The sequence below is a fragment of the Lathyrus oleraceus genome, chromosome 1 (assembly GCF_024323335.1).
Source record: "Lathyrus oleraceus cultivar Zhongwan6 chromosome 1, CAAS_Psat_ZW6_1.0, whole genome shotgun sequence".
NCBI lineage: Eukaryota > Viridiplantae > Streptophyta > Magnoliopsida > Fabales > Fabaceae > Lathyrus > Lathyrus oleraceus.
The window spans coordinates 372,203,297-372,275,385 of NC_066579.1; the positions used below are offsets into that span (position 1 = coordinate 372,203,297).

The following is a 72,089-nucleotide window of genomic DNA, read 5'->3' on the forward strand; positions in this document are numbered from 1 at the left end:
CTGCTAGAAAATAATCTTGATCATTACATCCAGTTGATAAAAAATAGAACTGATGTGATATATAATTGCACTATATATTTATTGTGAAGACTAAAAAAATCATTCATTCCTTTTAAAATAAATCACAGTTTATCATTAACATTTATTTAATTGCAGAAAATCCTATTTTTGTTACCATTATTTAACAATGTGGTACATATTAACCTTGTCATTTTTTAGTTGATTTAATTGCAAACATGGTAACAAAATTCAAAATGCAAGCAAAGTCCAAAATGCTAATCAAAACATTAGTAAAAGCTATCATTGGTTTAATGCACACATTAACTACAACAAAGACTGATTTAAGTGAGACATTATAATACATACAATATTAGATTAATGCACACGTATGATTATTAAGAATAACAATTTTCTACGAAAAGAAGTGATTAATGTCATAATTTCTTTGTTCCAATTGCGAGATTGATTAGAGTGACAACATATTGTCTCTACACCATATTGTATGTAGAGTGTACGAGGAATCTAATATATCAAAGTCATACTATTCAAATTTCTTTGCAATATTCTCAAGAAAAGTGGCTTGCTACGTTTTGTTATATCACTTCGTCTGCACACTAATACCAAAGGAACACACAACAGAAGCACCATTATTATATACAGATAAGTAAGCCTTAAAACATATAGTATATCGTGTTTGTTAAATATATATTATCCATCCATTTAAAATCTGATTATCAATGTCTTCTTCCTCTAGCAGGTTTGACAGTTTAAAAGTAATATACAAATAATGTTATTATCTTATTTCTGTTTATCATATTATGTACTAATACATGATTGAATGAATTGATAATATTTAACAGCGAACCATCCATGGACATGAGCAACCCAAATCAGCAAGACGTGAATGTGGGAGATTTAGCATTTGATTTATATTGGGAGAAAAGCATTACAAAGACCTTAAGGGGTGGAAAAAATGTCTTGGTGGTCTCTTAGCACAATGTGTCTTGCACAACACTTTCATCTTACATTGACTGTGATTTTTGTTGGATAGTTTGTCTGCTAATATAAACACTGACAATCTTGATTGATTATGTAGCACTTTCCAACTGACATTGTCAGGAGGGGACTAAGATTGAACCAGACTGAACTCACCATGGTGGACATTGAAACTATGACATTATGGGAATGTGACATCTTGAAAGCCAAAAGATCAGACATAGAGAACAAATCAAATTTAGAGAAATACATTGACTTTGGTTGGTATGAGTATGTTGAATAAAAAATTTTTAAGGTTGGTTATGTGTTACAGTTTCACTACAAGTCACGTTCACAGATGTTGTAGATTAGGATTGTAAAACACTCTTGAAGGATTAACTTATGATGTAATGAATGATGACTGATAAATTTATTTTATGTTTTTGGATAGTTCTGAAACTTTAGGTCAATAATTTTTGAGAAATTAGTGTGCTATAGTTTTTTTTTAGTATGATTTTAAATTTGTTTTGGATTTACAATGTTCTATTTTTTTTGTTTATATTTAGTATTCTTTCGTATGAATGCAAAACAACTATATAGAAAAAAAATTAGATTTTATTGCAAATCGCATTTTTGAAATACTTGATTAGTAGGAATTACCAAATAAATAAAAATATTAATCACTGTTGCTGTATTTGACAAATAAAAAACAAAATTGATAAATAAAAATTTGTTAATATTTGAATGTGCACTTTCAGAGAAAAAATATACCATTCTACGGTGGACATGAATGGCCATAACATCACCACTAAGGAACATTGGATACTTCCTGAATCTTTCGGATACCGAAAATTGTTCTGATTATTATCCTCCAAACTGTGTGGATTGCTCTTTATTTTATCAGGCTTGATCCGGAAGTTGTAATTTGAACATTTGAATTTGAATTATGATTATTTATAAAATAAAAAAATGTAACATTTTCAGATATGACCCTAGAGTTTATTTATGCCAATTCGAGCCATGAGCTTTTTTTCAAGCATGGAATGTTATTACTGCAAAATTATGTTGGTGTGTATCTCATACATATCCATACAATTGAGAGTAGACACGTATAGAATGTTTATAAATGTTGCGATTTTAATATATTCAATGCAGAAAAAACATAATTTATAATTGATTTTGTACTTGGTAGTTTTCTTCGTTTGGATGATTTCAAAAACAAGTCATGAATCCAAATTATACACTTGAACAACTTTGTAGACTTTCCATCAATAAAACATTGTGATAATAATGATAAAATCCAAAAAGGAAAAGAATATAGAATGCACTACTAGAAATCCGACAACAAAATTAGAGGTGGTTGCAAAATAATACTCCCTCCCTTCTTTTTTAAGTGTTTATTTTTTTAAAAAAATTATTTATTTTTAAATGTTACTTACAAACTTCAAGTTAATATTAATGACATTTTTGTCAAAATTACACCTGGATAATTAGTACAAAGAGAGAAAAAGTAAAATGAATGTAATAAATAATTAAAGATATTAAAGGTAAAAGAAGAACTATTATTTAAAAAGTAATCATAATGATTAATTTTCTTGAAATGCGTAAAAAGTCAAAAAATGACACTTAAAAAGGAACGAATAAAATATATAACTGAGTAGTAATATTTCTTTACTCGGATAGATAGAATTAATTAAGCAAAAGTGAGCAAGCATACACAAAATAATGTTGCTGTCTGGTTCTCAATAGCTCTAGTTAATGTTTGCTGCTGCCTGGTTCTCAATAGCTCCAGTGACGTGGCCAACTGTTAGAGAAAAACAAAACACAAAAAAATAGGATATATTTTTTGGAACTAATCAAGCTATAGTTAGAAAATTTTACCACATACCCCTACAACTAATTTTTTTTGACCAAAATACGCTCATATAAATAGGGTATATTTTTCAGAAATAGAAGTTTTTTTCATTTGCGCTTGAAGACTTCCGGAACAGACATTTTTGGGACTTTTTGGCATTGTAAACTGGAACACTAAGAGTAAGTCTTCCGGTTCACATATTGTATACAGGAACACTTATCCAAAGTCTTCCGGTTCGCTGCATTTTTGGGGCATTGAACCGGAAGTCTTTTTGAAAGTCTTCTAGTTTGGTTGGTTATGTACCAGAACTCTTTCTTAAAGACTTCCGGTTTGGATGAACTAAACCGAAACTCTTTTAAAAAGTATTCCGGTAGTCAACCTTGTTTTTCTCCATATCGGAACTCTTCTTTGAAGTGTTCCGGTGCGTTTTTTTTTATAGTTTTTTTTTTTAATTTTTATTTTTTTTTAATTTTTAATTATTTTGTTATAATATTTTTTTGTAGTGATTCGAAGACGAGGTGCAAATGGTAGGATTCCAGACCGTAGTTTAGGCCGGGGCACATCTTCATCTGCAGCAGAGCCGACTGGATATCCAGGAGGGCCTTACGATACGTCTCTTTTGGTGAAGTACGAGCATCATGTTGCTTTCCGTTTATGGTTTGGTGAGGTAAATAAACGAGATATATTTGAAAATGAATAATAGTTGAATATTTTATATTGTGTTTTCTAATATGTGTTTTAATTGTTTTTAGGAAAGAGGTCCAAAGAAAGAGTTAAAGGTTGTTGGACATGGACTGAAGCTGACATCTAGGGTTCCACTGGCTCTTCCACAACAGGTGGAGAGTTGGGTATCTAGATCTGATTTATCTTCACTTCAGAGAACTAGTCTGAACAAGATAAACACAAATCTTGTCTCTGCATTGTGAAAAGATGGCATCTAGAGACATCTTCATCTCACATGCCGTTTGGTGAAATGAGCATTACTTTGGATGACGTCTCATGTTTGCTTCATTTGCCCATCAGGGGTGTCTTCTGGAGTCCTTAGGGTGTCACGGAAGAGGTAGCTGTTGAACTTGCTATTGACTATTTAGGAGTGTCACAGGGTGAGGCACAATCACATGTTCGTAGCTGTAGGGGTTCGTATTATAAGTTGGAGTGGTTATACGATTTATTCGTACAACATAGAGCTGCTTCCAGCTGGGCATATGCGACCAGAGCATATCTGTTGATGTTGGTGGGTTCTGTAACACCCCGAATAAAATAAGAGAATTATTTAAATTAAGTTAATAATATATTTATTAATTTAATTAAATAAATTGAATTATTGGATTATTATTATTATTATTTGGAATAATAATTAGTGGAAAATATATAAGTTGGAATAAGGAAAAAAGGGTTTCAGTATTGGTAAAGAGTTTTCACGTGAAACAGAGAAGCGGCTGAAAGGTGAAAAGTGGAGAAAGGGCAAAAAGGAAGAGCTAGAGAGCGAAGGTTGAAGAACGGAAAAGCTTGAAGCTTAGAGATTGCCGGATTATCTCAGGTAAGGGGGGTTTATCATCGTTTAATGGGTATTATAGATTAGCATGTAATGGGTAGTGATAAACCGTTGAATTGACCCTAATTGGGATTTGGAATGCTGAAAATTGTGATGAATAAGTTGTAGGAAAACTGAAATTGAATCGATAATTGTATGTGTCGTGATTTTCCGATAATGTAGCTTTTTACGGAAGTTGAATCGGAGGTCCGGAAGTCCTCCAACGGCGGAAAATGCGGAAACTCTGCATTCTGCCTTGTGTTAGCGCAGGAACTGCTGTTTTGCCTGCGTTAACCGGTTAACCCAGGGCGTTAACCGGTTAACACTGTTATATTTTGTGAAAATGTGTTGTTTTGCCTGCGTTAACCGGTTAACCCAGGGCGTTAACCGGTTAACACTGTTGCGTTTTGCCAGAAAATGTATTTTTCCTGCGTTAACCGGTTAACCCAGGGCGTTAACCGGTTAACACTGTTAGAAATTGGAAAAAATGATATTTTAATGTTGTAAACATAATTGGCGATTGGCCTATTATCGTTGATTTTGATGAGTAATTTTGTTGAGTTTATGTTATGAAGTGTTGATACAAATATGTTGATAAGTTGTGTTAAAGTTGTGGAAAATATTAAGTTGTAGGCTTGGTGAGCCAAAGTTGATTATAAGTTGATTTTGTTGAAAACATTGTTGTGGTGCTGTTGTTATTATGTTGTCGAACCTTTAAAGTCGTATGTGCCATGTACATTCATATGCATTAAGTCGGAGCTTTGCTCACACCACGTTGGCCTGGATTGGCAATTTTTAAGTTGAAAGTTGAAGGCTTATGCCTTGATGCCCAATAAAATGGCAATGATTTTAAGTTGGGAGTTTTACTCCGAATGGTACCACATGCATGACGAGTCGAGTCTCATTAGAGTTGCATTATGTTGGTTTGTTGTATGTGTATCAGTGGTATTGATCTTGAGTATGTATATGAGTTGTGTTGATATTGGGTGATTAATGAGTTAAATTACTTAACATAACATGATAATTTATAATGCTTGTTATATCGATTGAGGAACTCACCCTTACAACTATTTTTCAGGTAACGAGCAATGAGTTGAGTAGAAGCTAATGCTTGGAGTCTAGTGTAGTCGCTGTAGTGGGTCATGCTCTGATAGATGTAACATCGGGACGGGATGTTTTAATTGTTTTATTGTTGGTTGTTGAACCTTTTAACTGTAAAACGTTGTATGTTTTGAATGGTTGGTTGATTTATATCCGCTGCGAATTATGCAAAACTGTTATTTTGATTAAATAAAGAGCATGACAGTTATTATGGTGTGAAGTAGTTGTGTGACACCCTTGAATGCATATTTACTCTGATTGATATATTGTTATTTTAATTAAATAATTGGGGTATTTTAGAAGGGTGTTACATTAGTGGTATCAGAGCAGGTCGGTATGTCCGACCAGTTGTCGTGTCGTTACTGTCTAACAATTGTGTATTGTTACCAATCTAACTTTAAGTTGTGTTGTATTGATAAGTTGAAATGGCTGGAAGGAATGATGCTGCAATGGCTGCCGCAATGCAAGCGATGGCACAAGCTGTGCAAAACTTGCCAAATGCTGGTGGAGATGCTGGATCACGTAGCTTGGCGACTTTTCAGAGAGAGAATCCGCCGGTGTTTAAAGGGAAGCATGATCCAGATGCAGCCTTGGGATGGTTGAAAGAGATTGAGAGAATCTTCCGTGTTATGGATTGCACTCCAGCTCAGAAGGTTCGGTATGGTACTCACATGCTAGCAGTCGAAGCTGATGACTGGTGGCTAGAGACTCACGAGAGGTTGACCGTGGCGGGTGAAGTCAGTACTTGGGATGTATTCCGTAGGGAATTCATGAGGAAGTATTATCCGGAAGATGTCCGTGGTAAGAAGGAAATTGAGTTCCTTGAGCTGAAGCAAGGAAACATGTCTGTCACGGATTATGCTGCGAAATTTGTGGAGCTGTCCAAATTTTATCCTCATTACACTGGTGCTGGTGCTGAATTTTCAAAGTGCATCAAGTTTGAAAACGGACTGCGCTCTGAAATTAAGAAGGCTGTTGGGTATCAGAAGATACGCATTTTTACTGAATTGGTTGATAGCTGCAGGATATTTGAAGAAGACAATAATGCTCATTACAAGGTTGTCAGTGATCGCAGAGGCAAGCAACATCAAAACCGTGGCAAGCCGTATGATGCTCCAGCTGGAAAAGGGAAGCAAAGAGCTGCTCCGGCTCAGAGAGCTAGTGGGGGAGGTGCTCCTGCTGGTATAGTTTGCTTCAAATGTGGTCAGGCTGGTCATAAGAGTAATGTATGCACTGCTGAAGTAAAGAGATGTTTTCGTTGTGGTAAGACTGGTCATGCAATAGCTGATTGCAAGCACAAGGAAATGATTTGTTTTAATTGTGGCGAAGAAGGGCATATTGGAAGTCAGTGTCAGAAGCCAAAGAAATCTCAGACTGGGAAGGTGTTCTCTTTGACCGGGACTCAAACCTCCAGTGAAGACAGACTTATCCGAGGTACGTGTTATATTAATGGCTTTCCTCTTGTAGCTATTATTGACACAGGTGCGACTCATTCCTTTATATCTTTGGATTGTGCTGTGAAACTTAAGTTAGAGATATCTGAGATGTTTGGTAGTATGGTAATTGATACTCCTGCGAAGGGTTCAGTGACTACTACTTCGGTTTGTTTAAATTGTCCTTTGAGTATTTTTGGTAGAGACTTTGGGATGGACCTAGTGTGTCTTCCACTAGTGCGGATTGATGTTATTCTGGGTATGAACTGGTTGGTGTTTAACCGAGTTTCTATCAATTGTTTTGATAAGACGGTGGTCTTTCCTGAGATTGAGGAGGGAAAGAGTTTGTTTCTATCAGCAAGGCAAGTGAATGAAGAAGTAGCTGATGGGGCAGAGTTGTTTATGCTGTTAGCGACTTTGGAGGCTAAAGATAAACTGGTGATTGGCGATCTAGCCGTGGTGTGTGATTTTCCTGATGTGTTTCCTGAAGAAGTGAATGAATTGCCGCCAGAGCGTGAAGTTGAGTTTTCGATTGATTTGGTACCTGGTACTAGACCGATATCGATGGCTCCGTACCGTATGTCTGCTGTTGAGTTAACTGAATTGAAGAGTCAGTTGGAGGATCTGTTGGATAAGAAATTTATTCGTCCGAGTGTGTCACCGTGGGGTGCACCAGTGCTATTGGTTAAGAAGAAAGAAGGTACTATGAGGTTGTGTGTGGACTACAGGCAACTGAATAAAGTGACGATCAAGAATCGGTATCCTTTGCCGAGGATTGATGATTTGATGGATCAGTTGGTTGGTGCAAGTGTGTTCAGCAAAATAGATTTGAGATCTGGGTATCATCAGATACGTGTGAAAACTGAGGATATTCAGAAGACTGCTTTCAGAACAAGGTATGGACATTATGAGTATTCTGTAATGCCTTTTGGTGTGACTAATGCGCCTGGAGTATTTATGGAGTATATGAATAGGATTTTCCATCCGTACCTAGACAAGTTTGTTGTGGTGTTTATTGATGATATTTTGGTGTATTGGAAGTCTGAAGAAGAACATGCTGAGCATTTGAGAGTGGTTTTAGAAACTCTACGAGAAAAGAAGTTATTTGCTAAACTATCCAAGTGTGAATTTTGGTTAGAAGAGGTTAGTTTTCTTGGTCATGTGATTTCAAGAGGTGGTGTTGCTGTTGATCCTTCTAAGATAGAAGCGGTATCTAAGTGGGAAGCTCCGAAGTCTGTTGCTGAGATTCGAAGTTTCCTTGGTTTGGCTGGTTATTATAGGAAATTCATTGAGGGATTTTCTAAGTTGGCGTTACCATTGACGATGTTGACTAGGAAGGGGCAAGCGTTTGTTTGGGACTCAAAATGTGAAGAAGGTTTCCGAGAGTTAAAGAGAAGGTTAACTACTGCTCCTATTCTGATATTACCGAGTTCGTCGGAACCATTTGAAGTTTACTGTGATGCTTCATTGTTGGGTTTGGGTGGCGTGTTGATGCAGAATAAGCAGGTTATAGCTTATGCTTCAAGACAGCTGAGGGTTCATGAGAGGAACTATCCGACGCACGATTTAGAGTTGGCAGCCGTGGTATTTGTTCTGAAGTTGTGGAGGCATTATTTGTACGGGTCAAGATTTGAGGTTTTCAGTGACCATAAAAGTTTAAAGTATTTGTTTGATCAGAAAGAGCTGAATATGAGACAGAGAAGATGGTTAGAGTTTCTGAAGGATTATGACTTTGGTTTGAATTACCATCCGGGTAAAGCAAACGTAGTGGCTGATGCATTGAGTCGGAAATCATTACATATGTCTATGTTAATGGTTAAGGAATTGGATTTGATTGAGCAGTTTAGAGACTTGAGTTTGGTGTGTGAGAGTACTCACAATAGTGTTAAATTGGGAATGTTGAAGTTAACAAGTGGTATTCTGGATGAGATCAGAGAGGGTCAGAAATCCGATGTGCTTTTGGTTGATAAGTTGACTCTAGTGAATCAAGGTCAAGGTGGCGAATTCAGAGTTGATGAGAATGATGTTTTGAAATTTGGTAATCGGGTGTGTATTCCGGATGTTATCGAACTTAAGAAGAGTATTCTTGAAGAAGGACATCGTAGTGGTCTGAGTATTCATCCTGGAGCTACGAAGATGTATCATGATTTGAAAAAGTTATTTTTGTGGCCGGGAATGAAAAGAGAAATTGCGAGTTTTGTTTATTCTTGTTTGACTTGTCAGAAGTCAAAGATTGAGCATCAGAAGCCGTCTGGGCTAATGCAACCGTTGGCTATTCCAGAGTGGAAGTGGGATAGTATCAGTATGGATTTTGTTTCTGGGTTACCGAGAACAATTAAGAATTTTGAAGCTATTTGGGTGATTGTTGACAGATTGACAAAGTCGGCTCATTTCATTCCGATCAGAATGGACTATCCGTTAGAGAGATTAGCCGAGTTGTATATTGAGAAGATTGTAAGTTTGCATGGTATTCCGTCGAGTATTGTTTCGGACAGAGATCCGAGATTTACATCGAAATTCTGGGAAGGTTTGCAGAAGGCTTTGGGAACTAAGTTGAGATTGAGTTCTGCATATCATCCGCAGACTGATGGTCAGACTGAGAGGACGATTCAGTTACTAGAGGATCTTTTGAGAGCTTGTGTTTTGGAAAAGGGAGGTGCTTGGGATTGTTATTTACCTTTGATTGAGTTTACCTACAACAATAGTTTTCATTCGAGCATTGGTATGGCGCCGTTTGAAGCTTTGTATGGTAGGAGATGTCGGACACCGTTATGTTGGTATGAGTCCGGTGAGAGTGCTGTGGTTGGACCGGAGATTGTTCAACAAACTACGGAAAAGATTAAGATGATTCAGGAGAAGATGAGAATTGCTCAGAGTCGTCAGAAGAGTTATCATGACAAGAGGAGGAAATCACTTGAGTTCCGAGAGGGAGATCACGTGTTTCTTCGTGTTACTCCGATAACTGGGGTTGGTCGAGCTTTGAAGTCAAAGAAGTTGACACCGCGATTTATTGGTCCTTATCAGATTTTGGAGAGGATAGGAGAGGTAGCCTATCGTATCGCTTTACCGCCGTCACTTGCGAATTTGCATGAGGTTTTTCATGTGTCTCAGTTGAGGAGGTATATTCATGATCCGTCGCATGTGATCCAAGTAGATGATGTACAGGTGAGAGATAACCTGACTGTTGAAATATCGCCTATGAGGATTGAGGATCGAGAGTTGAAGCAGTTGCGGGGTAAAGAGATTGCCTTAGTGAAGGTAGCTTGGGGAGGACCAGCAGGTGGCAATGTGACTTGGGAACTGGAGAGTCAGATGAAAGAGTCTTATCCAGAGTTATTTGCTTGAGGTATGTTTTCGAGGACGAAAACTCTTTTAGTGGGGGAGAGTTGTAACACCCCGAATAAAATAAGAGAATTATTTAAATTAAGTTAATAATATATTTATTAATTTAATTAAATAAATTGAATTATTGGATTATTATTATTATTATTTGGAATAATAATTAGTGGAAAATATATAAGTTGGAATAAGGAAAAAAGGGTTTCAGTATTGGTAAAGAGTTTTCACGTGAAACAGAGAAGCGGCTGAAAGGTGAAAAGTGGAGAAAGGGCAAAGAGGAAGAGCTAGAGAGCGAAGGTTGAAGAACGGAAAAGCTTGAAGCTTAGAGATTGCCGGATTATCTCAGGTAAGGGGGGTTTATCATCGTTTAATGGGTATTATAGATTAGCATGTAATGGGTAGTGATAAACCGTTGAATTGACCCTAATTGGGATTTGGAATGCTGAAAATTGTGATGAATAAGTTGTAGGAAAACTGAAATTGAATCGATAATTGTATGTGTCGTGATTTTCCGATAATGTAGCTTTTTACGGAAGTTGAATCGGAGGTCCGGAAGTCCTCCAACGGCGGAAAATGCGGAAACTCTGCATTCTGCCTTGTGTTAGCGCAGGAACTGCTGTTTTGCCTGCGTTAACCGGTTAACCCAGGGCGTTAACCGGTTAACACTGTTATATTTTGTGAAAATGTGCTGTTTTGCCTGCGTTAACCGGTTAACCCAGGGCGTTAACCGGTTAACACTGTTGCGTTTTGCCAGAAAATGTATTTTTCCTGCGTTAACCGGTTAACCCAGGGCGTTAACCGGTTAACACTGTTAGAAATTGGAAAAAATGATATTTTAATGTTGTAAACATAATTGGCGATTGGCCTATTATCGTTGATTTTGATGAGTAATTTTGTTGAGTTTATGTTATGAAGTGTTGATACAAATATGTTGATAAGTTGTGTTAAAGTTGTGGAAAATATTAAGTTGTAGGCTTGGTGAGCCAAAGTTGATTATAAGTTGATTTTGTTGAAAACATTGTTGTGGTGCTGTTGTTATTATGTTGTCGAACCTTTAAAGTCGTATGTGCCATGTACATTCATATGCATTAAGTCGGAGCTTTGCTCACACCACGTTGGCCTGGATTGGCAATTTTTAAGTTGAAAGTTGAAGGCTTATGCCTTGATGCCCAATAAAATGGCAATGATTTTAAGTTGGGAGTTTTACTCCGAATGGTACCACATGCATGACGAGTCGAGTCTCATTAGAGTTGCATTATGTTGGTTTGTTGTATGTGTATCAGTGGTATTGATCTTGAGTATGTATATTAGTTGTGTTGATATTGGGTGATTAATGAGTTAAATTACTTAACATAACATGATAATTTATAATGCTTGTTATATCGATTGAGGAACTCACCCTTACAACTATTTTTCAGGTAACGAGCAATGAGTTGAGTAGAAGCTAATGCTTGGAGTCTAGTGTAGTCGCTTTAGTGGGTCATGCTCTGATAGATGTAACATCGGGACGGGATGTTTTAATTGTTTTATTGTTGGTTGTTGAACCTTTTAACTGTAAAACGTTGTATGTTTTGAATGGTTGGTTGATTTATATCCGCTGCGAATTATGCAAAACTGTTATTTTGATTAAATAAAGAGCATGACAGTTATTATGGTGTGAAGTAGTTGTGTGACACCCTTGAATGCATATTTACTCTGATTGATATATTGTTATTTTAATTAAATAATTGGGGTATTTTAGAAGGGTGTTACATTAGTGGTATCAGAGCAGGTCGGTATGTCCGACCAGTTGTCGTGTCGTTACTGTCTAACAATTGTGTATTGTTACCAATCTAACTTTAAGTTGTGTTGTATTGATAAGTTGAAATGGCTGGAAGGAATGATGCTGCAATGGCTGCCGCAATGCAAGCGATGGCACAAGCTGTGCAAAACTTGCCAAATGCTGGTGGAGATGCTGGATCACGTAGCTTGGCGACTTTTCAGAGAGAGAATCCGCCGGTGTTTAAAGGGAAGCATGATCCAGATGCAGCCTTGGGATGGTTGAAAGAGATTGAGAGAATCTTCCGTGTTATGGATTGCACTCCAGCTCAGAAGGTTCGGTATGGTACTCACATGCTAGCAGTCGAAGCTGATGACTGGTGGCTAGAGACTCACGAGAGGTTGACCGTGGCGGGTGAAGTCATTACTTGGGATGTATTCCGTAGGGAATTCATGAGGAAGTATTATCCGGAAGATGTCCGTGGTAAGAAGGAAATTGAGTTCCTTGAGCTGAAGCAAGGAAACATGTCTGTCACGGATTATGCTGCGAAATTTGTGGAGCTGTCCAAATTTTATCCTCATTACACTGGTGCTGGTGCTGAATTTTCAAAGTGCATCAAGTTTGAAAACGGACTGCGCTCTGAAATTAAGAAGGCTGTTGGGTATCAGAAGATACGCATTTTTACTGAATTGGTTGATAGCTGCAGGATATTTGAAGAAGACAATAATGCTCATTACAAGGTTGTCAGTGATCGCAGAGGCAAGCAACATCAAAACCGTGGCAAGCCGTATGATGCTCCAGCTGGAAAAGGGAAGCAAAGAGCTGCTCCGGCTCAGAGAGCTAGTGGGGGAGGTGCTCCTGCTGGTATAGTTTGCTTCAAATGTGGTCAGGCTGGTCATAAGAGTAATGTATGCACTGCTGAAGTAAAGAGATGTTTTCGTTGTGGTAAGACTGGTCATGCAATAGCTGATTGCAAGCACAAGGAAATGATTTGTTTTAATTGTGGCGAAGAAGGGCATATTGGAAGTCAGTGTCAGAAGCCAAAGAAATCTCAGACTGGGAAGGTGTTCGCTTTGACCGGGACTCAAACCTCCAGTGAAGACAGACTTATCCGAGGTACGTGTTATATTAATGGCTTTCCTCTTGTAGCTATTATTGACACATGTGCGACTCATTCCTTTATATCTTTGGATTGTGCTGTGAAACTTAAGTTAGAGATATCTGAGATGTTTGGTAGTATGGTAATTGATACTCCTGCGAAGGGTTCAGTGACTACTACTTCGGTTTGTTTAAATTGTCCTTTGAGTATTTTTGGTAGAGACTTTGGGATGGACCTAGTGTGTCTTCCACTAGTGCGGATTGATGTTATTCTGGGTATGAACTGGTTGGTGTTTAACCGAGTTTCTATCAATTGTTTTGATAAGACGGTGGTCTTTCCTGAGATTGAGGAGGGAAAGAGTTTGTTTCTATCAGCAAGGCAAGTGAATGAAGAAGTAGCTGATGGGGCAGAGTTGTTTATGCTGTTAGCGACTTTGGAGGCTAAAGATAAACTGGTGATTGGCGATCTAGCCGTGGTGTGTGATTTTCCTGATGTGTTTCCTGAAGAAGTGAATGAATTGCCGCCAGAGCGTGAAGTTGAGTTTTCGATTGATTTGGTACCTGGTATTAGACCGATATCGATGGCTCCGTACCGTATGTCTGCTGTTGAGTTAACTGAATTGAAGAGTCAGTTGGAGGATCTGTTGGATAAGAAATTTATTCGTCCGAGTGTGTCACCGTGGGGTGCACCAGTGCTATTGGTTAAGAAGAAAGAAGGTACTATGAGGTTGTGTGTGGACTACAGGCAACTGAATAAAGTGACGATCAAGAATCGGTATCCTTTGCCGAGGATTGATGATTTGATGGATCAGTTGGTTGGTGCAAGTGTGTTCAGCAAAATAGATTTGAGATCTGGGTATCATCAGATACGTGTGAAAACTGAGGATATTCAGAAGACTGCTTTCAGAACAAGGTATGGACATTATGAGTATTCTGTAATGCCTTTTGGTGTGACTAATGCGCCTGGAGTATTTATGGAGTATATGAATAGGATTTTCCATCCGTACCTAGACAAGTTTGTTGTGGTGTTTATTGATGATATTTTGGTGTATTGGAAGTCTGAAGAAGAACATGCTGAGCATTTGAGAGTGGTTTTAGAAACTCTACGAGAAAAGAAGTTATTTGCTAAACTATCCAAGTGTGAATTTTGGTTAGAAGAGGTTAGTTTTCTTGGTCATGTGATTTCAAGAGGTGGTGTTGCTGTTGATCCTTCTAAGATAGAAGCGGTATCTAAGTGGGAAGCTCCGAAGTCTGTTGCTGAGATTCGAAGTTTCCTTGGTTTGGCTGGTTATTATAGGAAATTCATTGAGGGATTTTCTAAGTTGGCGTTACCATTGACGATGTTGACTAGGAAGGGGCAAGCGTTTGTTTGGGACTCAAAATGTGAAGAAGGTTTCCGAGAGTTAAAGAGAAGGTTAACTACTGCTCCTATTCTGATATTACCGAGTTCGTCGGAACCATTTGAAGTTTACTGTGATGCTTCATTGTTGGGTTTGGGTGGCGTGTTGATGCAGAATAAGCAGGTTATAGCTTATGCTTCAAGACAGCTGAGGGTTCATGAGAGGAACTATCCGACGCACGATTTAGAGTTGGCAGCCGTGGTATTTGTTCTGAAGTTGTGGAGGCATTATTTGTACGGGTCAAGATTTGAGGTTTTCAGTGACCATAAAAGTTTAAAGTATTTGTTTGATCAGAAAGAGCTGAATATGAGACAGAGAAGATGGTTAGAGTTTCTGAAGGATTATGACTTTGGTTTGAATTACCATCCGGGTAAAGCAAACGTAGTGGCTGATGCATTGAGTCGGAAATCATTACATATGTCTATGTTAATGGTTAAGGAATTGGATTTGATTGAGCAGTTTAGAGACTTGAGTTTGGTGTGTGAGAGTACTCACAATAGTGTTAAATTGGGAATGTTGAAGTTAACAAGTGGTATTCTGGATGAGATCAGAGAGGGTCAGAAATCCGATGTGCTTTTGGTTGATAAGTTGACTCTAGTGAATCAAGGTCAAGGTGGCGAATTCAGAGTTGATGAGAATGATGTTTTGAAATTTGGTAATCGGGTGTGTATTCCGGATGTTATCGAACTTAAGAAGAGTATTCTTGAAGAAGGACATCGTAGTGGTCTGAGTATTCATCCTGGAGCTACGAAGATGTATCATGATTTGAAAAAGTTATTTTTGTGGCCGGGAATGAAAAGAGAAATTGCGAGTTTTGTTTATTCTTGTTTGACTTGTCAGAAGTCAAAGATTGAGCATCAGAAGCCGTCTGGGCTAATGCAACCGTTGGCTATTCCAGAGTGGAAGTGGGATAGTATCAGTATGGATTTTGTTTCTGGGTTACCGAGAACAATTAAGAATTTTGAAGCTATTTGGGTGATTGTTGACAGATTGACAAAGTCGGCTCATTTCATTCCGATCAGAATGGACTATCCGTTAGAGAGATTAGCCGAGTTGTATATTGAGATGATTGTAAGTTTGCATGGTATTCCGTCGAGTATTGTTTCGGACAGAGATCCGAGATTTACATCGAAATTCTGGGAAGGTTTGCAGAAGGCTTTGGGAACTAAGTTGAGATTGAGTTCTGCATATCATCCGCAGACTGATGGTCAGACTGAGAGGACGATTCAGTTACTAGAGGATCTTTTGAGAGCTTGTGTTTTGGAAAAGGGAGGTGCTTGGGATTGTTATTTACCTTTGATTGAGTTTACCTACAACAATAGTTTTCATTCGAGCATTGGTATGGCGCCGTTTGAAGCTTTGTATGGTAGGAGATGTCGGACACCGTTATGTTGGTATGAGTCCGGTGAGAGTGCTGTGGTTGGACCGGAGATTGTTCAACAAACTACGGAAAAGATTAAGATGATTCAGGAGAAGATGAGAATTGCTCAGAGTCGTCAGAAGAGTTATCATGACAAGAGGAGGAAATCACTTGAGTTCCGAGAGGGAGATCACGTGTTTCTTCGTGTTACTCCGATAACTGGGGTTGGTCGAGCTTTGAAGTCAAAGAAGTTGACACCGCGATTTATTGGTCCTTATCAGATTTTGGAGAGGATAGGAGAGGTAGCCTATCGTATCGCTTTACCGCCGTCACTTGCGAATTTGCATGAGGTTTTTCATGTGTCTCAGTTGAGGAGGTATATTCATGATCCGTCGCATGTGATCCAAGTAGATGATGTACAGGTGAGAGATAACCTGACTGTTGAAATATCGCCTATGAGGATTGAGGATCGAGAGTTGAAGCAGTTGCGGGGTAAAGAGATTGCCTTAGTGAAGGTAGCTTGGGGAGGACCAGCAGGTGGCAATGTGACTTGGGAACTGGAGAGTCAGATGAAAGAGTCTTATCCAGAGTTATTTGCTTGAGGTATGTTTTCGAGGACGAAAACTCTTTTAGTGGGGGAGAGTTGTAACACCCCGAATAAAATAAGAGAATTATTTAAATTAAGTTAATAATATATTTATTAATTTAATTAAATAAATTGAATTATTGGATTATTATTATTATTTGGAATAATAATTAGTGGAAAATATATAAGTTGGAATAAGGAAAAAAGGGTTTCAGTATTGGTAAAGAGTTTTCACGTGAAACAGAGAAGCGGCTGAAAGGTGAAAAGTGGAGAAAGGGCAAAGAGGAAGAGCTAGAGAGCGAAGGTTGAAGAACGGAAAAGCTTGAAGCTTAGAGATTGCCGGATTATCTCAGGTAAGGGGGGTTTATCATCGTTTAATGGGTATTATAGATTAGCATGTAATGGGTAGTGATAAACCGTTGAATTGACCCTAATTGGGATTTGGAATGCTGAAAATTGTGATGAATAAGTTGTAGGAAAACTGAAATTGAATCGATAATTGTATGTGTCGTGATTTTCCGATAATGTAGCTTTTTACGGAAGTTGAATCGGAGGTCCGGAAGTCCTCCAACGGCGGAAAATGCGGAAACTCTGCATTCTGCCTTGTGTTAGCGCAGGAACTGCTGTTTTGCCTGCGTTAACCGGTTAACCCAGGGCGTTAACCGGTTAACACTGTTATATTTTGTGAAAATGTGCTGTTTTGCCTGCGTTAACCGGTTAACCCAGGGCGTTAACCGGTTAACACTGTTGCGTTTTGCCAGAAAATGTATTTTTCCTGCGTTAACCGGTTAACCCAGGGCGTTAACCGGTTAACACTGTTAGAAATTGGAAAAAATGATATTTTAATGTTGTAAACATAATTGGCGATTGGCCTATTATCGTTGATTTTGATGAGTAATTTTGTTGAGTTTATGTTATGAAGTGTTGATACAAATATGTTGATAAGTTGTGTTAAAGTTGTGGAAAATATTAAGTTGTAGGCTTGGTGAGCCAAAGTTGATTATAAGTTGATTTTGTTGAAAACATTGTTGTGGTGCTGTTGTTATTATGTTGTCGAACCTTTAAAGTCGTATGTGCCATGTACATTCATATGCATTAAGTCGGAGCTTTGCTCACACCACGTTGGCCTGGATTGGCAATTTTTAAGTTGAAAGTTGAAGGCTTATGCCTTGATGCCCAATAAAATGGCAATGATTTTAAGTTGGGAGTTTTACTCCGAATGGTACCACATGCATGACGAGTCGAGTCTCATTAGAGTTGCATTATGTTGGTTTGTTGTATGTGTATCAGTGGTATTGATCTTGAGTATGTATATGAGTTGTGTTGATATTGGGTGATTAATGAGTTAAATTACTTAACATAACATGATAATTTATAATGCTTGTTATATCGATTGAGGAACTCACCCTTACAACTATTTTTCAGGTAACGAGCAATGAGTTGAGTAGAAGCTAATGCTTGGAGTCTAGTGTAGTCGCTTTAGTGGGTCATGCTCTGATAGATGTAACATCGGGACGGGATGTTTTAGGTTCCACCATTTTTGCCGACAAGACCTTTACATTTGTCGAGACACGATACCTCCTACTGTTTACGGACTTAGATAGATGTTCGGGATATAGTTAGGGAGCATATGCACTAGTTACCCTATACTGATATCTTGGAGATGCATCCATGTTCAGTTGCAAACAGCTCGGTGGATATCGTACTCTCCTACAGGTATATAATTTAATTTTGTTTATTAAGTGTTGGATTCATTTTATAAAGTATGTTAACTTAATTTATTTTATTTATTATGTTTTTATTTTGTAACAGTGTTGGATTCACGAGTACTTTCCAACTGTTGGAAAAAGAGGGGAGAATTGGAAACCAACTGATAATTGTGGTCTTCCTCGAGCGATGAGATGGTCCTATAGGCAAGGAGTCCTGAAGGTTGATGATTTACGACCTATTTTGGATGAGCTGACACCTGCCGACGTCATATGGCGTCCATTTGATGATCATAAAGCATGGCATCAGTTTGATGAGTTATGTCTCTACAAGGGGTGTTTGAAGTGGGGTGACACAGTTGTTCCATACTTGCCTGACAAATGTTTATGTCAGTTCGGGTACAAGCAGTATGTTCCATCCCCACCTCTTGATTGTATGATGGCGACTGATATTAATGTTGATTGGATTGGTTACCATCAGAGTGTTATCGCTGTGATCCGTCCAACTACCCTGGCCACCACTCCATCTGATGTAGAAGATGGTTATCTGGAGTGGTATTATTGTGTTTCGCATCCACGGTTGGTCCCTCCCCGTCGTGATGATCCAAGAGAGGTACCAGCTCCTGTTTATGACGCCGGACCATCTAATCCTGATTGGGCTCGTGTATCTACATAGATTCATCATTATCTGAGACAGGTTAATGCCGAAGAGGAAGATCCACAATTTGCTGATTTATTTGAAGCTTTACATATTTCTCGTTCACATTGATTTATGTATTAAGTTTTAGAACTGAATATAATAGATATAATATAAAATTCATGTTTTGATTACATATTCATGTTTTGAGTACATATTCATGCTAATATCGGCGTAAGTAATTGTCAATATTGTAGACGTCCTGCAAATCCTAACATCCAAGATGTTGTTGTATGAGAACGAAACTTCTTCCAATCTAATGTGACCGGTGGCAACGGAAACCCCTCTTTCATGTTAACCTGATAAAGTGAAATAATTAAAATATTAAGTCATATAAAATATTAAGTGAAATAATTAAAATATTAAGTCATATAAAATAACTTGTCATACAAAATATGTACGTGAACCCAATGATTTTGGTTAACAAAACCAATGCAATAAATAGAGATATTTGGCGAATGTGAACTTGTCATAGGAAAGAAAGTCATGCTCGGATTGCCTAAACAGACAAGTACAACATTATAGCGATTCGCTATGAAGTAACCCATATCTGGTAGAGTCAACCATTTTTCAGGTGGTTGTGAACCAAAGGATTCTATCATCAAAGATTCTCTCACTTCTGACAACCGATTAGAAAATAACTTGTCATACAAAGTTGACCTATCCTTGTCTATTATTTCCAACCCCAACTCTCTGCAAACCATTGACCAACCATCCTCACCTATCCATGCAATGATACAATGACTCTAAATCCACAATTACCATCTGATTCAACATTAACTACATCTTCAATGTATGACCTAATATGATTAGGAAATTGAAGAGTGAATTGTGGTTGCTTCTTTGATAATTTTAACTTCTTCGAAGTCAGTGATGGTTGAGATTGCCTTTGTGAAGATTGAGATGCCTTATCAACATACTCATGATACGAAGGGTCCCTATAAACATCATATTCTGCTGGTTTTTTCCCTTTCTTCTTCACTCCTCCTTTGGTTTTTAGTTTCCCAGGTGGTGGACACAATGGAGTCACTGTTGGGTATGCTAGTTCACATACCCTACTCTTTAATGCCCTTTTCCCAATAACATCTAATGACCTAAATCGTTTCCACAATTCATCTATTGCACAAGTCATATCCACCTCTGATCCATCATCTGCACCTACCTTTAACTCAACTTCCATAGTTAGTTTCCTCCAATGAACATGAACAACATCTATGGGTATTGGTATACCACCTAGTGCGTATCTTCCTAACTCACAAGCACAAGGTAACCCATAAGATGTTCTAAGAGTACCACCATATATTTGCCTGTTAGTTCCAACATAATCAACTCTCAATAACTCTTCAGTAATACATCTCAAAGCAGCTCGAGATACGGAACCACACAAATAACCATAAAAGGAACTTATGTGCACGTGCTCAACTTCGTAAAAACTCTTTTGAAAAGAAGCTCTAATGTTTCCCAGTTGTAACCTCAGGTTGTTATTCATAGCTTCCCAACATTTGACCATGTCACCTATACTGTTTCCTAACATCTGCTTTAACTTCCAATGAGCAGATTCAACCCTAAAAGTATTGAAAATAACACATAAAAAATACAGAAAAAATATCACATATAAAAATAACACATAAAAAATTATAACACGTATCGATTAGTCGTTGTGTTACCCAAATGTAGCACTCGATTAATCCATGCTCCAACAAATCTATGTCTATGTGGAGTCAACCATGTGTCTTTCAAATAATTAATAAATCCACTATAATCAACACATGCTTGCTCAAGTTGATGCAACCGTTGACCATACTCAACCTCATCACTAGCCCAAACAACTTCCATCCATAATGTGTCTATCGTCTCTTCCAGGTCATTCACCACATGTTGTTTGCATTTGGCACCAACGTTTTTGTTAATGTGAAATCTACATATCAAATTAATCGACCTGGGAAACACAATTTCAATTGCTTTCATCAAAGCAAGATCTCTATCTGTCAAAATCACTTGTGGACACAAGTCTTTCTTCATAAACAACTCTTTTAGTTTCTCCAATACCCAGCAAAAATTCTCTGTCTGCTCACACTCCATATATGCAAACGCAACAGCAAAAGTCAACTCGGTTGATGTCATGCCAACAATTTCAAACAAAGGTTGTCTATATTTGTTTGTCTTGTAGGTGATATCCATAACTAACACAATCGGAAAAATATTCAACAACTTAACTGAATCAGGATGGGCCCAAAATATATCTCTCACAACTTCCGAGTCATCCTTTTTTCTACTCCAATGCACATAGCTTGCATCCTCAATAAGCTTAAACAAATGTTGTATCTCACTTCTAGGACCTCTTATCTCTTTTTGTATCACACTCTTATGTTTGTATACTTGCATAATCCAAGTGACATTCTCAGGATCTCGGTCTTGCAAGGAAAGCAATATGTGTCTAGGTGGTACACGTCTCTTTGTCAAATCAGCGACATGTTGCTTCTCATTTGTGGTCAACCTACCAATAAAGGAATGACCTTCTAATCTATCAGGTAAACCATGATTATGTAACCCACATTTTACATCAATCTTCCAACCAGACTCATCTTTCACCGGAGTCGACCTGATTTTAAATGGGCATCCACATTTCTTGGACGCAATTTGGGTTCCACTATTAGTACTCTTGTGTTTCCCACATTTATCACAATCAAATATTAATTTGTTACTTCTCCCTCTCTTCCCTGTTTCAGTATCTGAACGACTGATAATAACAGTTACTTTATTATCGATTCCAACCTCTTTAATCTATCTGATCACCTCTTCTCATGTATCAAATCTTTCAGTCGTTATAAACGCATCAGAAGTATCTACACATATTTGGGGAAGATTTTCCATTCTTGCACAATAAAAAAATTTATTTTTTTTAAAAAAACAAAAACAAAAACAAAAAATGCAAACCGGAAGTCTTCAAAAAAGAGTTTCGGAATACATAAAACACAAATCGGAAGACTTTTTCAAAGAGTTCTGGTATGTCTCACTTTGTTTATCGGAACTCTTTCAAGAAGTGTTCTGGAACCTTTCTTTTTTATTAAAGAACTGGAACTCTTTCTTGAAATCTTCCGGTTCACTACTTGGTGTGTTCCGGATGTCTTTTGTGAAGTCTTCCGGTTTGGAAAAAATACATACCGGAAGTCTTTTTCCAGGAGTTCCGGTGCGATGGTGGAATGTGTAATTTTTGGAAGTTTCAACTAAATGGTAAAAATAAAATGGTAAATTGGTTAAAATCAGTTAAGGATAAAATTGGTATTTTAAAAAAATTGTAGGGGTATGAGACTAAACGTAGAGGTACGAAGTAAAATTTTCCTACAGTTATATTGACACAACAAAAAGACTTACCGATTAAAATTTCCGACACCAACTTCATTAACCACCATGTCAACAAGTATGGGCTCATTTTCACATACTCGAACAACTCCCAATTGCAATACATCTCCAACCTTCTTATCCCACACCATCTCTGAAAACTGAAACACACACAAAATCATATGTTTATCTTTATATTCAAGTGCAAAAACAAAACGGATGGCCAACCAACTTTCGAGTACAAATGAAAAGGACCAGAAAGTAGGACCGAAAAGTTAAGGAACATAACAGAACTCCAGTAAATTTGAATCAAATGAGACTGACATTGGTAACATGTAAAAATAAATGTTTTGATAAATATATACCTCCAAGAAACTGTGAACTGTTTTCCGTCACATTGAATTATTACATCATTAACATGTTGTCCAGTAGAATCAAGAGAAGAACCTTGAATTACCTACTCACAACAGTTAGATTATATACAATCAAATCAAACCATCATTGATATCATAAAAAACAAAACGAACATAAGAAATGCTTTCTTAAGAAGCTAAGAGAGAGATTGTCTTGTTACTAAGAGTCTATAAACACCGGTGAAGAACTAAGTAATGCACTATTAATAAATCTAAACAATAAAATTGGATTGAGAAACACAACATTAACATACCCATATCTCTTGGAATGCTCCCAGCATTTATGAGCTATTTGTATAGGCAGAAAAGGAGTATAGCTCACTTCATAAAATGTAATACCAATAACTTCTCCCAAAAGGTTTTTGAGTGCGCTACCCTCACCACACTACAACAGAAACAACCGTTAATAAAGCTACAGGAGAGCTATCAATGTCAATATGCACCACACAACAATAAAGCAATCCAAAGAGTTTCTCCCCAGAAAAAAGAACATGCGAGAAAGTGAAATACAACCGTATCAAGTTCCAATCATGTCCTAACCAAGGACAAAACCCAATGCTCCGACACAAGGAGCGTAGGACACACTCTTACAATTGTATGAAATAACCCAAAGATAGCATAATTATATACTTTGGCCAATTATATCCACACAACAATTCGTTCGACATTAAGTAGTTTAACATGCTTGTTATTTGTAAAATCCCCAAAAACTCTCAACCATATAGTAAAACCAAATACCTTTGTCATAATCATACATCTCAATCAATAATATAATAAAAATTTAGAAAACATTATTTATGACTACCTCCGTTTTTTATTATAAGTCGTTTTGAAAAAATATTTTGTACCACAATATAGGTCATTTTATAATACCAATGAATCATTAATGTTATTTTTTCTATTATACCCTTAAATATTTATTATTCTCTCTCATTTCAATTATGTCAATTTGTCTTTTCAATACCATTAATGAATAACGATTTTGTAAACCCTTCATAATTTATCTTTTTCATACCACAATTTTTACATTTCTTAATACGTCTGAAAAATAAAAAACAACTTATAATAAAAAATAGAGTTAGTAAGACTCAACAGTATTGCTAGCAGATAGAAGGGGAGAGAGAAATAACCTTTGTGATCCAACAAGTCCCCTCAATCTATATAACTAACTCAAATTCTCCAGGGACAGCCATGAGATCAAATGGTTTGGTAAAATAGCGCCCCACGGCAACTATTGCATGACCAGGAACAAGGTTAAAATGGGTAGAATGTGGACGAAGATGAGATGACTTGTCTTGAGCTGGATTAACATTGATGTAATCATCCACTTGTCTGATCCTTGCAGTAGGGAAGGATGAATCGGACTGAAACTGTATCCAAGCGATATTATAGTGAAAATCATGGGCACATACTTGTCCCTCATATGATGAACCATCATACAGGTATATGATAACCTAAACAAAAGAATTAAACTCCACTATCATTTTCACTTTACTGATAAATAATATCAAGTTTTAGGATAAACATATTACTAATACATGTGAAAGACATAAAGAGAATATACAAACTGGCAGCAAAATTGTAATGATTTTTAACATGAAGTTCTGAACCATAAATACCTATTTCTAACATATAACAACCTCGAAACTCACAACATAACATAATATTCTCCAACTCTCACTGGAACATCCTCTAACAAACCTATGTGATACTTGACCGATCTATCAGCAATTTGTAAAAACATATTAGTTGGTTTCATGTCTCCCATGTCCAACTTCTTACACACAGACAAGGGAATCCAGCTAACACTAACCCTTAGATCACAAAGTGCTCTCTCAAATTCCATGATACCTATTGTTAGCTGGAGATTTCGACCATTAAGTTAAAGTTCTTTGAAAATATAATATTTTGGAGAATAATATAAAAATGACTTTGCGAAGCTATTTTATTAAATCCTTTTCTTGGAGAAAGGACCTTTCTGTCGAAGCTTAATACTTAGAAGATTTTTTGATCTCCACAAGTTCTATTGGACAGCGGCATTGGCAATTTCGAAGCTTCGAGCGGGAAGGATTTGAAATTCAAACGAAGTAGTTTCGTCAGAAAAACGCATGGAAGCATCTGAGACACGCAACTATTGAAAATGTCGAATGTGGCAATCATCTGTGTAGAGACCGTTAGGGTCGAATTGTTATAAATAGGAGTCTTAGTTTTCAGATTTGGTGTGTTCAAACTGATATACAAAATTCACTAAAAATACTCAAAGTACCGGAGCGAGAGAAACGAGTCTTTGTTGAAAATGTATGTATGAAGAACACCATGATTACATTTCATGTTATTTGTTTAATGCAAACTACTTAAATTAGAATCATTTACTGTCTTTTCTTCTGTCGAATTGCCTTTATTTTCAAAGTTTTTTCATCATTGCTTTTCCGTTACATTTACATTTCGCTAAACATTCATTTCCAGGACCTTTTCAAACTTAAAGCTTTTTACTTCAAGTTAATTATCTTTACCTTTGCCAATTACTTTTGTTATCTTAAAAAAGCCTTTTTACAAGAATTACTGCCATTTACTATTTGTCTATAAAGTCATAAATTTTGTTTAGAGTTATTGTTAAAACACCTTTTACCATTCATAAACCAGAAACAAATTTAATCATGAGTCAAATCACCATAATACTAGTTCTTGAGACACATGTCCTAGGATCAATCTAGTCGATTCTGTAAGTTACCAAGATTCATAATATTGGAGGACTAGCAGTTGTTTGTCAGAAATTACTGGTAAACAAATTGGCACACTTGGTGGGACCGTGTCAAAAGAACTGTTAATTATAATAGTTTGCTTTACTTTTACAATACAAAATTGTTGTTATTCTTTTGGGTTAAAAAATCATAGTGTTGTATGAACCTTAGAAGTGGTATGATAGCCAACAATTCGCAACCTATAACAAAAAAAAACACAAAAAAGATGGTTAATACAACCAGTCAAGGGGAACAATTTCCTCCCCAGGGAACATGCACAATCGGAGCAAATTCGATTGATGCACCCACTGAGACCCCTAGTGCACAGGCCATACCAACATCTGGATCCATGGCCTTAAATAATTCGACAACAATGCCTATTATGTCAAGCGTAGCATACATTTCTGCAAATTCAACCCCTAGGCCACCAGGATTTGAGAATTTTAGGCCTTTGAGAGAATACCCATATGGAATGCCATCTGTTGCCATGGCGGGACTTCAAAACAATACTTCCATATATACTCAACCCCATAATACAGTTATTTCGCCAATTCAAAATTCTGGTTCTGGCATGAACCATGTATGTCGAAATACCCAATCACAAGGAGTCTCCACCCTATTACCTACCCTTACAACAAATAACCAGGCAGCCTTTAGACAACAAATGGATGCTAGTAACCATGATATGGTAGGAGTTCTTGCCATAGAAATGAATACCATTTTTTCTCCCCTAATACAGAATGTAAATAGGACTAACAATGATAATGCCCAAACATACCAACAATTGTCAGCGCAGATGGGACGCATAGCAGATTTCCTAGGCGCCCCTCAGTCCTCTGTTCGACGCATACCAAACCAAGTTATGATCCAGGAAGAAGAACCAACTATAAATCAGGTTCGACCGCCTAGACAAGCGCCTGACGAAAGGGTCATGGGGGCAAGATTAGAACAACAGGCAGTTCGACGGGAAGTCCCTGAAGAACAACCTAGGAGAGTAATAATGGTTAATAGAGACCAGGATGCAGACAAAGTAATTCATAGGGTTAGGCGAGAAAACATGATGGAAAATGACTTAACTACTATGATAGAGAGAATCATGGCCCAGAATGGTCTGAATACAGGACTTCGACGACCAAATTATTCCTCTCCTTTATCAGAATACGTCCTACAAACTGAATTACCAAGGGGTTGTAAAATCCCTAAGTTCACCAAATTCTCAGGGGACACTAGTGAATCCACTATAGAACACATAGCCAGATACATGACTGAGGCAGGGGATTTGGCGAACAGTGAGAACCTAAGAATGAAATATTTCCCCAATTCTTTAACGAAGAATGCCTTCACGTGGTTTACAACTTTGCCACCAAATTCCATAGATACTTGGCCTCATTTGGAAAGATTGTTTCATGAACAATTTTACATGGGCCAAACTAAGATAAGTCTTGAGGAATTAGCCAGTATCAAAAGAAAATTCACTGAATCTATAGATTATTATCTGAATAGGTTCCGTTTGTTGAAATCTAGATGCTTTACAATAGTGCCTGAACATGAGTTGGTCGAAATGGGCGCTGGAGGTTTAGACTATTCCATTAGAAAAAAGTTAGATACCTAGTATCTAAGAGATATGGCCCAATTAGCAGACATGGTTCGACAGGTCGAACGTTTAAAAGCTGAAAAGGCCAGAGGGAATAAGAATTATAAGAAAGAAAGGGTTGCTTATGTCGAATTCGAAGATGGGGAGTCTGAAATCTCTAATGACCCTTATGGTCTCGAGGAATTCGAAGTAGATTTAGATGAATTAAAAGAAATGCCACCTTATACTTATAAATTACTTACACCTTCGAATGGCAGGAACCCTGTCGAAACTGAAAATAATGATAGATTTCCTAAAAAGACTTACACGTTTGATGTTACCAAATGCGATGAAATCTTCGATTTATTAGTAAAAGATGGCCAAATGATAGTGCCGCCTAATACCAAAATTCTTCCGTTAGAACAACGGAAGAAAAGAGGCTTCTGTAAATATCACAATTTTTTAGGCCATAAAACCTCACCATGCTTTCTTTTCAGGGAGCTTATTTAGAACGCAATTAAGGATGGTCGCCTCAAGTTCGCTGACAAGGGGGAAACCAGATGAAGGTTGACGCTGACCCCCTTAACATTGCTGACACAAATTATGATGAACCTGTCGAAATCAACATGATTGACATGGTGGAAGTGGAGGTTATGAAGGAAACAAGAACTGAAGGCTATGTGCTAGTTAGAAAGCAGGCTACTGATGGCCTAAATAATGATGTTCCCTTTGGAATTTCTGTCGAAGGTGAACAGGTTGCTCATGTCGAACCAAAGGCCACTGAAGGTCTTAATGGGAAGGCAACTGAGGGCCTAAGGAAGAAATTTGAGGAAATTTCAATCGCTGATGGCGCCAATCTAGGTGTCAACATGGTGGATCTGAACCAACCCCCCCCCCCCCCTAGAAATGGAGGAAGTGGATAGGTGTCTGAAGATAGAGCAAGAGGGAATGCAGTTTAGCTACCCCAAAGCTAATGAGAGCCTACGTGAATACCTGTGGAGGTGTCACAAAAGAAACTCTGACATGTTGTTATGCCCAAGGTGTAGCATCATGATGTGTCGAAGGGTGGCTGAGGACTATGAAAGATGGCAACGAACTAAGACTGAGAGAAATTGGAGAAAGGAAAGCCAACTACCGAAGGTGTATCCCAAGCCTAAAGAAAGCCTTATTGGTTTTATTGTGCATTGCTACAAGTACGGGACAAAATGCTTGATGTGTCCCAAATGTGGGGCAGTTTACAACAGGGAATTGGCTGAAGCGTTCGAGAGAATTCCATCTAACCATGGTTGGAATGGACATGGAAGTAACCCGAATATGTACATATTCGACAAGAGGGGAGTTCCTAGGAGGCAAGATAGCCCTCACCCAAGGGCAAAAAGAGTTATGTTTAAACTTCCGGTAGAAGTCCCTGAGGACAAATGGACTCAGGCGGGGTCGAAGAAGGGAAAGTGGAGAAGTTTTGAGGATGGAGGAAGAACCTCTTGGGCTTATAGAAAATAGTTCCAGGCATCTAAGAGAGAGGCTATCAGACTGGAGAACTACAAAGGAAAGAATCCCATGTCAAGGTCCTAGTGGAGAAGACATCAGAGGTTAAGGAAGGCTGAAAGAGAGATAACTTCAAGGGAGATTGGAGAATCCAGCAACGTCAAAGTTCCCCCAAATGTCACAAATTCGACTAAACCACCTGTAGGAAGGAAGTTGTTTCCAGATGAAAACAAAAATCAGAAAGTTCAGAAGGAAAAAATAAGAGAGGAAGAAATGCTCACTGGCGACTTTGAGTCCGACGGAGTGTCATCTGTTAATATGAATTGCAATATGGTCTCAGTTCTACCATACGAATATAATCAGGAGATGAAGATTGAAGATAATGAGGAAGCGGATGCTGTGGAGATGGCGAAGCATAAACCTGTGTGTTACTATGTTCTCAACAACGGCGTTGTCGAAGAGAAGAACGCTCTTTTTGAAAGGCCTCACCAAGGGATGCAGAACCATCTCAAGCCCCTGTACATTAGAGCTAAAGTCAAACATGTGGGGGTGAATAAAGTTCTGGTGGACGGAGGAGCAGCAGTCAATCTGATGCCTCAATTCATGATGAAAAAGATAGGTATGTTCGACACTGATGTTAAACCTCACAATATGGTATTGTCGAACTATGAGGGTAAGATAGGACAGACTCTGGATGTCATACAAGTAGATCTGACTGTTGGATCAATCACAAGACCAACAATGTTCATAGTGATACCTGCGAAGGCGAATTACAACTTGCTGCTAGGAAGGGAATGGATACATGGAATAGGGGCAGTTCCTACGACCATGCATCAGAGGGCGTCCATCTGGAGAGAAGATGGTGTAGTAGAAAATGTTGAAGCTGACCAAAGTTACTTCATGGCAGAAGTGAACCATGTAGATAAGAAGAAGGGGAATCATCTGAAATACGGCCAATAGGCTGGGATGAAGACCTGTATTATGCTTGAGTCTTCTTTTTTCGAAAAGATTTCGGCCTACATGGCTGAGAACAAAAGAAAAGCGGCTCTCGAAGCCGAGATAACTAAGATGGGTGACGAAGCCACATATGGTGAAATTTATAATACAGGACCTGGGGAGTACTTTAAACCAAAAAAACCCTGACGAACAAGTGCCCATGGAATTAACAGACCAGAGGTTAGATGCCATCTATGATGAAGAGCCTCTGGGATTCGAAAAAGATCCAGTAACGTCGAGTGCGAAGATGTTAGCGCAAGATCCTCTTGAAGAAATTGATCTTGGAGATGGGAGTTCAAAAAGAATCACCTACATCAGCACTAAACTGGACCCCAAGTTGAAAGTAAGAGTAATTGAACTTCTAAGAAAAAACAAAGATTGTTTTGCTTGGGACTACGACGAGATGCTTGGTTTGAAGAGGGACCTGGTCGAATTGAAGCTGCCTATCAAGGATGGCAAGAAGCCCATCAAGCAGACTCCAAGGAGATTCGCCCCAGAGATCCTCTCAAAGATCAAAAAAGAGGTCGAAAGACTTCTTCGGTGCAATTTCATCAGGACCACAAGGTATGTCGAATGGATTGCAAACGTAGTTCCTATAATTAAGAAAAATGGCTCTTTAAGAGTATGTATAGATTTTCGTGATCTAAATACAGCAACTCCTAAAGATGAGTATCCAATGCCTGTGGCAGAAATGCTGGTGGACTCAGCTGCAGGCTATGAACATCTCAGCATGCTTGATGGATACTCTGGCTATAACCAGATTTTCATTGCTGAAGAGGATGTTTCCAAAATAGCCTTTCGATGTCCAGGGGCAATAGGAACTTATGAGTGGATAGTTATGCCCTTTGGTTTAAAAAATGCCAGGGCAACATACCAGCGAGCAATGAATTCTATATTCCATGATTATATAGAGAAATTTATGCAAGTTTACATAGATGATATTGTGATAAAATCTATATCAGACGAAGATCATCTAACCCATCTCAGCCAATCATTCGAAAGAATGAGAAAACATGGCTTAAAGATGAATCCTCTTAAATGTGCATTCTTTATGCAAGCTGGAGATTTTCTGGGCTTTATGGTCCATAAAAAGGGGATAGAAATCAATCAGAATAAGACGAAGGCTATTATGGAGACCAAAGCACCATCAACTAAGAAAGAATTGCAATCATTATTAGGAAAGATAAACTTCCTGAGAAGATTCATCTCAAACTTAAGTGGTCGAACTCAAGCCTTCTCTCCCCTCCTACGCCTGAAACAAGGGAAGTTCGAATGAAATGATGAACATCAAAAGGCATTCGACAAGATCAAGCATTATATGACGAATTCTCCTATCTTGGCACCACCATGTGGGAAGAAGCCTATGAGACTGTATATATCAGCCTCCGACACTACTATAGGTAGCATGTTGGCACAAGAGAATGAAGATGGCGTCGAAAGAGCCATTTATTATCTTAGTAGGGTTTTAAATGATGCAGAAACTAGATACACTTGAATAGAAAAGTTGTGTCTTTGTTTGCATTTCTCTTGTACTAAACTCAAGTATTATATAAAACCTATTGATTTATACGTCTCTTCACACTTTGATGTCATTAAGTATATGTTATCGAAGCCAATAATGCACAGTCGAATTGGCAAATGGGCATTAGCCCTCACTGAATACTCTTTAGCCTTTATGCCTTTAAGAGCAATGAAGGGACAAATAGTATTAGACTTTATTGTAGACCACGTAGTGGTCGAAAGTCCTCAACTTCAAGTTGAGTTAAAACCTTGGAGATTATTCTTCGACGGTTCCACTCATAAGGATGGAAGTAGAGTTGGGATCATGATAATTTCTCCTGATGGAATTCCAACAAAACTCAAATATAGAATCGAAGGTCCCCTTTTTTCTAACAACGAGGCAGAATATGAAGCCCTCATTGTAGGACTTGAGGCTTTAATGGAATTGGGGCAACTAGGGTCGAAATTAAAGGAGACTCAGAATTAGTAATTAAGCAACTAACGAAGGAGTACAAATGTATAAAAGAAAATTTCATTTTGTACTTCGTCATTGCAAATAGGTTGCTCAAAAAAATTGAATACATAAACATAAAACATGTTCCTAGAATAAAAAACCAAGAAGCTAATGACTTAGCACAAATAGCTTCAGGGTATAGAATTTCAAAAGAGAAGCTAGAGGAACTTGTCGAAGTAAGAGGAAAAGCAATGGCTACCAGATTGTCTCCGACAGGTTTGGAAAGCACTCAGTTAGGATATGCTAACAAAGAAGAGTTTGAAGTACTGGCCATTGATACCTTAACGGATACAGATTGGAGGAATCCAATTATTAATTCTCTCAAGGACCCTTCGATTGATACAAAAAGAAAAACCAAGTACAAGGCTTTATCTTATGTTTTGATGGGGAATGAATTATTCAAGAAAACCCCTGAAGGGATCCTGTTGAAATGTCTAGGAGAAAACGAGGCGTACTTAGCATTATCTAGTGTACATAGTGGAGCCTGTGGAGCACACCAGGTAGGCCATAAGATGAAATGGTTGCTTTTCAGGTATGAAATGTATTGGCCCACCATGTTAAAAGATTGTATAGAGTTTGCTAAGGGTTGCCAAGAATGTCAAGTGCATGCAGGAATTCAACATGCTCCTGCAAGTGAGCTTCATGCAATTATCAAGCCTTGGCCTTTCAGAGGTTGGGCATTAGATCTAATTGGGGAAATTCGACGTACTTCATCCAAAGTTCAAAGGTACATACTTATAGGAATTGACTATTTCACTAAATGGGTCGAAGCAGTACCTTTAGTAAATGTGGATCAAGAAATTGTCATTGAATTCATTCAAAGGCAAATATTATATAGATGTGGAATCCCAGAAAGTATAACAACAGATCAAGGATCAGTTTTTACTGGTTGAAAGATGCAAGAGTTTGCAAAGGAAATGGGTTTCAAATTATTAACATCCACACCCTATTATGCTCAAGCCAATGGACAAGTCGAAGCAGCCAATAAAGTAATAATTGGTTTGATCAAAAAGCATGTAGGGAAGAAGCCAAAAAATTGGCACAAAACTTTAGATCAAACACTTTGGGCTTGTCGAACCTCCCATAAAGAAGCTACTAACACTACACCCTTCCAACTTACATTTGGACATGATGCAGTATTACCTGTTGAAACCTACTTGCAATCAGTGAGAATCCAAAGACAAGGAGAAATTCCATCTGACCTATATTGGGAAATGATTATGAATGAATTGGTTGATTTGGACGAAGAAAGGTTACATGCATTAGAAGTATTAAGAAGACAGAAAGAGAGGGTAGCAAGAGCATACAATAAGAGGGTCAAAGGTAAAACTTTCATTATGAATGATTTAGTTTGAAAAGTTATATTACCTATGGATCGAAAGAATAAAACATTAGGAAATGGTCTCCACATTGGGAAGGACCTTTTCGAATTTTAAAAGCATTTTCAAATAATGCAAACGAAATAGAAGAACTAGCAGAGGATCGAAGAATCCTAAAAGTAAATGGGAAATACTTAAAGAAGTATAAACCATTTGTGCATGAAGTTAAAATCATAATAACGTAGTAAGCAAAGAACTATCATAGCCAAGATGGTGAATATATTTAACCTCAATTTTTGCCAAGATGGCGTTGTCTTAATCAAATTACAAACAAACAAGAGTCGAATAGAACAAATATAAGTGGAAATCAGAAAGGGATAGTGGCCTTCATCCGGTCATACTTTATCTTCGCCAAGCCAATCTTATACTGAACAGCAGCTTGAACCCCTCTGAGGCGTGCAATATCTTCATTCATAGCAATAGCCTTTTCGACGTGATCTACGCTCTGCTTCGCCAGATTATCAACTTCAGTACTATCCAAGCCTTGGATAGCAGCCTGCTTCGCCTTTGCATCAGAAATCTTCTTCTGCAATTCTGCAATGTGAGATTCCCAGAGTCGTATCGAAGCAGTATAAGTGTTGAATTCTACTTGGACTGATTTTCTGGAAGCGGCTAACTCCTCAGAGGCTTTTGAAGTTCGAAGGGCATTATCAAACTCAGTGGCTTGAGCTTGTTCAGTTGATTGAAGCTTTGCTTTGGCATCCACCTCCCTATGGTATTCAGCACAAATTTGGTCAATGAGGGTCTGGATGTCGATAAGGGCTTCACCTATATCAGTGGGACAAGCAGTGATGTTGATCTTGCTTATCAGCTTCTTTATGCCAAAGCTTTCTCCCACATCCTTCTTCAATTTTTCAAAAAGATCTACATCAAAAATAACCTTCTTCACCTGCTTAAGGAGTTCGACATGTGATGCTTCGTTTGCACTAGCACCAGAATGGGTCGAAGCTCCAGAAATGCTTTGTTCTGAAGAAAATTCTCTTTGAGCCATCATCAACCTTACATACTTGAGGGGATCATTTTGTTTCAAAGCATTTTTCTCCTCCTCAGTAAGCGATACAGGCGAAGTCTAGATAGTGGATGGGCGAACATTAGTTGGATTTGGGACCGTTTCGACAATAGCATCACCGGTTCCAGTCTGATTTCCTTCAGGCTCAGCTTCTCCCTCACTCATATCTTCATCTTGCTGAAAGTACCCCTCAATCTCATCAGAATCCTGATCATCCTCGTCAGCGTAATCTGAAGGGAACGTAACTCTTGGAGGAGAGTTACTGGGAGTATCTTCAGAATCTTCTTTCTCTTCTGAATCCTTCTCTTCAGCTTGCTTCGAATCTTTTTTACCATCTTCACCAGGAGAAGAGGTTTCTTGTTCGTTCTGGACATTATCTGCTTCGAGATTTTGTGCTCCAGTTGAAGATCCTTTGTTTTGAACAGCACCGCTGATTGTCGAAGGAGGAGATGGATTCATACCGCTCGAAGGATCACTCTGATTGCCAGTAGAGATGAGGGGAGTGGTAGGTTTTTCCTGAAAACAAAGTGTTAGAATAAAAAAGAAGTTTATCGAAAGATAAAAGACTCAGGATAAAAGTTCACCTGTTGAGCCTCAGGGTCGGAAGCATTACTCCCAATGTGCTCCAGCGATACGCCACCAGAGGGCTGGGATTGAGTTTCCTTTGAAGAAGGAGGGAGAAGTATGATTTCGACACCTTGTTGTTTGTTTGTTTGTTTGGTAAGGGGCAATTGTTGCCTTATTCTTTTTCTGTTTCTTCTTAAGTGGAGTGGGAGGAGTTTCTTCTTCATCATCTTCGACAAGGATTACATTTTCAGTTGAGACTTTTCTTTTCTTTGGCGTTAGAGGAGGCTTGCCACTACCCTGAAGGAAGGAAAATTATAAACAGTTAGAAAAATATGAAAGAGACAGAAGTTATTTGATGTAATACCTTTGAACTCTTCTTTGTTTTTTCTGGAGCAGCATCCTTGGCAGAAGGAGCTCCTTGGCTCGAAGAGGTAGTCGGCTTAGAAGCAGTATTCGAACTAACTTTCGCCACAGGCTTCTTTCTCTTCACCACCTTCCTTTCGACAACTAAAGAAGAATGTGAGTTAGTCGAAACATGCAAATGTTTAAAAGATTAGCAAAAGACGAAAAGGAGTTGTAAAACCTAGAAATCCAAACATTCCACACCTTCACATGTCGGAGAGATGATTCTCACTACATCCAAATCAAAGTGAAGAAAGCCTTTGAAACTGTCTAAGGTATGTTTGGTTGCAACTACTCTTTTGGCAGGTATTTGTTGGTCATTTTTCAGTTCATTAAAAATGTTCCCACATGTGAACCAATTTGGGTAAGGGGGAAAAAATGACAAAGCAAAGTCTGCACTGGGTAAATTTTGGAATTTGGGTGGTTCGCACTCAAAGGCCAAATCATATTTAAATTCAGGTTTTACAGCTTTGGCAATTTGTTTTTCAAATTTCTCTTTTAAAATTGGCGTTGGGTAACAGACGGTTTGAACAAGTTCCATTGGGTTATAGACAGTTTCAAAGTACTTTTGGAATGCTTGGATTTCTTCAGAATGAGTAAGCTTACCCTTGTAGACATTTTCCTGCAAAGATGAAAAGGCATTCATTAGACGTTCCTTGATTTCAGCAGTAGTAAACATATTCTTTGAATAGAAATTTGTCCACCAAGTGGCGAACCCATTGGTAGAATGGAACGACGGTTGGTATGCTATTAATTGGAATTCAGCAAAGTTTGCATGGAATTCTTTGTGGGTTGCAATGTCTCGAGCGCTCCAATCAGTCCCTGCACAACATATCTCGCGCTTTCGATTGAATAAAGAGACAGGAATAAGTTGACACAACCCAAATTATCGAGAGACAAAACTAGGTTGGTAAGCCAACAAGCAAACATGGCTATTTACTGGCAAGATCCTTGAAACAAGCAGCCTTGGGAAGAGAAAGGCATGCCATATATCTTTGATTTCTGTGTTGGCGTCCTTAACAGCATCCTCAAGCGAAGCAGTGAACCAGGAAGGACCATGGGTTCGACTGGAAAATGGAGCCATCGAAGGAGAGAAACGGTGACGCTTCGAGAACATCAGGGTGTATTTGGTGAGGGAAGTTTGCAGATTGTCAACATCATCAACTGGAGTCAGCTGAAGAAGTCTGGTGCCTTCAATGCTTTGATTTACTATCTCTGGGGCATTTTCATCAACATTTCCATGTGTTGGCAAAAAGGATTTGAAGGTGGCATTGAGCCACAATTGAAGAAGCCAATAAGGCCCAGATGGTAATAAGTTTGTACCAGCTTTATACTCCTTTAACTTGGCACTAGCAGATCCTAGACTTTCATACAAACTAGCCAATAGAAGTTCACTTAAACACACTCTTCGACCAACATGCAATTGATTAGCAAGTGTTAGGAACCTCTTTGCAACTTGCAGAGATTTACAGTAGAAGAAGAACTTGGATAACCATAGACCCAAGAATGCTATATGTTCTATGTCGGAAACTTCTTCCCCATCAGCGTGATACAAATTAATATAAGTACTGAACGAAGCATTCTTGATGTTAAAGTCAATTATGTTTTCACATTCTTGATAGGGGTCGAAGGTTTCTCCTGTCGGAGGAAGTCCAGAAATGGCAGCTACGTCGAAGAGCGTAGGAGTTATCATTCCATAGGGGAGATGAAAGGTGTTATATGTACTATCCTAGAAATACAGGCTGGATAGTAATAAAGGTTGGCAGTAGCTAAACCCTAGCTTTGACATCTGAATCAGGTCGAAAATGCCCAATTCTTTCCAAAATGAAGCTTTCTTTTTCTCAAATTTCGTCAACCAAGCTAAATAAGATTTGTCTAGAGTTGGACAAGAACGAAAGGGTCTGAAACTGTCAGTAATATAATCTAGTTGAAAAGCCTCTCTTTGGACTGAATCTTCAGCATTTCTAGAGGAAACGGTTTTGTTGGCTATGGGTTTTGTAGTGTGATAACAAGGAAAGAACTTTACACATTTCTCTAAATATCCTTCAGAAATTAATGGGCCTAAAAATCCTAAAGTATTTCCAGAAAGTAAGGAAGGAATCATTACCTGGGAAACATATATTGCTTTCTGTTCTTTGATGAGTTTTGGAGGAGTAATGTACTCCCGATCCCCAACAGTTATGATTTTGTTTGTTGGAATGTTTTGAGAAGCAGAACTCTTTGAAGATCCAGCGTCTTTGGTGTTCTTTGATTTCTTTTGCTGTTTATCAGAAGACATTGTTATGGGTTTTTTAGGTTTTGAAAGATTAGGGTTTTAAGGAAGAAGAAACGTTTCAGAAAAGTTTAGAGATGAACTCAGGTTGAAGATGAAGATTTTCGTAAAAAGGGAAGAAAGAAGTGACAATGAGCTTTTATAGTATTAACCTACGAAGCTGATTGGTTACACCTTGCAAAGGTAGTGGGCCACATGGTAGTTTTTCTGTGAAAAGGGTACAGGGATTACTGTTCATTATTCTTGGAAGTTGAAATTCATGATGATAATAACTGCGCGCACGTCTTGATGAGACGTTTTAAAAAAGTAAATCATGATTAACTGACAGATATGGACTTTTAGGTCTATCAAAGGTCTCTGGTCGAAATCTGGTGATTACAAAAAATGCCCATTTCTGCATTAATTCGAAATAGACATTTATTAGGGGGAATTTATTAGCTGGAGATTTCGACCATTAAGTTGAAGTTCTTTGAAAATATAATGTTTTGGAGAATAATATAAAAATGGCTTTGTCGAAGCTATTTTATTAAATCCTTTTCTTGGAGAAAGGACCTTTCTGTCGAAGCTTAATACTTAGAAGATTTTTTGATCTCCATAAGTTCTATTCGACAGCGGCATTGGCAGTTTCGAAGCTTCGAGCGGGAAGGATTTGAAATTCAAACGAAGTAGTTTCGTCAGGAAAATGCGCGGAAGCATCTGAGACACACAACGTTTGAAAATGTCGAACGTGGCAATCATCTTTGTAGAGACCGTTAGGATCGAATTGTTATAAATAGGAGTCTTAGTTTTCAGATTTGGTGTGTTCAAACTGATATACAAAATTCACTAAAAATACTCAAAGTACCGGAGCGAGAGAAACGAGTCTTTGCTGAAAATGTATGTATGAAGAACACCATGATTACATTTCATGTTATTTCTTTAATGCAAACTACTTAAATTAGAACCATTTACTGTCTTTTCTTATGTCAAATTGCCTTTATTTTCAAAGTTTTTTCATCATTGTTTTCTCTTTACATTTACATTTCGCCAAACATTCATTTCCAGTACCTTTTCAAACTTAAAGCTTTTTACTTCAAGTTATTTATCTTTACCTTTGCCAATTACTTTTGTTATCTTAAAAAAGCCTTTTGACAAGAATTACTGTCATTTACTCTTTGTCTATAAAGTCATAAATTTTGTATAGAGTTATTGTTAAAACACCTTTTACCATTCATAAACCAGAAACAAATTTAATCATGAGTCAAATCACCATAATACTGGTTCTTGAGACACATGTCCTAGGATCAATCTAGTCAATCCTGTAAGTTACCAAGATTAATAATATTGGAGGACTAGCGGTTGTTTGTCAGAAATTACTGGTAAACACCTATATGACAAGGGATATAGAAACTCTTCAGGTCTTTGCGCTTAGGGATTACCATGTTTTGAATCACAAAACTACTATCGAGAGTCATGGCCACCGTTTCATGATCCTTTAGCTTTCTTTTATTGGAAATAATCCCTTTTAAGAACTTAGCATAAGAGGGAATTTGAGTTAGTGTCTCGGTGAAAGGCACTTTGAGGTGGATCTTTTTAAGAAATTCCACAAACTTTTTGAAATGGGTCTCCATTTTGGCTTTCATAAGCCTTTATGGGAAATGAACAATAAGTTTGTAGGAAGGAGGAGCAACATAGGGTGCTTCCTTCTCGACCTCTTCAACAACCTCCTTTTTCGGGTGATGTTGACACTCTTTCTGTAACCTCTATCTCTTTCTTACTAGAACTACCGACTTGCTTACTACTATGAGTTATCACACCATTCAAATGTCCGTTGGGATTTTTCTCGGGTTGCCCCGGAAATGACCGGGAAGGTACGGAGGAAACACTTGGTTATAGATCTACTTGGGATATTTGAGTCTCAAACATTTTGGTATGAGTGACAATATTCTCAACCTTAGTGTTCAACTGCCTAAGTACCTTAATGGTGAGGAGGTTTTGATTTCTAAACTCATATTTTTTACGGGTTTAAGTCAACACAAAGTTTTCCATCAAAAGTTCTAGGTTGGATTTCTTAGGCTCAGTTCGTGTAGCTTTTTGGAAACCCGGCGGTCCCATAGCTTGTTGGGGATTAGTGTTCCTATAATAGAAATTAGGGTGATCAAACCACCCTAAATTATAGGTGTTGGAGTACGGATTATTCCACTGGTTGTTATTCATAAAATAGGCATTTTTGTGCGTGGATCCTTCGGCGAGGATCATTTGGAAATCTCTATCGGTGTGCCCATTAACCCCGCATATCCCACATTAGAGAGTAGAGGGGACAATAGAAGAAACAAGGGCATGAGTAACAGGTGTGGAAGGTGCGATGCTTAAACTATCAATCTTTTGGTAATGGGCATCCGCCTTAGCATTCATATGGTGAAACACATTAACCTTATAAAGACCACCGATCTTAGGGCTAGACTTAGCGACAACTTGTCGCAAGCTTCCCCATGAGTGGTGGTTTTAGACCATTTCCTCTATCAAGTTATAGGCTACATCTTGAGGACTATTCATTAGGGCTCCGTCAGAAGTCGCATCTAAGGTCATCCTTGTGGAGTAAAGGATATCGTTGTAAAAGGTATGGGTAATCATCCATTTCTCAAGGCCATGAAAAGGGCATAGTCGTAACAAATATTTATAACACTCTCACTCATAAAACAATGATTCCCCATATTCTTTCCTAAAATTGTTAATCTCATTCCTAACTTGGGCCGTTTTGCTTGGCAGAAAGTACCGCGCAAGAAAGACCGCTTTCAATTGGGTCCAAGAAGTAATAGAGTTGGCAGACAAGGATTGAAGCCAAGCCCGCACACGATCTCTCTAAGAGAAAGGAAACAAATGGAGGCGGATAGAGTTTTGGTCAATGTCATTAGCCTTAACAGTACCACAATTATCAACAAATATCTAAAGGTGAAGGTTCAAGTTTTCAGAAGGTAAATCGGAAAATTGATTTTGTTGCACCATACCAATCAAAGAAGGCTTTAATTCAAAATTATTTGCCACAATCGGCGGGTGCAAAATACTACAATGTGGTTCCTCTTTGGTAGGAGTTGCATAATACTTAAGAGGCTTAATGTAAACTATTAGATCAACCATAGCTTGTTGTCTAAGATTTCAACGTCTCTCAAGTAAGAAATGCTCGATTTTGTTCATAGGCTCTACTAAGATTCCAACAGATCGAGTTATTTGCATACAAGAGCAGCGAGAACCACAACAAAATAAACACAGCAAAACAGACAAAAAATAAAGCTCTAGTATATAAAGTGATTAAACGGTAATTCAATATTCGATACAATTGGTCTCTAACAACGACGCCAAAAACTTCACACGCCGCAAGTGCACGATTGTGCGAAGTAGTAAAAGTTATCGAACCACATAGACCAATGGTTTATGTACCGAATTTCGTCCTATCGGTGTATATATATAAAGAAATGGATGATATGAATTTTTATGAAAACAACTTAAATAAAAAGTACTTAAATGAAAACAACTTATTTGCAAAATCACTTAAATTCCAATTGAGTCAAACAAGACCTAGGGTTATGGTTCTTACTCCAACACAATCGCACAATCCAAGTCACCTATATTACGAGAATCCATCATAATTTATAGAAAATAGATAAATATGGGCAATACATGCTTTCGCCAATGCATTGCCCTATCGATGACGAATAATTCGTCTGCTTTCATACGATTGAATTATTCGTCAATGATTCATTACTTTTACTCGACTATAAAATATTCTCAAATTCGTCCAAGCACTTTCGCTGTATTAGACTTGTCAGTTTAAAAACATGCACATCCGTATCGACACATATCCTTTCAGACTACGGTAGATACCTGAGAACACTTTACTTTTGTACAAGAGTTGGAATGTATGAACTCAAGCAATAAAATAAGTTTAAGCGGATCAAAATTGTGAAACGTTTGCATAATGAAAACATGGATCCTAAACCCATAACCAACTATGAGTTTTATAGAGAGAACTAAAACTAGGATAAAATCTTTGGTTCAATGCCCATTACATCAAAAGTATATTAAATCAAATCATTCCTAAGAGCCACAATCATGGGGATCAAAATCAAAAAGGAAAATTTTGAAATCAGCCTCGCCTCCTTGCTACGGCTTATAGCAGCTACTATGGGTGTCCGTAACAGGCCTCTGGTCAATGTACTAGAGATGAAAACTTGGAAACTCTAGGCGCCCTTACTGCTACGACCTGTAGGAGCCGCTATAGATGGTCGTAGCAACCCCTTGGATTTTGAACGGGGAAAATTCAACTTTTAAATTTTTTTTCCTTGATTTGCTTGTTTTCATTCCCTTTTTGTCTAGGAGGCTCATTAGGCCCTAAAAATATCAAGAACACACAACCAAAGCGTAAAATATGGTAAACGGAAGTAAAGCGATCAAAATGCGATGAAATACTAAGTGAAAATGACTAGAAATAATGGTACTAAAACCACTTATCGCATAACCGAGGGGATGGGTCATAAATAAAAAATTAAAATAAAATAAAGTGCACTTAAATGTAGTCGTTGAGATTCAAAGTGGGGTTGATCATAACCTTTTCCCTCGGTTCCTAGCCTAACCGAGAGAATATGTAATTTTTTTTAAAAATTAAAATGTGACGCGTTTATGGTTGCCACATCAGTTGTTTGTTGGCTAAGGTGAAAGCTTTATCATAAAATCTACTACTTGTAGTAGTCATATTAGACATTACCTTCAATATGGGTGACTTAGTGCTTCTTTGACACCAACCTTATAGACAACAAATAGTGACTTGTCAGACTTCTCAAAAGTTGGCACAACAATTTTTGGTCCAACAATTTTTGGTCCATATACAGTCATTAAACGTGTGGGACAAGTGACTTACGAGTTAGATCTATCATCCTCTTCACGAGTTCACCCTGTAGTCAATGTTTATTTGTTAAAGCCATGTTTAGAAAGGATCGGTGAAAAACAAGAGAGAGAAAATAAGAGGAAAATAAGTTTGAAGAAGAAAGTGAGTTATAAAAATTGAACTCTCCCAAAGATATATTTGAAAAAATGAATATGTAAACTCACTTCACATGGATAAGTCATTAAACATAAAGTCCAAAAGGATTATCAACCTATATATATTGATTAAATCACCATTGTTGACAAATTTGTTTGACCCAAAGATCCCACTTGAAAGATTATGGCATACGACCCTTTAAGCTCTGAAATCCTGCATTGTGTGATCCTCATCAAAAGCCTCAACTGATGCCACGTGGAAGACACACATAAGTGCCTTATTGTTTGATCACAATAGTCACATGTAGAAGGCACGTGTCCCGTTTGATGTGTAGTGTGATGTTTACTAGGGACTTAACCATTTCCAAATTGCCACATGTCACATCAAATTTTGGACTTAACCATGAAGACAAGGTTCTTATTGGGACTAGGAGTATCGATAGGAAGTCAAATAAATCCATTAGAGAGAGAAGGAGATCAACTATGCTAAAAGATTTCTATTCATATTAAAGGAGGGGGATGAGGAATTTCAAAAGACGCACACGACACATTTAATTTCAGCAAACCCTGCCTATTTATAATATAATGTTCAAGTTGTGTTATTTAATGAAATTCTTAAATATTTATTTTATCTTTTTTTCCATTTCAACCTATATCACAATATTAACTTTAGCATTAATCAATTAATAATCACTCAAGATTTTTCTATTCTTTGGCATACTGTGGTCTGAATTACATGAAGTTTGTTATAATAGACAAATAATGGATTATTTATGGAATGTTCAAATGAGATGAAAGGTTGTTGAATATGGTGTTTGAAATCCAAGAAATGTATCGAAAGAAAGTATATTACTTTTTATTAAAAAACTTTACTTGAAATAAAAGGAGTGTCTCAAGTTCAAATAGAGCGTAAAAAAATTATAATAAGTTAGAAGTTGAGGTGAATACTCTCATTTAAAGGTTTATTAGGAAAACTTCCTCTAAACCGGTAGAAGAATGAGAAGATTAAGTTGAATAGAAGTTTAGAATTTAAATAGGGATGGTAAAAAAACTTGTATTTGCGAGTATTTGCGGATAAAATTCATCATGGATATGGGACAGATAGTTTAATGGATATCTGCAGATAAAATGAATGGATATTTAAATATTATTTTTTAATGAATACAAATGCAGATTAAATGATACTCATGTTCACGGATATCCGTATCCATTAATAAATTATAAAAATTATTTTAATATCATTAGTTTAATATACTATGCCTTTTTATCTTTTAAAAAAAATTAGTCTTCTCAGTTTTTTTAAAGTTTTCTTTGAAGAAAATCTTTCACATTCTATATAAATTCTATTTAGCCATTTCATATTTAAGTTTCTTCTATACTCCATACCCCACTTCAACAATCTCGCTTTCCAACCAACTAGTATCACCCTTCCTCCATCCAATCAGTGTCTCCTTTCCTACTTCTCTGTCGTTCGCTCTTCCACCATAGCTCACGATCATAATATATTTCATTTGTTTTGGTTAAAATAGAAATGTATGAATATTACATTTGGATCTTATAATGGTTTTGTGTAAAAGAAGAAAATTAATGTGATGGAAATTTGCTGTTAAATTGAGAGTGAATTATATGGATGTTGTTCCGTTCACGAATTAGAAATGGATGTTCCCGCTTCTCGAAGGAACCATAAATGATGAGAGTTTGATAGTTGTTGATATCGTTCACGAATTAGAAATGGATGTTCCCGCTCATGATCATGATTATTTGTAAATGTTAGCAAATACCTTAAAATCCACAAATTATACGCTTAGCGAATACCCTGACAAATATGAGACACACATATATTATATTTATCTAATGGATGTAATAAATTTATGGTTATACTAGATGAGTTGAGTCGGCCAAGTATAAGTCTAAGTTTATAACTAAAAGATTTTTACAAAGAGAATATATTCATCATATAACTATATTATATGGGTCACATTGTACAATTGTACAGTAGGATCTGCAATATTCGTTTAAACTTTACTTTTATGATATAGTAATTTAATCGAAATTTATGATTTCATTAATAAAATTTTCCTTTAATTCATACAATTTTATAAACAAACTTTCGGAGCTGAAATTCCAAAACATATATTTATACATTAAGAATAAATAAATACTTGGAAAACATTGATTTATGTGTTCCATAAATTATTTCAATAAATTATTTTTTGAACCAAAATGAAGAGTGGAATGACAATGGATACCCATAAATATGAATATTAGTCCCTTATTACCCGTCCCATTTAATAAATATAATATCCGTACGCGTCTCATACTCGTTTGAGTATCCGTCAAATGAATCCGTTTGAGTATCCGTCAAATGAATCCGTGAATTTTAATATATCCACAAATATTTACGGATATCCATGAATACTATTATTTAAGTATATATTTTAAAAATATATAATTAACTAATTTTTTATCCCTGTTAAATTTAATACATAATAATAATAATAACAATAAATTATATTCATTTTATCTTTTCTTTTATGAAATAATTGTCCTAGGTTCAACAAAATAATAATATTCATATCCAATATAATAATAATAATAATAATAATTTTAGATTGAATAAATTAATATTTAAATAATTTTAATTATTAACGAATACGGATGTTCGTGGATACAAGTACTAGTGGATATGAGTACTATCAAATCCGTATATGTGTCCATGATAAAATAAATAATTAAATATTCATTTATTTTATTCGTGGATATCCATTAAACTATCTAATCCGTCTCTTTGATGAATTTTATTGTGAATATCCATTGATACATTTTTTTTCTCCATCCCATACTATACTTTCTAAAAGAAAAGTTGAAATAAAAGTTATCTATATATAAAGTGTTGTATTAAAAATATAGGGGTGCATTAGAAAGTCACTAGTTAAACAAATTTGATTTTTAGTCGAGGCCCAAAACCCACCTATTACATTTGGAACCTATGTGTTCTATCCACAAACTTTAGAAACTATTATTTTATTTTTATTTTTATTTATCTTCTAACATAATCAATATCAACCAATCAAGAAAAAACACTTTCTATCATCATCTTCAACCCAAAACATCTTCCAAAAACTAAAACAATTGAGAGAGCATTTTATGTAGCAAAAGTTTCAGTTTCACAATTGTTGCTCATTCTTATGGTAGTTTTGTGGAACTGTTTTTATCACTCATACTCAAATGTTGGGTGGTGCACTCTCAACTCCAACAACTCAACGCCTCAAGTCAACAACAACAACAATTACAATGCTTTATTCATCTCATAGATTGTCCACACAATTTTGTCTCTTTAAGGTACTTTGATGTTCCTGTTTGTTTTTATTTTGTATGTTACTATGATTGCTTAAATTCTGTTTTTTTTTTCTAAAGGATATATGAGTTTTTTTTTTTGTTTATGTCACTAAATTTTGGTACCTGTATTTTTTTTCTTGAAGAATCTTATAGCAGGTAATAGAAGATTTTCCTCTAATGAAAGTTGTTTTCTCAGAGGTCACCAAATTAATATCAAGCATGTTTTTGGGCTTATCTCTCGTCAAGCACCAAGAAACAAAGCAGGTTCTACTTTACTGTCAATTCATTTTTCAATAGTTTTTGCCTATACTATGTAGCACCGACAGTGACACTTCTGGAAAAAAATGTGTCTGATATTGAAACCGATGCTACTGAGTTGATTCATTTTTCAAATTATTATCGGTGTCGGTATCATATTTCTAGTGTATCTGCGTCATAGGTTTCAGCGAATGTGTGTGCCAGTAACATTGTTCCTTAATGGGACTTCATGATTCCAATGTTTTTTTGTTGTGGCAGGATTTGTTGTTTCTCCAAGATGTGGTCTACCACTGACAGAAGAGAATGTGGAGAGGGTTTTGGATGAGGTAAGGCCTGGCTTGATGGCTGATGGAGGGAATGTGGCCTTACATGAGATAGATGGTCTTGTTGTTATCCTCAAACTACAAGGAGCATGTGGATCATGTCCTAGCTCAACCATGACATTAAAGATGGGGATCGAAACTCGCCTTCGCGATAAGATTCCGGAAATCATCGAAGTTGAGCAAATACTAGATACCGAGACTGGTCTTGAGTTAACCGAAGAGAATGTTGAAAGTGTATGGAGATTCAAATTTTATACATCATTTTCTGCATTTCCATATTCTAAATCTTATAATGTTATTCATATTTTCAGATTCTTTCGGAAATTAGACCGTATCTTGTTGGCACTGGAGGAGGAACATTAGAGCTTGTTGAGATCAGTGATTATACCGTTAAAGTTCGGTTAAGTGGACCGGCTGCAGGAGTCATGACGGTTCGCGTTGCCTTGACGCAGAAGCTGCGAGACAAGATACCTTCTATTGCTGCTGTGCAGCTGATAGAATGATGTAACATATTAGTTTGTGTATGTTTTGATAAATCAATACAAAGATGTAAACTTGTCTTGAGAAAAGAAATTCAGTGTCATATAGTTATACATATTTGATTTGAGTTTTGCATAAGATTATGATTAGCTAGCCAATCTACGTTTCAGTTGTCTTAAAGATGAAGTAAGAGGCATTTCCCTTCAATCGTTAAGACATCTTTCACATCAATGATACTAAGTCTGTCATAGACTTTCTCAAGATCATTCTTAATATACTTGAACAATTTTTGGCCTTTCATTTTAGCCAACAAATGAACCATTTTATGAGCTATGAATTATGTGACATTTGTGATGACATTATATGTCACATTATACAAAATTGAGAAACATATTTCAGTTTGTCCACTTTAGGTATCATCATCACAAGCAGAATATTAGTATTTATAAAAGAAACAAGAGAATGGTTATACCATACTTGAATAGACAAGGATTTCAACATTAACAACAGAGTCTGAAATTTATTAAAAAGTTATCAATGTTGACGGTATCTGAGTGATAAATTATTGAAGCATAAAAATAAAATTTAAATAATTAATCAAGCATTTGATTTTCTGTCTTACGGAAGCAATCAAATTGGAAAAAAGAGGAAATGAAGGTTCCACAGCCTCCCTCTTTAAATTTGATGTGAGGAAATGAAGAGTTTGTTACAATAATCAACAATTACAGAGTATATAAGGGCTGAATCAGGATAACAAATAAGATACATTTTCAAACACTTTTTTTTTTATTAATAAAATAGAGATGTCTCACTTACCTTCTAAAATGTATCTCCAAACATATTAAAAGTATTTTTGAATTTTCAAGAGTATGAAATACACCCTTGATGCGTGGAATGAAAAGAGTAATTCCCAAATTTTAACCAATATATTGATTCCCAAAGTAGTTCATTCATATAAAAATATGATATTGATTTTTATCAATATATAACATTTTAATGAAAATTTTAAAAAGTGATCCAGTATCTAATATTTTCCCATATCTCTTAAAATTACGGTTGTGTTAGTGTTGGAGGAATTTTTTTATTAGGGAGCATTGAACATTGTGAGACTTCCTTTTTTTTATAGCAACATCTTTGTGAGAGACACATCATATATTCATCCAAAATCTTAAGGTGATAGATAGGTGGATGAATTTTCTCATTCATAAATAATCAACTCTTTATATTTCCAACCAATGTGAGACTATTATCCATACTATTCACACTTATTACATTCTCAACACTCTACTTTAAGTGTGAGTCCACAATATCCCCCCTCAAGTGAAAAGTCTTCTTATTTCCACAAATTCTTGTCCCGCACAAAACGTTTCTTACTCATCACCCTTATGACGTTGTTGACACTCGATACAAGTAAGCTGATCCCTTTCTCGAACCAAAGACTCGTGATACCCTATGTTATGGCAAGAACTATTAGAAATTTCGAGAAGATTAAATGGATCCAGGTTGAATCATGAACAAAGTCACTTTCCTTAAAAGTATTTCAAGCACTCTCTTTGATGTCTTAGAGTCGGAAAACAAGAATACCCAGGATAATTCAGTCTTTTGATCGAGCCTGCACAAGACAGATGAAGAACTCGAATGCAAGGAAGTGTGTATGAAATATTTAAGAGGATGTGCAAATTTTGAGTGAGTCTTTTTCAAATTCAGAAACATGTATTTATAGGTCATGCATGTGTTGTTTCATAAGTTTGCATCTCTTGATGAAATAACACCTTTTCACCATATATTGCAATGGTTCGCCTATGATCATACAATGCACCACTTCATGAAGTGTTGTATATTTTGAATTCGAAATTTAAACTTAAGCAACGACCAAAATCTTGGAGCAATACTTAGGATTAATTTACAACATGTCGGCCAAAGGCCGGCCGCCGGAGTGTCGCCTCATTAACATCGTGAATAGTCTGATTGCTTCGATGCGTCGTGCCTAAGTGCTCAAGTGCCGCCTACAAGCCGCCACTAGCGCCTCTACGCCCACGCCCTCGGACCCGGTCCCGGAGCTGGTGTCGCCGGTGACTACACCGGCGAGGGGTTGTTCGGATGTGACATGTGGCATAATGCTTGGGACCACCACATATGTCCATGTGACACTTTATCCTCTTTGGCTCCTTTGGTGAGTTTAATGTTTCAATGTCTTTATAAATGCTTTTAATGTTAGCTCCACTTTCTATGTGAGACTATTTGCAATGCATTTATTGCCATTAACTCAAAAACCTAATTTTGTCATATTGAAACATACTCATGACAATTATTGTTTATAATTTCCAACAATCTCCCACTTGTTCTAATACTGACAAAACTAATTCTAAAAAATGAGATATAAAGAGTGTTAATACAGTCAGGTATCTTTCGATTTAAAACTTAACCTTTGTGAGGATAACACAAAGTTTAATCGGAATATTAGATAACAATGCTTATAAACCATTAATCCATTTGATTAGACCGGTGTTACCTTACACATACTCTTTAAAGGTTCTTCCTCTACATATCTCGCTTAGCACTCATTTATGGCCTTAAGATATCCCGTTTCATGAATTTTCATGAGAGAAACTCCAACTCTCACTTTGAGACGGCACCAACTCGAAATTTACATAGGTGAAGTTCATGTTGTATCCTTTTCCATGAGATACTTTTCCTCAGTTATGAACTTCATTAAGAGGTTTTAAAAACCTCAACCCTCTATTTAAAATAGTCAACATTATTTCCCAATGTCTGACTTACATCCAAATCAATGACTTGTTGTTACCCATTGGATCTTGAAGTTAATGTTCTGTTAACATAAGACTGGGTTGCTGCCGTCGTTGGAAGTCTTATTCAAGGAGTTTCAACCCCATGCCTCTCGAGGTTGTTTTTACTAAGTCTCTGGCCAGTGACTTAGTAAATTGATCGGCCAAATTATAGTTTGTTCGTATATAGGTGAGTGAGATGATTCCATCCTTAATCATTTTCCTCACAAACGAATTTCTAAGTCCTATGTGCCTATACTTTCCATTGTACACTTTGCTAAATGCTCTTGATAAAGTGGTTTGGCTATCTCAATGCATCATCACCTTTGAAACATTGTCTTTAGCCAATAGAACTTCCAACAGAAGATCCCTCAACCATTCTGCTTCTTGACCAGCGGAAGCAAGAGCCACAAACTCTGATTCCATGGTCGAAAGAGTAATGCATGTTTGTTTCTTGCTCTTCCAAGAAATTGCTCCTTCAGCTAGTGTAAATATCCATCGAGTTGTAGATTTATGATCTCCAACGTTAGATATCCAACTCCCGTCAATATATCCTTCTAGTACGACAGGGAACCTACCATAATGAAGGCCAAGATTCTATAATTACATTAGTCTCTAAATTTAAGAGTCTATATGCTTTACTATTTTGTGTGTATCCTACAAAAGCACATCTTATCCCTCGAGGACCTAACTTGGTTCTTTTAGGATCCATGTCCTTTCCATGCCTCATATGGCGAAATATCGATTTTTTAAAAGGAATTCTATTAATTATATGGCAAGCGGATAATAAGGCCTCACCCCACAAATTGAGGGGTAATTTAGAATGCATCAACATGTCATTCATCATCTCTTGATATGTTCGATTCTTTCTTTCAGCCATGCCATTTTGTTGCGGTGTGCGTGGTGCCGAACATTCATGTATTATGTCGTGTTCTTCACAAAATGCATCGAATTCAGTAGAAAAGTATTCACCGCCCCTATCACTCCTAAGGACTTTAATACTTCTACTTAATTGATTTTCCATTTCTTCTTTATAAATCTTAAAGGCATTAAAAGCATCACCTTTATGCTTTAAGAGATATACATGTGTGTATCTAGAAGAATCGTCAATGAATATAATAAAATATCTATTTCCCCCACTAGTTAACATGCCATTGAATTCACACAAATCTGAGTGTACAAGATCAAGTAGATTTGTATTTCTTTAAACACTTTTGAAAGGTTTCGTAATCATCTTTGATTTGACACATAATTCACATTTTTTGAAATTATTTATATTACATGAAATTAATCCAGATTTTTAATTAGTTTTTTCATAGAACTGATACCGGAATGTGCTAGTCTATTACGCCATAGATAAACAAATTCAAGCATGTAAGCGAAAGTAGAAATTTCATTAATAATATTGTCGGCAGTACATAGTTTGATCATTCCTTCAGTGGAATATCCTTTTCCAACAAATACACCATTACAGGTCAATATAAGTTTGCCCGGTTCATAAACTGATTTAATGCCCGATTTTCCCAATAAATCCACACTAACAAGATTCCTATTCATGTCCGGGACATGAAGCACATTAACGAGAGTGATTTTCTTTCATGAGGTGAAGTTGAGTTTGACTGATCCGGTTCCAACAACTTTAGATCGTACTTCATTTCCCATCTGCACTTCTTGTCCATCATTTATCTCAGAATAGGTTTTGAAAGCAGCCTTGTCATAAGAGACGTGCACCGTAGCGCATGTATCATACAACCAACCTTGAACTTTGCCTTTGATTGCCATAATTTTGCTCACTGTAGCAATTATGTATCATTTTCATGAACTGCATTGATCTTATTTTTTGACTTGTTGTGCCTGAAATCTCTAGCATAGTGTCCAGGTTTTCCACAAACAAAATATCCGCTTTTCGGACCCTTATGACCTCCAGCATTCTTGAACTTATTATGTTCCTCCTTTGGTCCAAGATGACTCTTTATGCCATCATGTTTCTTCTTTCCTTTGGTGCTCACGGCATTGGCTTTAGAAAGACCCGTAGATTCTGATTTCTCCCTCTCCTTCGATTCCTCCTCGATTCGAAGATGTTTCTGGATTTTCTCCAAAGAGAATTCCTCAGAACTGTGCAACAATTTCTTTCTGTAGCCTTTCCATGAAGGTGGCAATTTTGCAATGATTGCACCGACTTGAAAGGTCTCAGGGATGTATATTTTCACCGCTTTTATTTTATTCACGAGGACTTGCAACTCATGAACTTGGGGAAGAATGGGCTTGCAGTCTACAAATTTAAAACCAAAATATTTAGAAATTAAAAACTTCTTCGTACCTTCCTCTTTGGCCTTGAACTTGAATTCGATGGCTTTCCAGATTTCTATTGCAGAGGGATTATCCGTATAGAGGTCGTAGAGACGATCAGACAGTGTATTCAGAATATGTCCATGACATAATAGTTCGTCCTCCTTACGTTTCTTGCACTCTTTCTTGACTTCTTCAGATTCATTTTCTGATGGTTCATGAATTGGTGCTAAGTCAGGATCTAAGACATAGTGAACTTTCAGGGCAGTCAGTAGGAATGTCATCTTGTCTTGCCATCTGGTATAGTTGGTTCCATCAAAGCGATCCAACTTGACAAGATCTTGATTCATGACCTTGATGCTTAAAACTGTAGCGTCGGAAGCCATTGTGTAAATACTTTTAAGACTGTTAGAAATTTCGAGAAGATTAAATGGATCCAGGTTGAATCGTGAACAAAGTCATTTTCCTTAAAAGTATTTCAAGCACTCTCTTTGATGTCTTAGAGTCGAAAAGCAAGAATACCCAGGATAATTCAGCCTTTTGATCGAGTATGCACAAGACAGATGAAGAACTCGAATGCAAGGAAGTGTGTCTGGAATATTTAAGAGGATGTGCAGATTTCGAGTGAGTCTTTTTCGAATTCAGAAACATGTTTTTGTAGGTCATGCATGTGTTGTTTCATAAGTTTGTATCTCTTGATGAAACAACACATTCTCACCATATGTTGCAATGGTTCATCTATGATAATACAATGCACCACTTCATGAAATGATGTATATTTTGAATTTGCAGCATGTTGGCCGAAGGCAGGCCGCCGGAGCGCCGCGAATAGCCTGATTGCTCTGATGCGTCGTGTCTAAGTGTTCAAGTGCCACCTACAAGCCACCACTATCGCCTCTACGCCCACGCCCTCGGACCCGGTCTTGGAGCCAGTGTCGTCGGTATCGGCGAGGGGTTGTTCGGATGTGACATATGGCATAATGATTGGGACCACCACATATGCCCATGTAACACCTTATCCTCTTTGGCTCCTTTGGTGAGTTTAATTTTCAATGTATTTATAAATGCTTTTAATGTTAGCTTCACTTTCTATGTGGGACTATTTGCAACTCAAAAACCCAATTTTGTCATATTAGAACATACCCATGGCAATTATTGTTTATAATTTCCAACAGTTGACACTCGATACAAGTAAGTCGATCCCTTCCTCGAACCAAAGGCTCATGATACCCTATGTTATGGGAGTTTTTTCATTATGGAGCATTGAATATTGTAGGACTTTCTTTTTTATAGCAACACCTTTGTGAGAGACACACCATATATTCATCCAAAATCTTAAGATGATAGGTGAGTTAACTCTCTCACTTATAAATGCCAAAGTCTCCACATTCCAACCAATATAAGACTATTACCCATACTACTCACACTAGGTGTACCACATATTTCAAAATTTCTAATTAAAATAAAAACAATATTTTGGATTTTACCAGATACTTCCAAATTGTCGATATGGTGCCGAAGATTTTAAAATTGTTGGTATAACTCTAAGATTTTTGAAAAATAATAATCCTTTTTTTAAAATTTTATTGATTAAGGAGTATTATAGTAAAATTGTTTGTAACATGAGATGTCACACGCAATCTAGAGATGAGAATTTATTTTGTCACCCCCACAGTTTAACTTGACTCCCCCACGTGAGAGATATTTTTACATAATAACGTTTGTGAATTTTTACGTTCTTAAAAAATTGTTTGTTTTTCGGATTTATGAAAAATTTGCGAGGTTTACTTGATTTTTGAAGAATTTCATGATTTTTTAACGTATTTTTGGGATCTCATGAGTTTTACCGGATTTTTTATATAAACTACCAGATTTTTAAAAAACTATGAGTTTTTACCAGTTTTTTAAAAAATTCTATGAGCTTTTATCGAATTTTTCAAAAAAAAAGAGTTTTTATCATTTTTTTCAAAAAATCTACAAATTTTTACTGGTTTTTTCAAAAAATATATGATTTTTTTGCTGAATTATTCAATTATACTATCAAAATTTTCAAAAATATATGAGTTTTTATCGGATTTTTAAAAAAATCTGAGATTATATCATATTTTTTAAAAAATCCAAGTATTAATTTCAGTTTATTTTTTCTATCTGAAATGAACTGTCGAATTTATCAAAAAAAAATATAAAATATATAAGATTTATCAAAAAAAATATAGAGTGTTAAATTAATTTTTTAACACTAATAAAAATACAAATTGAATTTTTAAAATATATTACTGAATTTTTTAATTCATATCGAATTTTTCAATTATATTATTGGATTTTTGTTCGCTGTTTTTTAATTAAATTTTGACAGTGATAATTTTGCAATTATAAAAATATGTAAGAGTGTTAGATAAAATTCTCCGTGTGCAATAGACAATAGTAGCCTAAAGGGAGTGGATTTAGTTTGGCCCTATTTAAATTGATGCAAGAAGGAAAACATGAGAATTGTACTTGGCACCCAATTGGTTAAACTTGGCAGCCCACATTACTAGCACTTTTACTATAATAGTCCTAAATTAATATTTTGATAATTAATACCAAATTAAAAAAAAACGCTATAAAGCCTATGATATTAAATCAGATTCTTCAAAAAAAATCGATATAAAATCTTTGACCTGATTATTTTTTTTAAAATCTGATATAAAATCAATAATTTGTTTTTAAAATATATGATTTTATATTGGATATTTGAAAAAACCAATATAAAATCATAAACTTTTATACCTAAATTTCCAAATATTCGGGATAAAATTATAGATTTTGAAAAAACAAATTATAATTTTTTATCAGTTTCTTTTAAAATGCAAACAACTATAATACATACTAGTATATCAAAGAAAACAGTAGTATTAATTTCATTTTTTAAAATAATTACTAAAAAAGCCTATCGGTTTTTCAAAAAAAATCAATGCACCCCTATATTTATATCGGTTATTTTAAAAATTCGACATAAAACAAAGATTTATGATTTTACACCGGATATTAGGAAAATTTGATATAAAATCACATATTTTCTCAAAATTTATAATTTTACATCATTTTTGTTAATAAATATCGGTAAAAAATACATAGCATACTTTTTGTTTAACCTATCGAATTTTTTGTTTTTGAATTTTTTTTACTATATTTAATGAAAGGTGAAAGATAATTTTTTTGTGGGAATCAGAAATGGAGTGAGAATCAGAAGTAATTGTGATTTTATGCTTCCGACGCGGTGAAGAGGGGGCTCATTTGCAAGGTTAGGACTCCAATGCTCAAACCAATATATGAGAAAGAGGAGTGAATTCAAATCGTGTTTGAATTTTGTTATCTGAATTTGGCGTTTCTCTATAGTAAAGAATGAATAATTAACTTGTTATTAGTTATGGGTTACAGAAAGTCGTTGGAAGCACTTGAGACTTTGATCTCCTGCGCATGCCCATTGGATGATTTTCTTGTATTGAGAAGGTTCTAGAATAAGTGAAGTTCCTCCTGGTCGTCGGTCGGGGTCGATATACCCCCAAGCCCTTGTCGGTGTGTAGCAAGGTGGGGGTTTTCCATGTTAGCCTCGGGTGCCGACCAAACTCTTTATTTATTTTGAATTTACAATAAAGATCGTTTCAGTTTCCTAGATATTCATGCATTTAATGCGCCATACTTCAAACGTCTCTTCAAAAGTGTCGTCATTATGACTCTTGGAACTAAATCACTTGAGTGTTATGTGTGAGTGATTAAATGCATTTGAAAGGGTCTACTCTTTTTTGCATGCTAGAGTATAACTCTTGAAGAGTCAACGTTATTTTTTTAAAGTCATTTTCTCAGTTTAACGATTATATACTTCTTTGGATACCTCCTTCCCGTACATCTGAAAAGTTAGTGCATTATGGGTAAAAATCACAGAAGAACGCTCACAAATCCCAGAAGAGTGCTCTATCTTCTTGATTCTGTAGCGGGGTTTTCGTTACCTTTAGGTTTATTGACTAAACCAAAAGTCAACATACAATTCGAGTCGCCACCGCACTTTTATTTGTCCAAAGGAAAGGCTAAAAAGCGAACAAAAGCCAAGGTAAGAAGTTTTTCAAATCAAAAACTAATAAAAATGTCAGAGACCTGGGTAAGGGGGTTGGTTATGAAATGGGAAGGTTTTACGCATCCAAAACATCCTTAGTACTCTAAGGGAACCCTTTTTGCAATATGTGTTGTAGGTTGGTATTTGTGAAAAGATTTATACAGAAGATTGGGGGATGAGAAGAGAATAGATTATATTTACAAATTTGTTGTTTGAATGGATGAACCCATTGCCTACGTACCATCCCAAAGGAGGATCAAAACCTCGTAGTTCGGGGTAAAAATCTCAAAGATTGGTGAATTGATTTGACCAAAAGCCTTAAGGTCTTTTGTTATCAAAGGGAGAAAACTCAACCTAAACCAACAATCCACCATGTGAGGAAGGCTTCAACATACTAGTGAGGGGTTAACCCTATAATAAGCTTGGAAGACGTATAATCCAACCACTAAGGATGAGGTGAGATTTACATCAACCACTATGATAACTCAAACCTATGACTAATGTTTATGAAAAGGTTTTAACAAAGTGGCCATTGGAACCACAAAACAACTTGAAGTGAGTTATATTTACAAGTTAGACTTATTTACAAAATAAAGTCAAATTTGGATTAAGGTTTATTCACAATGAGTATTGATGAAAATGATTTTTAAAAGTCAAAGGCTTAAGGCCTAGGTTTCTAATTTGAAACAAAGTCAAAGTTTAGAAAATGAGTTTGGCTTGGTTAGAGTGGGCAGAAGAAGAGAAGGGCTAGTCCTAAAACAAACAAAGATAAGAGAGAAAAGATAAACCCTTGGAGTTCCTTTTCTTGGAATCATAGAGATGATTCAAGATGCTCCTTTCCTTTGGACTTAGCAAACAAACAAGCAATCAAACAAATTGAATTCAAGCTCCTAGAATCTCTATTTGGCTTGTCTCTTAACTTGGCTACTCATGACAATGATCCTCTTTTCACAATCTCAAGGTGGGATCCCTATCACACAAAAGCAAACATCAAAAAGTTCACCATACAATAAGGGGAATGGACAAAGAATAAGTTTGGAAGAGAAGTCCTTTGAGATAAATTTTGGATTTTAGCATTCTAAAGGCATGAGACCTAGTTTCTCTTCAATAATTTAGAATTCTAAAGGCATGAGGCCTAGTTGCTCTTGAACTCCTTTAAGCATGGGTAGGTCATAATTCTAAGTCCTTTCTCCTTTTGCATTAGGTTCACACAAAGTAAACACAAAACAAACACAAGATAGCAATATATTTATATACAATAATGTGCTCAAATGAGCAAAAGGAAAATGACATAAACATAAAATATGTGCTCAAGTGAGCAAAGGGAAAATCAATATGAATAATGAGCAAGAAATAAATGACATTAAAAGTAAACGACAAGAAATTAAATGCTCAAATTAAAGTTAGTAATTAGTGGAGTTATGTTAGCTTGTCATAAGACAATGTAGCGCTATGTTAAGCAATCGTAAGTGGACTAATGTAGTAGGCACACCTATCTGAGGTCGGTCAATAAAAATATAGGCAAGGAAACACAAGTTAGAGATCATGACTAGTAAGCCAAGCTCCACAAACTTGCCATGCCAAAACACAAGGGGAAGGGCCTTGTATTGTCTTTAAGTTATTTGCTTGACCAAGAAGCAACATATCTTGGACACAAAACAACTCACTTGATCATGGATCAAGTTGAGTTTGGTTTGGATCAAAGAAGGTTAAACCTCTCATTTGTCAAGACCAACCAATAGAACTTAACTCATTGGCCATTGATGGAAAGAATGGGATGAAGATGAAAGGGAATGGAAAAGAAGACAAGTATTAAGTCCAATTGATCAAATGTGAATCAAGTCATCATCAATCAATGCCAAACAGAAAAGAAATGAAGATTACAAGTCAACAAGTCAACAATATTTTTTTGGTATTTTTTGAATTAAAATAAAATGGAAATATAAAATAAACAAATAAGGTCAAACCTCAAATTCAATTGAAATCAACTTCAACAAGTCCAATTAAATTCTCATAGGTCTAACATGGTCAAACAAGCTTTGACTAATTTTCTCAACAATTTTTGAAATCAGAAAGTAATTAAAAACAATTAAAAACAATCAAAAATAGCACAAAATGGATTAAAATCTCAAATCAAGTAAGAAATTGATGAGACTATTTTTCATTGATTTATCATGATCCATAAATGCTAGGAAAATATTTTTGGATTTTTCAAAAGTCAGAAAGTATTTTAAAATGAATTAAAACTATTAAAAACCAAATAATTCACAAAAAATATTAAATGAAGTCACAAAAATATTAAAAAATCAAAATATGAAACTAGATTTTTCAAGAAATTTTTTGGAATTGGTCTCGTATTTTTCTGACTTCAAATAATTTTTTTATGAATTTTTGAAAATAAAAGGAATTAACTGAAAATAAAAGAAAATAGAAATAATAGAAAAAACCACAACCGCGTGATACAATTCATTAATTGATGTGGCAGCCAAGAACGGTCCAGATGTGAGGGAGTAGCGTGTGTTCGAGTCAAATGCGCAACAACATGAATTAAATAAAGTAAGCGCAATGAAGGACCAAGATTAGATCCTGAACTCATGATCCAAAGGCCAAGAGTGATGCACGTGGTGATGGTGGTGGAAACCACCATCTTCTCCGGTGAACCAACCATCTCCGGCCACCAGTTGCAGAGATTTTTTTTATAACAAAAATACAAAATAAGGACATCAAATTGAAGCTCGTGTGATGTAGATCACCACTGTATCCATGGATCTTCCTCACTCTTCCTATGTTGAGAGAAATGTGAAGTGGAAGATCATGGTGTTCAAACTGAAAGTGCACGAAATGGAAAATTGAAACTACCATTGGCTTGCCTCAAGTGTGAGGACTTCAGAAAACCACACAAACATGAGAATACTACATTGGATTGCAAGTTCTAGATCCAAAAAGTTTGAAGGTATACCTCTGAATTGAAGCTCTTTAAGCCACGAAACCTTCAAGATCTTGGCTCCTCTTTGCTCTAGGGATGCAGTGGAAGTGAAAGGCTAAGGAATTGAGCTTTAAAAATCAACTAATGATGTTGAATTTCAAGCTTGAAAGTGAGATTTTTTTTTGGAAAATTCCTTTGGTATGGCTATGGTTTTAATGCTGCAGCGCTTCAGATCTCCAAAAGGTTGATGAGTGAATGAGAAGGAGTGTTTATTTATAGCTGAAATTGGTTGTGCATCATGCTTCCGTCGTGTGCATGGCATTTGAAATTGGATATGCATGGGCCTGTACAGGCGCATGTGAGGCCCAATGATGGGTGCAAAACCATGCTGAGCTCATTTGGAATGGATTTAGATGTGTACATGAAGTGGAATCAGCTTGTACACCAAGTTACAACATGAAATGCCAAAATGCACATAAATGAAGAGCTCTTCGAAACTCACCAATGGTAAGTCAAAAAAAAGTAATGTGAGTAATGGTTGGAAAGCCCTTGAAATAAGGAACAAAAGTCATGTTGGGAAAAAATTCATTTGGCATTTGGAAATTAATGAAAACTGACTGTGAAAATTTAGGTACAAAACATGTTTAAGTCACCTTTGAAAATTTTCACCAAAAGCAAGCCTATTCAAACCCCTCTGCTTGCATTATGAAAGCTTCAAATGGAAAAACCTCCAACATAAAAGTTGTATATCTTTTCAATATGATCAATGTAGACTCACATTTTGCATCATTTGGATTTTTTATGACAAAGTTATGTGCATTTGAAGTTGGGTACTTTTTCAAATTCAATGGATTAGGTCCAATGTGACCTATAATGTTTTGTATTATCACATGTATTTATTTTAGGATTATGAAAATTTGTCCAACATAACATTTGAAGTAGACATATCAATATTTTCAATTCATTTGGTCTCACCTCAAAATCATAAAAATTAAGGGAGTTATGCCCTTGGTAAGTTGACCTAAAATTAGGGTTTCAGTCAAAATGACCTATAATGTTTTGAAATGAATGATGACCTTAAAAGTTTCAAATGGATTTTTTATGAACATGAAAGTTGTTCATATGGTTCTTAAGAACATTGTTTCTCTTGGGATAATCTTCATTTGACAAACACATCAGTAGTTATATCTCAATAGACCTCAGTTTAGTCAGATGACTTGATTGGTCAACTTTTCAAGGCCAAACTTCCAATCTTGATGAATAAATGATTGAGGATCCTCAAATAGGCTCATATATGCATAAAATGATAAATGAAAGAACTTACCTTGATTAAATTTGATCATAGGTTGAGGTTGCTTCATGAGCAAGGCAAAGTCAAAGCACAGTTGAATTAGGGTTTCCTTGGGAAACAAACCTCAAGCCCTTTGGGTCATCTTGATCAAGTTGGCCAATTGAGATACTTAAGAGACATATATGGTGATTAGGAGTTTTGTGGACCATTTTCATGCTTTTTCTCATCTTCATCTAGCCATTTCACTGAGCTTAGGAGCCTCCTAGGAACATTGGAGCACATGATCACTTGAGCTTCAAAACAAAAAGAGTTAGTGACATATTTTTGTGCTTTTGGTTAGTAATCAAAATAAGAAAATAAATAATATACAATACAAGCATGCTTTGTGGTCTCAAACCACTCAAACAAGTCCCACCCTTAGGGTGAAGGAGCCAAACATGCTATGATCCTTGAGGCAATGCACTGAGCAATGATATGATGCCATGAGGGATCTTAGGGTCAAAATTAGGGTCTTACAGATTGGATTAAGCTTACTCTTCAATAATTTATATTTTTTTTCCAGGAATCGTAGTCTCGATGGATCCTTTCTTGAATTTGGCCCATCATCTGATTTAGTGTTCTGAAACCTACTAAAAATGATAGGATATGCGGTGAACACGAAGATTGTGCCATTCCTTTTTATGAATTTCTTTCTCCGCTCTGGGTTTTCTCCTACCATTCACTACCTTTAAGATAGAAGTCCTGAAGCATTTGACAACAAATCCTTCACAACTTCATCCATCTAGTTAGGGCGTATGTGAAGGTTTACCAATTCGTGTGTGAGTACCTGAAAGGAAAACCTAAGTGACCCTTTTCTTTTATCTCTTTAAATGTCGATGTGGTCATGTGGCTCGGACACAGAGAAGAGGGTTAATTTCTTTGGATCCGATCATGCGCGGATTTGGGCTTATTCCTGAACTACAATGTTTTGTTGATTGATTCTTTCTGGTCACCCTCATCGGCCCAACAACTGATGTTACAGTTTGCATTATTGGGGACAAATTGAAGGGAAGATGCACCAAGTTATTTCCTAAGTACTGGATTAAAAGTCACTTTAGGGAATAATATATACGTGTACAAGGAGGAATAATACCTCACTACAAATGATTTTTCTAAGAAGAAACAGTTAATGAGTTTTACCAACAACCTAGGTTACTTTGAGGGTGAAACCCCTATGGTTGATGTTGATTGGAAATGCTTGCAGCATCTTATTGACTTTGAATTGCTCATGGAGGCTCGTTCCCGAGAAGAAAGAAAAGTCATCTTTGGTAGGTTTCGGAAAATCTTGTCCTCTTTGTCTTTGATATGCTTATTCGTGATGTATTTGTTATGACATTGGTTATATGCAAAGTGGATGAAGGATGAAGTACAACTCCGACTCATAAAGCAGGGAATATGGAACGTAGAGTGTGAACCTGACTTGAACATGCTTCCACTTCCTGCCTGTCCGTTAGTTGCGGGGTCGAGCTCTCATACCTCTAGAGACCTTCAACACATTCTTTGAAAGAGGATTGCGCATATTTGGCCAATTTGTTCGTGCATTCCCTATAGGAGGAACTGGAAAACATGGCTAGGTATGTCAGACGTGCCTTCGCTTCTTTGGCCATTGGTGGAGTTGGCTGCTGGGAAGCTTTATGGTCCTACTAATACCATGCTGAGAAGCAACGACTGAAAGAGAGTGTTTATGATATGAAGTTTCAGTGGGATAAGTACATGCAAAAAATAAATATAGGTTATACCACTCTTACCAAGATAAATAAGGCTTTTCTCCCTCTCAATCTTGCTGGCCCTCTGGCCCGCAGGTTACTCATCTTGTGAGCATCACGGAGAGGAAGACCCGGACTTTAGTTACAACTCAAGGAAAATTATCGTCTGTCCCAACATATCTTTTAATGACTCATAAGAAACTAGAGTCTATGCAACTCGAGAATGCTACTTTGACCCAACGTTTGACTGATTGCATCGTCACCAGCCTTGGCATAATCTCGCAGTTGTTTGAGAATGCTTTTCATTAAGTGGAACAATCCATCATCCCCTACGTATCTCATGGAAGGAAGTTCAAACGGACTGGATTCTCAAAGATGAGGAAGTTGTCTCCCAGTCGAAGTAGGCCTACTGGCCATTTTTTTTTCTTTCTTTATGTGTGTATTGTATGTATAGTACTGTTGTAATGGAATAATGTATGTGAATATAATTTTTGTTTTCGGAAAGAATTGTGTTTGCATCTGTCTAAGGAATATTTGTGTAATCTTGAGTGCGAGGATATGGATGTATATTTGTATGATCCTAAGTGCAAGGCTCCAAAATTTGTATGAACTTATAAGGCCCTTCCTCAAAGCTAATTGGACATCACAGGGGTCATGGCCAGCCAAGGGTCGATACCCCTTCCACCCAAATGAAAACCTAGTCTGAGATAGACGTGTGGGTGACACATCGTGATATTTATAGGGGGTAGCTTCTAGAGGAGGTGGGTTTTTATTACATATGTGAAATTGATTGTTATGGCCAGATGTGGAAAGTGTCTCCGGTAACACCTCTGACTTTCAATGGAGGATTGATTGCTTTAGTTAGACATGAAAAATGTCTCCAACAATATCCTTGGCTTTCGGTGGGGAATTGATTGTTGTAGTTACGTGCAAAGCATCTCGGGAACCAACTCTGGCTTTCGGTACAAAATTTATTGCTTTATCCATACGTGCAATGCAACTTCGACAACACCCCCGGGTTTCGGTGGGGAATTGATTTCTTTAGTCAAACATGAAAAATGTCTATGACAACACCCCTGGCTTTTAATGTGTCTTCTTGTTGCACAGGAATTGTTTGGTTTAGCCACACGTGCAAATAATCTTCAACAACACCCCTAATTTCTTTATGTCGGGCCTAGATCTCGTTGGTCTTAACCCAGATTTACTATTAATATGCACAACCATAAATAAACAAACATTTTATAAATTGACACATTTCATTCATAATTGAATACAACTCATGTATATGAGGAGGGAGATTATACAAAAATGGTATTTAATACAACACAATAAAGAAAATATAACTAGGCGGGCTAACTGCCACTATTCTCCATGTTCTCATCCTTATGGTTCAACCACGTCTTGGTGGTCAGATGTTCATGTCTCGGAGTTGACCGGTCATGGACGCCATGTTAATCTCTATGGCTACATCCTCTCCCTGATCTTTCTAGAGCGCTTGGTAGATTATTTTTGCTCCCTCAAGATTGGCGTTGATGGTGGCCGACTCTCCCTACAGGTTATGTTACTTGAGTTTGAGGTGGACTAGCAAAGCCACTATGTCCAGCATAACTGCAAAGGGTTTTCCTAGTATGTAATTGTAGATGCTTTTATAAGGGATACCAAGGAATTGTGAACTTACTATTCAAATGTCCTTTCCTTTGCCCACCGATACTTCCTGCTTAACGTACCCCTATGGATGGGTGGTCGTCCCATTAAATGCATTCAAATCTAAGCCTTCATACAACAATAAGCTTCCTTTTCCGAGGTTCATATTTTTAAACATCTTAGAGTACATTATATCACAAGAGTTATTGCCGTCAATTAATATCCGGGAGATGTCAAATTTTCTAATGGTGCTTATGATTACCAGAGGAAAAAATTCATTAGGGATGCTGCCCACCTTCTCTGAGTTCCAGAACCCCAACTAGGTTGGCCATGAGTCTTCCGATGAAAGTCCACCATTGCGTATATTTTATCTAAGAATCGAAGCAAAACAAGTGAAAGTCGAGTAAATATGAGGAGGAATAACCAAAGAATGAGGGAAAAATAGCTAAGTATGCAATTTGTGGACTTAGTGAAAATTTGAGTGAAAAAGGAGCAAAAAAGAGTGAAGCTTCGAAAATAATCACATCCACCACCGTGCAACATTGCTCATGCAATAGGACCTTAAAATCTGCATCACACGATGCATGTATCACGCGCGTGATGGTTAGTTTTTTGGGTCTTTTCCTGACGCGTTCTGGTCCATTCTGACACCTTTAAGAGGGGAAGTTCTGCACTTTCACAAGGGTTATGAAATTTGGCACTGAGAGCATGATTTTGCAGCATCAAAGAGTGATTTTGAGAGCATTGGAAGCTATTGGAGGCCAATACTTCAAGGGAATTCATATGCTATTCTTCTTTATTCAATTGGTATTGTAATTTTGAACATGAGTAACTAAGCTTCTCTAGGGTATGTTGTGTGATGATGAACCTTATTCAATATTGTTGGTATTATATGTGGGTTTGACTTTGTATGAATCCTTTGAATTATAATATTATTCAGTTGTTTCTTAATCTTAATTCTTTTAATTTGAGATACTCTGTTAATCTGATTGCGGACACATAAGGATTACTAACCCTTAGCCTATGTGTTGGACCTAGGGCAACTATTCTACTTACGCTGGTTGAATAGGGATAGGAGACCCTGAGTAGTGGCATATGGAATTAATGTTATGTGCATCGCCTAACCCTACTTACGCTGGAGAACTAGGGATAGAAAGCTCCGAGTAGTAGTTAGTGAGTTAATTCGCCGTGAGATTATAAGTATAAGACCATTCATACAAGGCATCATACATCAACAAGAGAGAATAAATGGGATTCTAATACACAACCTAACCGTCTTAATACTTCTATTTTAAACTCGTAATTTATTTTCCCTTCTAAAATATGACCCCCCCCCAAATTTATTGTTTTTTATTTACATTGCACAATTGTTGGCATGTTCGAAAACATTCTCTGGCAATTCGATCTTTTATTACTGTGACATTATCAGTACACTTGCTGAGAAGTCATCAAGTTTTTGGCGCCGTTGCCGGGGACTGTTGATTTCAACAGGGCAACGCTTTGTGTGACATATTTTATTTTCTTAGTTTTTCTTGCTTTTTATTTTTTATTTTTATTTTTCATAGTGCTACTGAGGTATTTTCTGTTTTTTTATATGCAGTTCAAGATCGTCATTACTACCATTTGATTAAGAAATTGAAAGAATTGCACGTGCTCTAAGAAAAACATCTAGAGAAGCAATTCTGGCTGAAGGGGACCAACCAGAAGTAGATCCACCAATACTTTCTTCACATTCCGAAGAAGAGGATAACATGGCACAACACCCCTCACTATGGGGGGTTACTATAAACGGATTGATGAAGAACATGTTTCTAGAGGGTTTGTACCGATAGACCCTGCTAACTTTGATATTAAGAATTCTGTGCTTTCAGGTCTAAGTGACAATCCATTTGACATGAACACTATCAGATATCCATGGGCTCATCTTGCACGCTTCTATGTACAAACCTAATGAGGTTACTGACGACCAAGTAAAGTTACAGTAGTTTGGTTTCTCACTCATTGTAAGGGAAAAATATTGGTTACTATGCCTTCCAAATGGAACCATTTGAATATGGAATGAGCTAGATGATAAGTTCTTGGAAAGATTTTTCACCACCAGCCAGTTTGTTGAGAGGAGAACTGAGATTTTCAATTTCGAGCAACCAGACACAGAGTCTCTGTATGATTCTTAGGAGATATTAAAGTTACTACTACATAGATTCCCCAATCATAATATGAACAATATGGAACAAATGAAAAATTTCATTAAAGGGCTCAAGAGTCAGACATGTATGTTGCTAGATGCTTCAGCGGGAGGTACGATTAGACAAATGGCCTAGCCACATGCGATGGACCTCTTTGAGAAGATGTGTATGAATGAGTATCGTTCTAAAAGTGAAAGGTCAGTTAAGCTTGAAACTAGTGGCACGCCTAAAGGTATGTTACCTCTTGATACTTATACTGCATTATTAGCTCAAATTGAAATGTTAAATAAGAAGCTAGTTGAAGGATGCTTAAATAAAGCTAACGTGAGCCAAGTACAATCACTTAAGTGTGACTTTTGTGGAGGAGTACATGAAAACTAAATGTGTTCTTTGGAAAGGTTAAGTGAAGAGGCCCAATTTGCAAATTTTCAGAAGAATAACCCCTATTCTAATACGTACAATTCGGGATGGAAATAACTTCCAAATTTTTGTTGGAGAAACAATAAAAACCAAAGTGCTAACCAAGCTATGCAACAAAACCAACAAGCTTCCAACTTCCAAAGGAAACTTTCACAGTTGGAAGAGACTTTACAAAATTTCATCAAGGCCAATCAGAGAGGTTTGGAGCAGGTTAATAAGAATCATGAAATTTTGGCTAGAAACCATGAAGCGTCAATAAAAAAATTGGAAACTCAGATTGGTTAATTGTCTAGACAAATAACAACTTTGCCTAGCTCAAGTGGAGGATTCACCGATAACACCGTTGATAATCCCAAAAATGAAACATGCAAGGTTGTGGAAATGGATTTTGGGTTGGTTACTAGAAATGAGGAAGTAAAAAAAAAGTAAAAAGGATGAAATTAAGGAAAAGAAAGGTGTAATTGAAAAGGAGGAAAATGTAAATCAAGGAGACAAAGAGGAAAGAGGAGTCACCCTTGATCACTTCATTGATAAAAATTCTTCTTGGACGAGGACAAAGGATCAAATTCTGAATGAACCAAATCCACAGTTACCAGACTATATAAAACTTCCACATCCCATCATTAAGAAGAAATTGGTACATGAGGATGAGGCTGGAATGTTTGAAAAATTGAAAGAAATGTTGAAACAAATTCAGGTAAGCATCTCTTTTCATGAAATTTTAGAATTAATTCCCAAGTTTGCTAAGTTTATGCAGGTATTGCTTAAAGGTGAAAAGCAGAAGTTGACTCGAGAACATGTCAACGTGGCTGAAAAAGAGGAGGTGGGAGAACCGTCAGAAGTTCCACCAAAGATGAATGATCCAGGAGAGTTCAACATTACTTGCACCATTGGAGGGATGAAAATCCCACTTGCTTTATGTGACTTAGAATTGAGCATAAATGTCATGCCACTGAGAAAATTTAAGGAATTTGAGATATGAGAGATTGTATCGAGCAACATGACACTAACTTTGGCCGACTCATCCGTGACTCACCTGCTTGGTGTTTTACAAGATGTTCTAGTTCATGTCGATGGTTTGACCTTCCCTGCAGACTTTGTGGTGATCGATATGAAAAATGATTCGGAAGAGTCGGTGATTCTTGGGTGCCCATTCTTGGCAACCGGGAAGGCATAAATAGATATGGAGACCGGTGAGTTAATTTTGAAGTTTAATAAGGAGAAGGTGGTGTTTCATGCATATCAATGGACACCATATGTGGAGGATCTTAAGGCATTCTATCAATTGAAATAGAAAGATAGTAAAGTGCCCAAGAAGAGGAAAAATGAGTTTTTACCGACGTAAGGGTATCCCTTGTGCCTGAAGTGCCCAAGCTATTGACGTAAAATAAGTCTTCATGTGAGGCAACTATAGCGGTAAATTCATGACCACCGAGCTATTGATGAACTCGACGTCAATAAAACCAGAGTCACCACCGCGCTTTTAATGTTTCCAAAGGAAAAGGGCAAAAGTACGAATAAAACCCAAAGATAAGAAGTTTTCAAATCAAAACTAATAAAATGCCAAAGTTACAGGTAAGGGAGTTGGTTACACAAAGGGAAGGTATTAGCACCCAAAGTGTCCTAGGTACTCCTAGGGAGCTCTTTTTTATGTGCAAATGTTTTGGTCATAATGATGTTTGATAAAAAATATAGATTGGGGGGATGAGAAAAAATTCATTAATTATATTTGAAATTCTAGTTATCAGACTTTGGATGTCACACAGGTTGTTATGACATCCAATTCTGCACAGACAGGGATTATGCAGAACTTAATTATAAGTGCAGTAAATAACACAAGTAATTGTTCACCCAGTTCAGTCCAACATGACCTACATCTGGGGGCTACCAAGCCAGGGAGGAAATCCACTATTAGTAGTATCAATTCAAAGCTAAACTCACCCGTTTACAACTTATCACTTAATCCCTACCCAATGCAATTTCAATCTTAATCTAAGATCAGAGTTCCTACTCACTCCCCCTCAATCACCTCAGTGATATTAAAAACACTTTGAAGTCACACTTCAAAAACAACTCTTGGTTATGCTTCACAGCTTAAACCAAGATACACAGCACTCACGCTTAAAAGCTTTGAGTGACACAACACTTACAACTCAATGAACACCCTATGCCAAAGCAATCATCTATTTGATAATGACTTGGCTTACAAGATACGTTTAATTCTAGACTCACAAAAATACAGCAGTGAAGTAAGATGGACACACTAAATCTTCACGCCTCAAAATCCCTGAAACTGAATGGAGGAATGCCTTCCTTTTTATATTGCAGCACCTGGGCTTTTGCACCTGTATTTTCCTGAATTTTAGGTCACATACGTTCCCTCAAATTCAATATTTAGGTTGCTAACAAATAGGCTATTTGTTAGGTTCATTGAATGTAGCTTGGTTGTTGATTTCCTGGATTTTCTCTAAGCTGTTGACTTCCTAAAGAATAGCCTGAGAAAGCTGTAACAGAAAACTGAACAACCTACAATTTAGCATATGCTGTCAGGCATGAATGTCACGACATTCAGCTTGACATCAAGGTCCATATGCTGAGTCTGTTTTCCCAGAAAACAGACTGTACAAATCTGCTGACCTGTACATGATCAATATGACCATACTACAGTACCAGCTTACATTAGTAAATGTCAAAGTGTCCAACTTAACATTTACACAATTGGCCTTAAGTTAGTTCTGCTATTCTCTTGAATAACAAACTAAGTAAAGTGCTGAAGTATAGCAGAACACCACTCTGCCCAATCTTCAGTAGCTGCTGTCAATGATGAATGTCACAACATCCAGTTTGACATTCAATCAGTAGGCCTTATGCCAGGTCTGGTTCTTCCTTGATAACCAGACTGCAAGTGAATACTAAGTTCTAACAGAGCTTCTGTTCCTTAGTATCTGTTGACAGGTATGAATGTCACAGCATTCAATAATCCTGTGTTAGCTAGTCCTGCAATAACTACAATGTAGTTACATATACATGTCATGACATCAGTCAAGACATTTGTGTTTTACCATACAATGCAGCCAATTAAACACCTACAAACTCCCCCTTTGGCAAATTTTTGGCTAAAACACTTTGATCCCCATAACAGAGTTCATGGCAGCGGAATAAAACTAGCTAATACACTCAGAGTGGCAGCACACTCACACACATGGAAGTTAAATAAAACTTCACATAGCAGCACACATATATTCGAAGTTGCACCTAAACTTCAACATCAGCTGCAAGGGGGGAATCTTCAGATCTGTCATGAGAGTCTGTTGTAGAGACCCACTCTGTTTGTCAGGGGTATTGGTGGTTATTACTCCCCCTTTTTGTCACAAATGTTGCCAAAGCCAACAACATAGTCAGAGCACAATGACAGAGTTCCAGACTTGGTTTTACTTCACAGTTTCAACCAAGTTCACATCCACTTGATCTTGCTTCACAGCTTCGATCAAGTGATCACCCACTTTTGCTTTACAGTAGGTACCACCATATCAGATGCCATGATGTTGTTTCTGACATCCAGAACCACTCCTGCATGAACAGCATCCTTGAACTCCTGCAGGTACAGAGGCCTTCTCTCTGTAGGGTGTCTCCTTACCCTCTTGTATTCACCCTTGATGCGCGCAGCATAGCTATGATATGTTGACCAATCATAGTCTTGTACAAATCGTTTAATAGGCAGAGATATTAAACAATTTATCCCAAACATCAGTGGTTGCTATAATGTCTCAGAGAGACATATTCCCAGTTTGCTCCTTAAGTTTTCAAACTGAGTAGCATCCAGAGCCTTTGTAAATATGTCAGCCAGTTGAAGATCCGTGGCTACATGTTCCAAAGTGATCACCTTGTCTTCCACCAGATCTCTGATGAAGTGGTGCCTAATGTCAATATGTTTGGTCCTGCTGTGTTGGATGGGATTCTTGGAGATGTTGATGGCACTGAGATTATCACAGAACAATGTCATGACATTTTGATTGACATTGTACTCAGTGAGCATTTGTTTCATCCAAACCAGTTGGGAGCAACTGCTTCCAGCCGCTATGTATTCAGCCTCTGCAGTGGACAGAGAGACACAGTTCTGCTTCTTGCTGAACCACGATATGAGGTTTTCTCCTAAGAAGAAACATCCACCTGATGTGCTTTTTCTGTCATCAGCACTTCCAGCCCAATCAGCATCACAGTACCCATATAGGACAGGCTCAGACCCATGTGAGTACAGCATCCCATAGTCACATGTCCCATTGATGTACTTGAGGATCCTTTTGACTTGATTCAAGTGACTCACCTTGGGCTCTGCTTGATATCTGGCACACACTCCAACTGCATAGGAAATGTCAGGTCTACTTGCAGTTAGATACAGCAGACTACCTATCATGCTTCTGTACAGGCATTGATCAACACTGGGTCCTCCATCATCTTTGGTTAATTTCAGATGAGTAGGAGCTGGAGTCCTCTTGTGCCTGGCATGATCCATCCCAAACTTCTTAACTATGTTCTTGGCATACTTGCTTTGGGAGAGAAACATGGAGTCCTCCATTTGGTTTACTTGCATTCCAAGGAAATAGGTCAGTTCTCCCACTAGACTCATTTCAAACTCAGATTGCATCTGGTGAACAAATTTTTTAACCATTTGTTCTGACATTCCACCAAAGACTATATCATCCACATAGATTTGAGCTATCATGATTTTGCCTTCCTCATCCTTCACAAACAAGGTTTTATCTATGCCACCCTTTCTGTATCCATTTGTGGTCAGAAATTCGGTTAACCTTTCATACCAAGCTCTGGGTGCTTGCTTCAACCCATACAAGGCTTTCTTCAGCTTGTATACATGCTCAGGTTGGTTAGGATCACTAAACCCTTTGGGTTGTTCCACATAGACTTCTTCATTCAGGTAGCCATTCAAGAATGCACTCTTCACATCCATTTGAAATAGCTTAAACTTCAGGATGCATGCTACCCCCAACAGCAATCTGATGGACTCAAGTCTAGCCACAGGAGCAAATGTCTCATCAAAGTCTACTCCTTCAACTTGAGTGTATCCTTGAGCTACTAGTCTTGCTTTATTTCTAGTAATTACTCCTTTCTCATCAGATTTGTTTTTGTAGATCCACTTGGTACCAATGATGTTGGACCCTTCAGGTCTTGGAACCAGCTCCCATACTTCATGCCTTGTGAACTGCTCGAGTTCCTCTTGCATGGCAATGATCCAGTATTCATCAGTCAGGGCTTCTTTCACATTCTTTGGTTCAACCTTGGAAACAAAGCAGGAATTTGAGTTTATTCCCCTTGACCTGGTAGTTACACCACTGGTGGGATCCCCTATGATAAGATCCTTAGGGTGGTCTTTCTGAATTCTGATAGATGGCACTTTGGCAGGTGCTTCTACTTCACATTCAGGAGGAGGTTCCTGTACTTCTTCAGGCTTGACTGGACTGTCAGTTGGACTATCAAGGAATGTTTCAACATCCTCCATGACATCGGTTCCTTCCTCTTTATCATCCACAATGACATTTATGGATTCCATCAGGACATTGGTCCTGTAGTTGAACACTCTATAGGCTCTGCTGTTCGTGGAGTATCCCAGAAATACGCCTTCATCACTTTTGGGATCTAGCTTCCTTCTCTGTTCACGATCTGTGAGAATGTAGCATTTACTTCCAAAAATATGAAAGTACTTCACAGTGGGTTTTCTACCCTTCCATATTTCATACAGAGTGGAGGAGGTTCCTTTTCTCAAGGTGACTCTGTTGTGAACATAGCACGCCGTATTCATTGCTTCAGCCCAAAAGTGCATAGGGAGCTTCTTTGCATGAATCATTGCTCTGGCAGATTCTTGAATAGTTCTATTTTTTCTTTCAACTATTCCATTCTGCTGAGGAGTTATAGGGGAGGAGAACTCATGGCTTATTCCTTCAGATGAGCAGAACTCATCAAACTTGGAATTCTTGAACTCAGTGCCATGATCACTTCTAATCCGGACCACACAGTTGTCCTTTTCTCTTTGAAGTCTTATGCACAGATCCTTGAAGACATCAAATGTATCTGACTTCTCTCTGATGAAGTTTATCCACGTGTATCTGGAATGGTCATCAACCACCACGTAGGCATACTTCTTCCCTCCAAGACTTTCCACCTGCATAGGTCCCATTAGGTCCATGTGCAGCAGTTCCAGAACTCTGGAGGTTGTGGAATGTCCCAGCTTTGGGTGTGACATC

The 72,089-nt window shown here is 37.0% G+C and overlaps 3 protein-coding genes across 4 annotated transcripts; 2 read left to right on the top strand and 1 right to left on the bottom strand.

Annotated features, from left to right (window-relative positions):
• The first annotated feature begins 25,826 nt into the window (after window positions 1-25,826).
• On the top strand, window positions 25,827-26,951 carry LOC127107675 (uncharacterized). The gene has a single exon (XM_051044991.1). The coding sequence runs from the start codon at window positions 25,827-25,829 to the stop codon at window positions 26,949-26,951; it is 1,125 nt and encodes a 374-aa protein (XP_050900948.1).
• Window positions 26,952-45,056: 18,105 nt separating this feature from the next.
• Window positions 45,057-46,569, top strand: LOC127137378 (nifU-like protein 3, chloroplastic). 2 transcript variants are annotated; one of them, XM_051063846.1, is made up of 4 exons: window positions 45,057-45,394; window positions 45,535-45,655; window positions 45,908-46,206; window positions 46,284-46,569. In XM_051063846.1, the coding sequence occupies exons 1-4, from the start codon at window positions 45,281-45,283 to the stop codon at window positions 46,473-46,475; spliced, it is 726 nt and encodes a 241-aa protein (XP_050919803.1). In that variant the 5' UTR covers window positions 45,057-45,280; the 3' UTR covers window positions 46,476-46,569. The 2 variants fall into 2 exon arrangements, with proteins under 2 accessions (XP_050919803.1, XP_050919807.1); XM_051063850.1 differs by having other exon boundaries at window positions 45,076-45,394; window positions 45,535-45,654; window positions 45,916-46,206.
• Window positions 46,570-51,040: 4,471 nt separating this feature from the next.
• LOC127107683 (uncharacterized) lies at window positions 51,041-51,913 on the bottom strand. Its single transcript, XM_051045000.1, has 2 exons — window positions 51,559-51,913; window positions 51,041-51,510 (listed from the first exon to the last, which is right to left on the bottom strand). The coding sequence occupies exons 1-2, from the start codon at window positions 51,911-51,913 to the stop codon at window positions 51,041-51,043; spliced, it is 825 nt and encodes a 274-aa protein (XP_050900957.1).
• Between the last annotated feature and the right edge of the window lie 20,176 nt (window positions 51,914-72,089).

Bases quoted from the DNA above. Each gene is read 5' to 3' on its own strand.
- LOC127107675 (XM_051044991.1), top strand. From the start codon at position 25,827: ATGGCGGGACTTCAAAACAATACTTCCATATATACTCAACCCCATAAT.
- LOC127137378 (XM_051063846.1), top strand. From the start codon at position 45,281: ATGTTGGGTGGTGCACTCTCAACTCCAACAACTCAACGCCTCAAGTCA. The intron at 45,395-45,534 runs GTACTTTGATGT...TTTTTCTTGAAG, and splicing joins CACAATTTTGTCTCTTTAAG to AATCTTATAGCAGGTAATAG. The intron at 45,656-45,907 runs GTTCTACTTTAC...TTGTTGTGGCAG, and splicing joins AGCACCAAGAAACAAAGCAG to GATTTGTTGTTTCTCCAAGA.
- LOC127107683 (XM_051045000.1), bottom strand. From the start codon at position 51,913: ATGGCTTCCGACGCTACAGTTTTAAGCATCAAGGTCATGAATCAAGAT. The intron at 51,511-51,558 runs GTACGAAGAAGT...TTAAATTTGTAG, and splicing joins GTTCAAGGCCAAAGAGGAAG to ACTGCAAGCCCATTCTTCCC.